Source organism: Myotis myotis, unplaced genomic scaffold (genome assembly GCF_014108235.1).
Source record: "Myotis myotis isolate mMyoMyo1 unplaced genomic scaffold, mMyoMyo1.p scaffold_m19_p_4, whole genome shotgun sequence".
Taxonomy (NCBI): domain Eukaryota; kingdom Metazoa; phylum Chordata; class Mammalia; order Chiroptera; family Vespertilionidae; genus Myotis; species Myotis myotis.
The window spans coordinates 14,211,348-14,281,660 of record NW_023416346.1 but is presented as its reverse complement, the minus strand read 5'-3'; the positions used below and the strand labels follow the sequence as shown (position 1 = coordinate 14,281,660).

At 47.3% G+C, this 70,313-nt stretch overlaps 3 protein-coding genes across 6 annotated transcripts; all 3 read left to right on the top strand.

Annotated features, from left to right (window-relative positions):
* The first annotated feature begins 5,539 nt into the window (after positions 1 to 5,539).
* Positions 5,540 to 16,573, top strand: PRRG3 (proline rich and Gla domain 3). 4 transcript variants are annotated; one of them, XM_036305476.1, is made up of 4 exons: positions 5,545 to 5,676; positions 9,100 to 9,137; positions 10,434 to 10,594; positions 10,956 to 16,573. In XM_036305476.1, exons 2-4 carry the CDS (start codon positions 9,131 to 9,133, stop codon positions 11,481 to 11,483), a joined length of 696 nt encoding a protein of 231 aa, XP_036161369.1. In that variant the 5' UTR covers positions 5,545 to 5,676; positions 9,100 to 9,130; the 3' UTR covers positions 11,484 to 16,573. The 4 variants fall into 4 exon arrangements, with proteins under 4 accessions (XP_036161373.1, XP_036161369.1, XP_036161371.1 ...); XM_036305478.1 differs by lacking the exon at positions 5,545 to 5,676 and adding an exon at positions 5,914 to 6,041; XM_036305477.1 differs by lacking the exon at positions 5,545 to 5,676 and adding an exon at positions 6,397 to 6,478.
* Positions 16,574 to 29,470: 12,897 nt separating this feature from the next.
* Positions 29,471 to 34,271, top strand: FATE1 (fetal and adult testis expressed 1). The gene is made up of 5 exons (XM_036305481.1): positions 29,471 to 29,659; positions 30,376 to 30,467; positions 32,382 to 32,488; positions 32,893 to 32,971; positions 33,722 to 34,271. The coding sequence occupies exons 1-5, from the start codon at positions 29,554 to 29,556 to the stop codon at positions 33,851 to 33,853; spliced, it is 516 nt and encodes a 171-aa protein (XP_036161374.1). The 5' UTR covers positions 29,471 to 29,553; the 3' UTR covers positions 33,854 to 34,271.
* A 14,776-nt stretch (positions 34,272 to 49,047) lies between these two features.
* On the top strand, positions 49,048 to 54,471 carry CNGA2 (cyclic nucleotide gated channel subunit alpha 2). The gene is made up of 6 exons (XM_036305475.1): positions 49,048 to 49,157; positions 49,359 to 49,451; positions 50,094 to 50,264; positions 51,375 to 51,482; positions 52,309 to 52,415; positions 52,764 to 54,471. The coding sequence occupies exons 1-6, from the start codon at positions 49,048 to 49,050 to the stop codon at positions 54,167 to 54,169; spliced, it is 1,995 nt and encodes a 664-aa protein (XP_036161368.1). The 3' UTR covers positions 54,170 to 54,471.
* Positions 54,472 to 70,313: the final 15,842 nt, after the last annotated feature.

Here is a 70,313-nt window from a genome sequence, read left to right as displayed (position 1 = left end):
CTCTTACCCCCACTGGCAATTGGCATCCTGGTGTCCTGTTTTGCTGACAAAACAGAAGTTATCAGAAGAGAACTGCTCCAAGCTCTACCATCACCTCTCACACCTACCTGCATCTGTGCACCTCTCTCTTTTGCATCAACAGTTTTTCCCTCTTTAATGGCTCATTGGCACACAAACATGTTACCATGCTTTCATTTTTCCCATGTTAAAAAATACTTTTTACTTGTCCCCTTATAGCTCCAAAACTACCACTCTCCCCTTTCTCTGCTATCCTTTACAGAAAAACTCCTCTAAATGGTTTTCAGTCACTACTCACTATTTTCAATTTCTCTTTTACCACTCTTGATTGAAAGCACTCTGATCCACCTTTATGCCCCCACATCTCCCTGGACATTGCTCTTGAAGGCTACCAATGACCTTCACATTAGTAAACACAATGGTCAATTCTTTATCCTCCTCTTCCTTGCCCAGTCAGTAAGATCTGAAGAATTGATCACTTTCATGGTCTAATTTGCTGTCTCCTTCTCATCTATCTCTAAATGATGGACTGCTCAGGCTTGATTCTTGGGTTGTTTTTCTTTTTCTGTACTCAATTCCTCGCTGATCCCATCCAGTCTCTTGACTTTTTTGTTGATGTTAATCCTCACCCAAGGATATTTTTTATTTTATTTTTTAGTTATTGTCTAAACTTTTACATATGTCTCCTTTTTCCACTATTGACATCGCCCCCTCATCCATTCCCACCCAGGGCAAGCCCCCACTGCCCCAGTGTCTGTGTCCATTGGTTATGCTAATATGCATGCATACAAGACCTTTGGTTGCTCTCTAACCTTTTTCTATTGATTTTTAGAGAGAGTGGAAGGGAGGGGGAGGGACACAGAAAGAGAAACATTGATGTGAGAGACACATGGATTGGTTGCCTCCTGCATGAGCCCCAACCAGGGCGGGGGATCAACCTGTAACCCAGGTACATGCCCTTGACTGAGAATCGAACCTGCGACCCTTCAATCCATGGGTTGACACTCTAACCACTGGGCAAATGGGCCAGGGCCAGTCTCATGACTTTTAATACTGATTAGATACTACTTATTTTCCAATTATATCTCCATCATATCTCCATCTCTGATGTTGCTTCAAACTCCAGACTCTTCATCCAACCTACTTCATCGCTGTCTTCCTCAGAGTGGTCCTTGACTCCTGTCTTTCTTTCATAGCCCACTATAAATCTGTCATCAAACACTAATGATTCTACCAGCAAAATCAACCTAGAGTCTGCCTACATCTCATTGCATCCACTGCATCACCTCATGTAAGCCACCATTGCCTCCCACCTGGATTACTTCAATAGTCTCTAAATAATCCCCCTGCTTCCACCCTTGTCTCTCTTCAATATGTTCTCATAAAGCAGTCAGATTGATCATATATATGAAAATAGAAATTAGGTCATATCAACCCTCACCTCAGACCCATCAATGTCTCTCCACCTCACACTAACAGCTAAAGTCTTCACATTGACCTGTGAAACTGCATGATCTCTAGCCACCCGCATCGTGGCTTCTCTGGCCACATTTTCCACCATCCTCCTCTCTCACTCTCTCCATGTCAGCATATCAGCCTCCTGGCTGACTCAAGGAATTGCTAAAACATGCCTCTGATTCCAGGGCTTTTGCACATGTGGATCTCTCAACCTGGAACGTTTGGCCCCTTATCCCATTTAGGTCTTGGCTCAAATGCTATCTTCTCAGTAATGTCTTCCATGGCCACCATATTTAAACACTCCATACCCCAAGATCCTTCTCTACTTTTCTTCATAGCACTGATCATCACCTAACATCCTGTATTCATGACATCTTTGTTTATTTGCCTAATCTCCACGATAATAGACAATTGTTTGTTTGTTTTGTTGGATTCTGCAATCCTGGGTCCTAGAAAAGAACTTAGCACACAATAGCTCTGAGTAAATACTCTGCTTGAGGCTATAAGTCTGAGATCAAGGTATCAGCAAGGTCAGTTTATTCAGAGGCCTTTCTTCTTGGCTTATAGATGGCTGTTTTCTCCCTGTGTCCTCACATGGTCTTCTCTTTGAATGTCTGTGTCTTAATATCCTCTTGTTATAAGGACATGAATTATATTGGTCTAAGGCCCTCCCAAATGGCCCAATTTTACCTTAATTACCACTCTAAAGACTCTATCTCCAAATATGGTCACATTCTAGTGTAAGGGGATTAGAAATTCAACACATGGATTGGGGAGGGGAGGCAGCACCATTCAGCCCATAACACTTGATTAATCAGTTGGCAGAGATGAATTGAGGCTCTTACGGTATAAGGATCAGGGTTTAGGATCAGAGATGGAGTGAGGCTTAGTGAGGATATAAGTGGATGGAGAGCAACAGAGCTCATAAAAGGTTCAATTCTGGAGTGAATGAGGGTTAGGTAGAGTGAAGCACCAGGAGTGAATGAGGCTGGAAGAGGGTACTTGCCTCAGCCAAAGGATGAGACACAGGGATGGGATTAGGGAAAAGCTGTGTAGAGGAAGATGAGTAAATTGGTGCATTGAAGTAGGAGGAAAGGAGATATTGGTCAAGGTTTAAAGAGAAAGGGATGGGGAGGGTCAGAAGAGTGGCAAGGTGGTTAAGACCCTGGGATAGGGTCAAGGATGTTGGGAATATCACTGATGGGCAAGATCACCTACATACTTTGCAGAGCCCAGTATTCACAAAGTATTGAGAACTGCAAGATGGCAAAAGCCAAGCATAGGGAACTCTTCTAAGTATTGGACCATGTCCAACTTCATAGTTCCAACACCCATAAAGCTGGTCCCACCAAATGGGATCTGGATCAGAAGCAGATGCAGGTTAGAAGTTTGAACAAGGTTGGGGTAGAAGGTCTGTCCTCTCACACTATATTGGGAATTTTTATTGAAATATGATCTGCCTTTGGTCCTCTTTTGAAATTCTTAGCAACTGTATTGTACACTTGTTTTTTTGAAACTGGGTCCTCCCATGGTCCTTAGTGCACTACATATGTGATTTTGATGTGTTCCAAGGTGGGTTTGTTGAGATTGCCAATGCAGCGACTAAGAGAAGGGTGCATGATGAAAGTGATGGAGATAGGGGAGAATGAGTGAAGGCTCACAGGAAAACCAGAACATCTCTCCAGATTTTAGATAATAAGGATCTAAACTGTGCCAGTAGACTTGGGGAGGTTAAAGTAACCTTGATTTGGTTGAAGAAAAAAAGTGCACCAAATCGCCCAGTTCCTGGCTAAGGCAGATAAGTCAGTGGCCAAGCCTTTCCCATACTAGTGCAAAGAGGAACTATTCATATCAAGGTCTAAAAGCAGGGGAGAGGTGAGGAGGTAGGGCTTCAGCCCTCCCCAGACAATCCCCAGGAGTGCCTGAAGCCATCTGGAGGGGAGTTAGAAAGACTTCTGAGAAAGCCAGAATCTGGAGGAAGCCAAGTGTGGCGGGGGGAGCAGAATTGCTGGTGGTACTGGGGATATCTTGGTGTTAAGGTGAAGGCTGAGCTTCACTCCAACTCCATACCTCAGCCCATCCTCTTCCACCTCAGCTTTTCAAGCATCTAGTAACCTTGCTGCAGGTGAGGCTTTGTGTTGGATAATAGGGACACATGAAGAGACAAGGTCTCTGACCCAAAGCTAGAGGAGGCAAGTATGCACCCCATGAGCAACTAAATGAACACAGTGCATCTGTATGTGGCCAAAGTTGACCTGTATTAGGCTCATACTAAGCACCAGGCACACTTGATGTGATTGTCCCATTTGTCCTCCTTACCACCTTTTGAGGCAGGTACTATTCTCATTATTCTCATTTGACAGATGAGGAAACTGAGACGCAGACAGGTTAAATCACTTGCTGAGGATCACAGTGCTGATCAGTGGTATTGCAAGTGGCACCATAAGCAGCATGCTGCAGAGATGCTGCTCTGAATCCTTCTCACCCTAGGTATCCACAAATGCACCCCCCATTTATAGTCTCTGCAGACTGAGTGCTGAGAATGTAACAGTCAACACAGGTGGGTGTGGATAATCCCAAAAGACCTCAGAGTAGAGATGTCATCTGAGCTATGTGGGAAGAATGAATACAGTGCACAGAGGCTGACAGTGGGAGGAAAGGCATTCTGAGCTGAGAGGGAACTATTAGACTGGTGATACTGGAGCCAGAAACTTATGTAGGGGGGCTGGGAGGAGGGCAGAAGCCACAGACCCCTTCTTCATAAGCTGAAAGCTGTGCAAATTCTCCTGTGAATATCGTGGTTTAGATCAGGATGGGGACATGGTGGTGGACTAGGAGACCCAGAAAGTAAATTCCTAAAGATCCCCAAACAGTTTCCCCTATCAACTATGACCCAGGCTCCCTCCCCCTGAACTGAAGGTGCTTCTAAAACATACACAGTCTTTGGGCCCGAAAAAAGCCCTATTCTCATTCTCAGGTAATGTTGCTTTTTTTCCCCGTGGTAGCTTACTCCACAGGCTAGGCGCAGGGATGGCCAACCTATGACACGCGTGTCAGAGGTGACACGAGAACTCATTTTTTTTTGGTTGATTTTTCTTTGTTAAATGACATTTAAATATATAAAATAAATATCAAAAATATAAATCTCTGTTTTACTATGGTTGCAAATATCAAAAAATTTCTATATGTGACACGGCACCAGAGTTGTTAGGGTTTTTCAAAATGCTGACATGCCGAGCTCAAAAGGTTCGCCATCACTGGGCTAGGGGCTGTGGTCCTTTTGCTTTCAATGGGGGAAGGGTGCCAAGGGTCTGTCCTGGGCAAGGAGGGAGCTCCTGCAGCCATGGAAGGAGCAAGCAAGGCAGGGGAGGGCTTAGAACTGGAGGCAGAGATGGAGAGGAAAGCACCTTTGAGAATGGGGGGAGGGTCGGGAAGGGGGCGCTTACCCCCACCAAGGCTGCTTTCTGCTAGTTCTGGGAGCTGCACTGGAACACACCCTGGGGCGGTGGAGGTCCTCCCCAGCTCTTTTCCTTGTCACTCTGCAGCAGGACAGGTTGCTGTTTCTCTGCCTGGAAACTGCCCCAAAGCACGAAATTGGGAGGGTGCGCCAACTCCAGTTCTTGGCTGGGTTCCAGTGGTTCAGAGAACAAAAAGAGCCCTGAAAACTCAGCAGGGCGCACCTGCCCCTCCTAGGAAGCTTTGGCAAAGGAGATCCTGAGCTCCCTTAGAACTGTCCTGCCCTCTTTTAGCAGTCCACCTCGTTGCCTGTTCTCCCTCGACTGTGTCATCCCCTTGCTACCAGCATCTTGTCCTGAACCTCCTCCCATAGTGCTGCCTTTTGAGTACCCCCACTCCTCCACCCACCCAGCACTCCCCTTGCAGGCCCAGGAGACTCCCTCCTCTCCCCCTCCTACACCTGAAGAGTTTCCCAAGCCCATTTCCTCCTTTATTTCGCAGCACTCCCTGGACAGGATTCTCCCCATTTCCCAGATTTGACAGGAGAGAAGCCTGCTGTGCCAGGGCAGGGTGGGGAGAGTTTAAGTGAAGAAGCCAAGGTCACCCAGTCATTGGTGGAACGCAGCCTAGACCCAGCCTTTCTTCTGCGGGCCCATTTGAGCCCTGGCCCAGCGGACCCAGGCTGCTGTCCCAGGCCCCTCTTCCCTTGACTGGCATTCTGGGGCGGGCTGGCCAGAATGACAGGTGAGCCAGGGTAGGGTACAGTTGGGGAAATTGGGCTTCTCGGGGACACCTGGTGCGCGGGCCTTGGGCGCGGCTGCCTGAGCCCCTTGCGGCGCCAGGGTTTCGGAGGGTCTGCGCCCCGGAGCGGGACGGTCCCGCACGTTTGGCCGAGGGTCCCTGGTGCTCCTGGGGCCCGCGGGCCAGGCCCCGCCCCCCCCGGAGGCACGGGCGGGGGCAGGGGCGGCGCTGGCGGAGTGGGGCGCGGGCGCGCGGTGCTGGGTGCGCGCCGCCGCCCCTCCGGCCCAGCTCGCCCGCCGGTCCTCTCGACCCCCCTTGGACCGCTCTCATCGCCCCCAACCCTCTCCTCTCCTCTGCCCGGCGGCCCGGTGCGCGGTGCGGCGCGACGATCGCGGCCTGGCGATCGGGGGGCACGGTGGTCTTGGCGCTCCAGGGTGGCGCGCCAGGCGTGGGGCGCGAGGCCAGACTTGGCGCGGCGGGGTGTGAGGGGGCGGGCAGCGGCGGAGCCCCCAAAGGAAAGCAGGGCAGGGGGTACCGAGGTAATGGGCAGGCCTGTGCGCCTGGTTCCGAGGGGCTGGAGCTCCAGACGCACTTCAGCCCCAGGCGGGCAGCCACCGGGGCGCCCCGGGCGGCGGGAGGGCAGCGGGGCGGGGAGGGAGGAAGGAGGAGAAGGCTGGGCTGGGCCGGGGGCTTGGCCGACGGGGAGCAGGTGGGCGGGGACAGGGGCCCTGCTGAAAGAGGCGCAGCAGCGAGGTGGCGGGCTGCGTGCGCAAACAGGGCGTCCGCCTCCTGGGCCCGGAGAACGGTGAGGCCATTTGGGTTGGGGGCCCCAGCCCCGAGGGCACGGTTCAGTGTCCAAGACCACTGAACTGGGCGCGGGGCACTATTGGGGGAGGGTCTGGATGTCCGGCCGGACCAAGGCGTTGGGGTCTTGAGCAGACCTGGGAGATGAATGTTGCTGGGCCAGGAGTTCGTGGGCAGGGCGCTGGTGCGGGCTATGGAGGGCGAGGACAGGTACTTTGAGGGCTGGCATGAGTGGAAGGGGACAAGGAGGGTCCAGGGTTTGAGTTAGAGCATAATTTGGGAGTCCCATGTCACTGGGTGGGTTTATGAGTCATAAGATTTGGAAACCACAGAAGCTTTCATGGGGATCAGTTCTAACTGAGGGAAATAAAAAGGGTTTGGATTTAGAGAAGTGATTTGGAGGCCATGTCTTGGGACTCCAGGTCTGATGGCCGCCAGCCCCCATGCAAGGAACTTTGGGAGCCAAGTCCCTGACTGCCATGATTCGGAAGCTCCAGCCTGGAGTCTGGAGGTCTTTGTGGTGGCCTTCCTTCCTTTCTAGGCCTTCAGGATTCAGCTGTGTTCCTGTGGGGAGTGGGTTAAAAATTCCTCCGGCCTACAATCAGCCTTACAGTATCCACCAGGGGCAGGAGGAACATATACATGCGTGACTGCTGCAGCGTTCTCTGTCATGGAGCCCTCACGCTTCCTCACTGTTGCCATAGTAACAGCCTATCGATGGTGTATTTATAGGGGAAGAAGCAGGCGCTACATTTGGGGGAAGGAGGAGGAGGAGGCCTCATAGCAGCAGCAGCAGTGACATTGGCTATAGAATTGTTAATAGAGTGTGGCTATGCCCTGTGAGCTGTTTGGGGGAGTTCCTGGCTTGTATGAAGCTTGAAAATGAACTAATGACTTTTTTCAGGTATCAGAATAGCCTACTTTCGGGGCTATGAGATGTGTGGGTGTGCATTTATCGAAGTCAGGTGTTTGGGGGCAAGAAGTGGCTATTGCAAGCTGTTATGTAATTTTTCTACGTAAATAATTTAAAAAAAAACAATGCTGCAATTCTCTTTGATAAGCAATTAAACACAGTTTTCTACCTTCACTTATTAGTAAAGCCTTTACTCATTCTCTTCAAACCCTGGCACAAAGGCTCCATTTTTCTTCAATCAAAAACCTTGCTGTTAGGCATGCCACACCCACACCCTGGCCACATGACCAGCATTGGCTGTAGGGGAACCTCAGAGATCTGCAATGGAGGCAGAATTGAGATCTAATAGTCCATCTTCACTCTCATAAATATTGCGGGTCAACTTTTCTCACAATAGTAGGCCCATCGTTGAGAGATCACATGATGATAGTTTTGGATGGGATTGTTGTGGGGTTCAAAAGAGAAAGTCCCCCTTGACATGGTGTTTCCATAGATGGATGTAAGATGTGCTGTTTTTTTCTTTGGTTTTAATTTTATTTATGATTTATATCCTACCTGTTTGCCAAAAAGATTAGAAGATATATTTTAAATATACTTAAGACTCTGTAAACATAAATTAAAAAGTGTATACCATGTCATAGGGGAGAGGCATATGTGCTGAACAGCTGGGCATCCAGGGCACTTGTACGTGATGGTCAATGTTAATGTTGAACTTCCTGGCAGCCTAGGAAAAAAGGGTAGCACAATGGGTTACACCGTTCACATGTCCTGCATCCAAATAGTCATGAAACCAGAGCTTCTGCTTGGGGAGGGGAGCAGTGGGGTGATTGCTCCCAGATGTGGACAGTTGGGCCAGTGCTTCGGAATATGAGCATGAGTGGGAGTGTATGTTGGGGGGAGCAGTGTGCTGTGGCTAGGGTTTACATACTGGCTGGATAATTCCTGAGCAGGAGCACAGCTTTCAGACAATAGCTCACATTAGAGGCAACACTTGTATTGAGTTAGCATCTCAGTTTTGATCTCATCAGTCAATGTCTTGGTACACTGCTGCAGTGTTCTTTAATGCAAAGAGGAGAGATGACTGGATTCAGGAGATCTTTGCCATCATGTCTGGTGAATATGAATGTAGCAGGTCACCTTGGTTTGGGCCATGACTTTTGAGATGGTTGTTGCTGCCATGTTAAGCTTTGCCAGTGCCTGCTCCTTAAACATGTGCTGCCTCTTTTCAAGAAACGTGCTTGTCATTAGAGGTATCTGGGACTTTCCGTTGTGCGCAAAATTAGTTTCCAAAATGTGACCTCTCTCTGTCACTATTGATTTGCTTGACCTTGCCTAACTCCTGGTATCTCTGAGGTTCTTTTCAATTCAAAAGTGCACAGATTCCTTGAGGAAAGTGAGAAAGGAGGAACCTCAGCCTGTAGGAGTTTTTTGTTTTAAAAGAAAAAAATAAGTTCTATGTCTTCTAGAATCTCAGAATATTCTTGGGGAAAGAGCTAGAGGGTTTTCTTTGGGCTGTGCAGGGCCTCAGGAAGCTCTGGAGGAGAGCTCGGGGTAGAATAGGAAGCAGCAGAGGGTGCTGTGCCTCATAAGGTGCTGCTTTAACTTTGGCCAAGCCAGTGGGGCTATGGTTCACATTCTAGCACCAAAAGGGTGCCCTGTAGGTTTTGGGATGTCATTTCAACTGTGACTCTGCTTTTCTCCTTTTCCAGGCAAGTGAGACGCTGGTTCTGAGGGAGCACTATGGCACGTGAGTTTTTCTGAGCCTAGGCCAAGTGGGGAAGGGCCATGCCTAAGGGCTCATGGGAAAAGTGCATATCCATCTTTCAAGTCCTTGCCAGCTCTCCCCAGATTGTCCCTGTGGCCCCTGTCTGACTAGCTTTTTCTGCAATACATGCTCACTTGGAGCTGTGCACTTACCCAGGCCACTATGGCAGAAACTAAAATGACAAGTCATAAGGCCTGGGGAAGGGTGCCTGCCTGCTGGCAAAGCCCTACCTACCTGGGCATGAGTGGGACTGTTTGACATGAGAACTAAGAAGTCTCACCTCTAGGGTCATATCAGGAGTAGATGTCACCTCTTCTTTTATTCTCTAAAGTCCTAGGCCAGGCTTATGGAGGTATATAGCTCGTATTATACCGGTCAGCTCAACTGGAATAAGTAGATATGGCTACCACTCAATGACATTTTTCCAGGAGGCAACTGTGCCCAGTAGACAAAGATTTAGATTTTCCCTATGGACCCTGCTACCCTCTTCTCAGTCTCATGTACATTCAGTCCTCTGACCTACTCCTGTCTGGGTTTGTACAAGATTGATTTGGGCAAGGCTATTAATGCTAGGTGATCTGACAGCACAGGTGGTCATTCAGGTGCAGGGAAGATACCCTGATAGAGTCTTATGAGATTGTTTAGTATTGGTCACCAGCATCAGCCTCAAAGAAGATGCTGGTGACCTCATGATAAGGGCTCTGATTTTCTTGTTTTGAGGTGAGGCAGGAGATACTGGGTGTTTTTTCACTGACTACTCAAAATCCTTCATGTCCATCCACACTCTATACAACATGCACTCTCCATTTTCCTCCGTAGCACCAGAGACATGAGTCTTATTGAGTCCATGGTATTCTAGACCAGTGGTCAGCAAACTCATTAGTTAACAGAGCCAAATATCAACAGTGCAACGATTGAAATTTATTTTGAGAGCCAAATTTTTTAAACTTAAACTATATAGGTAGGTACATTGTTATTAACTTAATTAGGGTACTCCTAAGACTTAGGAAGAGCCACACTCAAGGGGCCAAAGAGCCGCATGTGGCTCGCGAGCCGCAGTTTGCCGACCACGGTTTTAGACAGATACATCATGGCATCACAGAAAGTCAGCCATTCCATCCCTGCTACAAAGGACCAACCATGTCTGCGATGGTGGCTAGCCAGCTGGCTTTGTTTTGCTTCCCTCCATCATTGTGCTTCTGTGCATGGGCTGAGTCTGGTTTGAAGAAGCCCCTGGGCACCTCCCCATTCCAGGCCTCAGTGCAGCTTTCTCCTCAGTGTTTCTGGAGGCCAAGAATGCCCATTCGGTCCTGAAACGATTTCCTCGTGCCAATGAATTCCTGGAGGAGCTGCGCCAGGGTACCATCGAGCGGGAGTGTATGGAAGAGATCTGCAGCTACGAGGAGGTCAAGGAGGTGTTTGAGGACAAAGAGAAAACGGCATGTACCACCCTATGGCTGGGTTCTGGGAGGAGAGGTAGCCTCAGGAATAAGAAGAGCAGGCCCAGGTGCCTCAGATGGAATAGAATCAATGAAGGAAAGCCAGCCTAACCCAAGGCAGGGCCACTGGGGCCATAGAAGAACAGAAAACATGTCCTTAGAGTCCCATTGGCCTGACTCTGGGGGCCTCCTCTATGGGAGTGTTGTTCTTCATCCTTGGTGCATTCTATAGCCTCTCTGGTAGCTCTTAGAGGCCAGTCAGATGGGATAGGGTAGGGAGCAGTTTTGCAGAAGGTCTCTGAGGTCCATCTGAGGCATGCGCACTTGTGCATAAGTGTAAGTGGCCCTTCTTCTTTTGCAGATGGAGTTCTGGAAGGGATACCCTAATGCAGTCTACTCTGTCCGAGACCCTGCACAGAGCTCAGATGCCATGTATGTGGTGGTGCCTCTTCTGGGGGTGGCGTTGCTGATTGTCATCGCCTTGTTTATCATCTGGAGGTGCCAGCTGCAGAAAGCCACCCGTCATCACCCTTCATATGCTCAGAACCGGTACCTAGCAAGTCGCGGCGGGCACAGCCTGCCCCGGGTCATGGTGTACCGGGGCACTGTGCATAGTCAGGGGGAGTCCTCTGGGCACCGGGAGGCAGGGAGCAACCCGCAGGTGGTCCTGGGGCCCAGTCGGGGGAGCAGAACCACAGTCCGCCTTGAGAGCACCCTTTACCTTCCTGAGCTCTCTCTCTCTAGACTGTCCAGTGCCACTCCTCCCCCATCCTATGAGGAGGTGACTGCACCCCAGGAGAGCAGCAGTGAGGAGGCAAGTGTCACTTACAGTGACCCACCCCCAAAGTATGAGGAGATAGTGGCTGCCAACCCTGGCTCAGACAAGTAATGGGACTTGTGAAAGAGGTATGAAAACCTCTTTCAGGGGTCTCCTATTTTCTTTTTAACTTTTTAAAGACTGTGCCACCACAAAACAGCCTTAGCCTCCTTGTTGCCAAATAATTTCCTAACCGTGGATTTGTAGGAAGTCAGTTGTCAGGTGGAGGGGTGTAGGGAGCACACATGCCCCTGGAAAGAGCTACAGGCCAGAGAGCCCAGCTCTTCCAGAAGCCCCCTTTATCTCTCCATCCTGTCCTTCTGTCAGGGACTGGCTTCTCTTATGCCAAAGGAATCACCCCATGGAATTGACTGTGGCCAGAATGTCCATAAGCTTGGGCCCTGGGGCCACACAGCTGGCTGAAGACCTGTCTGTGTCTGGAAGCCTAGGCCACAGAAATGACAGAGAGGAGCCAGCCCTTCAACTCCATTTCCCCCCAGCAGTCCTGTGCTTACTGACCTGGCTCACATTTTGAGGACAAGAACAGGACTGAACAAAAAACAAACAAAAAGAGTTATAACAAATAAATGACGAACACAATAAAACAAAACACTATAACCTAGGCCATTCATAGGAGGCCAAGGGAAATCAATCTCACAGATCTGTGATGCTTCTCTCCCCCAATGCCCACCCCCCATCCTCCTGACCAGGTTAAAATGAATGTTTAGAGTAACCTGGAAGGAGGACAGGGTGTGTGAAGGGTGAGGGGTAGGGACCTGGCTGGCAGAGCTGCCTCCTCCAGATTGAGCAAAGGGGCCTGGGTGAACTTTGCCCTCCTGGAGTGGTAGCTCTGGTTCTGGTGTGCTTGGTCTCTCCCAGGTCTTGGCTCTCCAGACATATGCACGGGCTGTGCTAAAACTGCTACCTATTGGCATGAGTCCAATCATGGCCCTGGGAAAACCTATCTGGCTGCCTCTGCCTGCAGAGTCCCTGGCCTCTGAATGGTTGGGGTACAGGCTGCGGCAGACAGCTGAAGTTTTCTCCTCATAAGGTTGATTGTCCCATAGCACATCTACACCCATGAACTTGGCCTCCTCAGCACTGTGCTCTCTGGTTTTGAACTTTTGGGGTACTTCCCTTTTCATGAGTAGGTGAATTGAGTTGAATTTGAACTTTAGATGGCTTATTTTTTCTTAATGATGGTGCCCACCTGGGAAGAAGATCCTAAAATGTCCCATTTTAGAAATTTCTTTGCGAGGGAGATGGGGAAGCCCATGACCTGGGGTAGAAGGCCCATCCAGGATTTGCCCTGTCATTGCCAGGTGCTGGCCTGTTTTTATTAACCCCTTTCTGTGGCCCAAGAGCTGTCCACCTTTCCATTTAAGTGAGGTTTTGGACAGCAATGGGGGCAGAGGTGACTTATCTTTAACTATCAATGACCACACAAAAGACCATCGACACCTTGTCCCCCAACCCTTCATCTCTCTATCCTCTTGGCCTTGGCGCCAAACCATTTTTCCTCTGTGGTGCTTTTTTAAATGTAGCAAATTTTTGTGGAGCCCAAAAGAGTGCATAGCCAGGGTCTCTTGGCAACCACAGCAGTTTAAAACCCACTGAGAAGACAAGCTCCTTTCTGTTTAAACAGCTCTCCAAGGCAGGCATCGGGCCTTTTTGTTTGAATGCAGCCCTGCCTATGGCCACAGATAACATCTGGAGGCCCCTTCAGTCTTGGACACTTGCCCTGAGACTTGCTTCAAGTCAGGAGGCTTGTGATCTTATCCCAGTGAGGCCACCAATTTGGACAACTTGACCTTGTGGTTGGGGTTTTTCATCCTTCCCCCTACCTCACAGGACTATGTGGAGGTTGACTGAGCTAATGCCTGTGTAGTAATGTTTGCCCTTAGGAAGATTCTTCTAGAAATGTGTAGGTTATAGGGGGCCATCTTAGTGGAGGCTTTCATGTGACTCTGATATTGAGTCTCAACCTGGGGAATCAGTCTCCTGCCAGTCGACCCTTTCTGTTCCCTCTCCCCACCCCACCCCCCACCCCTGAGAGCTCCCTGGTGCCAGAGGTGCTGACCAGGTGGCATTCCAACTTTCTTTCCTTCCTTGTTTCCTCCCTCTGGATCTCTATTACTACACTCCTACCCTTCTTCACAAAGGCATTTTTGGCCCAGAAAGCCCATGCTTTTTCCATGATGGAGGCTGGGGTCAATCCCATTTGGCCCTGTTAGAAAACCTGAGGCAGTCTGAAACTCTGGGGCCAGCCCCTGCCCTCTCAGCATTTTCTTGGGCTGGTGCCTGTGTGTGACATGGGAGAAGACACTTACCCCCATGCGTCTCCTCTCTACTGAGCAGAGGGCCAGGCATAGGCCCCATCGACCAGAGCCAAGGAATGCCTGCTGCCTTTGGCATCTATTGAGCCCTTCCTTACTGAGCTGCCAGATATTTGCAGCTGGGTGGAGACAGAATAGATATGGAAGCAGGAACTTGGCCCAATGGAGGGTGGCACATGTCCTTCAGGCACTGAGCACAGATTTACAGGGAGAGCTCACTCAGAGGCATTTTCTTAAGGCCCTGTGCTCTCTGGTTCAGGTGCTTAACAGCATTCTTCTGGGTGGGCTTGCCACCATGGTCTCTGGGACGTTTTTTGCAGTATATTGTAGAAAAAGACTGTACAGTCCACAATGGTCATCATTCCTCGCGGTGCACATTTGGCTTTTATGAATGCTCTGTACATATCTTTCAAACTCTGTCTTTGTATGGACATAGATTTGATACAATGCTAACGCTGCAGTAGCCACATCTTTGTTGTTTTTAGACTTGTGTGTGTGTGTGTGTGTGTGTGTGTGTGTGTACTCTTGTGCACATTGCCTTTTCTCACATGCTTATCTGAAACAATAGCCGGTGTGTGGCTATATTTATACCAGGAAGGAGGGTTCCCGTCTGAAAGGGAGGAATGTCCCCTCCCAGGGACTGGGTAGCCTGATGACAGGGCCCTGAAGAGGAAAGCTGAGATTTGCTGTCGGAGCCCCCCAAAGTTGTCACCTTTTACCCCCACTCACAAAAAAACATTGGAAGAAGACGAAGCAGCTCCATCCTGGGTGCCTTCGCCTGCTGGGATTCCCAACTCACATGCCTTTTTTATTTGGTGCCCCTGGCCTTTCCTGTTTTGTGGGCATCAGCAACTGAAGGAAATATGAATGCTCCCGAGACTTTTAATTTTTAATTTTTTTGGTGGAAGGATGTGTGACTTTTGACTTTGGGAAGGGCGGGGCTAGTTATTCAGATATTTTTCATTAACGAAGAAAAGGCTTTAAAAATTCCTTGAAAAATGACTGTCACTCGTTTTCAACCAAAAACTTTCTAAGAATTTTTAAAACAAGAGTCACAATCTTGTCCCTTCCCTGCTGCTCCCCATCACCCAGGGTTTTCAAACCAAAAGCACAAGAGAAAGAGTGGAGCTCACAGGTGCCCAGCTGACATGCACAGCATTAGCATTATACCCTGGCTGATGGAAATGCAACTGAAAGCCAGGGACCTCCTCTTCTACTTGCCAATCCCACTGCCATTTGTGTGAATTCCTTAGGGTGCTCTGGAAGACAGGAATCTGGCTGATTTGTTGGACGTTGTCTTTTTTGTAGCCAGAATATGAGGAATTCAGGACAGGAAAGTGTCTGTTAGGAGTTGGAGCCAGATGGTTCCTCTCTGGCTGGCTGAGGTTTGATCTTTTGACAACCAAATGGCATCCCATGAGAAGAAGAAAAAACAACACTGCCTCTAGATTGTTCTTTTATCTGAGAGAGATCATCAAGAGAGACTCACTCACCTGCGCTCTGTCTTTCTAGGAGTATGTACTTGTGCTATGTCTCATGTGTGTGCCCTTGTGGTCAAAGCCAAGATGGAGAGCTGGGCAGCAGACCTGCTGGTGTAGGGTGCTTTTCAGCTTGACAAGTAATGAAGTTCCATTTCAGGATTACGCTGATTCAGAAACAAGCACATCCTCCCCACTGAACTCTCCTCATACTATTTAGTATAATTAGCTAATTTAAAAGTACTGTAATCAGACCACCTGCAACTATGGTAAAAAGCCCATTAACTTGAAGCCCACTAATTTAGAACTTAGAGAAAATCACGACTGAAGATAATTCATGGTATCTGCAATTCTTGCTCTGTAGAAATGTTTGAAGTACTCTTCCCCTTAGTCAATTTCCAGGGTCATATGCGTAAGAGGGATCTAGTATATAATGAGTACCTTTTTCAAATAAAAGGCTCAGGATATCAACGATCCCTGCACCGTGCCTTCAGCTTTGGGGGTTCAGCAATTCTCATATGTAAGGCTCTTTCTGTACTGGATGATCGCTTGTTCTCTCCATCGTGGGGATGTTGGGTATTGCAGCTTTTCATTCTACTCCTTTATTCACCTTGGAATCATATAGTTTGTGAACTACACTGCAATTTAAAGTAATATAACCGTGTATCTTGCTAAATATTCTGTAAAGCAGATGCTTTGCTATTAGACTGGCCGTTCCTATCATTCGCCGCCCCCAAATATTCAAAGGGAGCGTTTCCTTTCACAGGCTGTGGGCGGTGAGTCTCTCTCTAGCAAGAATTTCTCTGACAAAGATATCCAAACAGCACACCCCCTCAGGCTCAATGCCTCAACAGTTGTTCCACTGTACTGAGATATCTGCCCATTGAACAGTGCCTGCTCTGCTCCCGCCCCCAGCCCGAGCATTAACACAGATATTCAACATTGGGATAAATCCCACAGCTGCTTTTGCCTTCAAATCCATCTCCCCTTGTGGATGCCACTTTCCCAGGCCTGAACACACCTGCTATTTCACTCTGTGATTGTGAATTTGTGATAGTGGAAACTCCTATGTGCAACTGAGCTTATAGACATGATTACTGTGAAATGGATTAATTTTGGTACCACTTTAAACTGTGCTCTTATTCATGTGTTGACCCATGTCAGCTGGGAAATCTGTGCATTCAGTAATAGGTCAGGATTTCACTGGAGCCTGGGGGCAACAAACAAACTTGCTTCTGATCTCTTTCTCTGTCTCTGTCTCTCTCATTGTAATTATTGAGTTTAGCTGTTAAATTTTGTCTCTTTCTGTACAAGATAATGAATAATAATAAAGAGCAAATGTAATTCACTTGTGTTCTGTCCTCATCTATTTTGGATCCCCAGATTTCCATGGGGGATGGATGGTTGTGGGCTAAACTGGTTTTTCCAAAAGTTAGACTGTAGATAAGGAAACAGCCCAAACCAGTTTGGAAGCAGGAAGCAAAGATGTCCTGGGTCCTAATGTTTGTCCCCGTGTGTGTAAGATGATCTCCTGCCCCACACCCCTGGGATGAAGTTTGTAAGATCTGTCACAAATCACATCAGCAACTTCCCTGACACCTGATCCCTGGTTACTAACAGAGGTGTCCCTGGCTAGGATGCCCTGCTTCTTTTCTGAGCTGGGGGAGGAGCTGTAAGGAAGGTTTTTCCTATGTCCTTTGTAGGTGGGCCATGATACTCAGACTTCGTCCTGGCCCAGCTTTCTGAATTTTTTTTTAAAATATATTTTATTGATTTTTTACAGAGAGGAAGGGAGAGAGATAGAGAGTTAGAAACATCGATGAGACAGAAACATCGATCAGCCGCCTCCTGCACATCTCCTACTGGGGATGTGCCTGCAACCCAGCTACATGCCCTTGACCGGAATCGAACCTGGGACCTTTCAGTCAGCAGGCCGACGCTCTATCCACTGAGCCAAACCAGTTTCGGCAGCTTTCTGAATTTTGAGGATGGCAAGAGTCAGAGACTATTCAGAGGCCAATGACGCCCTAACCTCCCCCTTGGCAGAAGTGTGGTCTTAGCCCCAAACACACTCAGGTGTTGGTTCAGAGTGAGATATGGCCATGGGCCATCACTGGCACAAGTTGTGTCAATCCCCAGTAATGAAAATAATTCACTCTTTAATAGGAAAAGCCATGGTAGTGATGAGACAATAGCAGTAAAATTCAGGGCCTCTTTTAAGGATTGAATGTAGAGGCTAAATGCCAGGAAAGAGAGCCAGAGACCTTAAATTCCATTTTTATCCCAGTCTGGACCCCAGGCTTCCAAAGTCCCCCTTGGGGTACTACCCAAGGAACTGAGCCTCCCTTTCTTATCTGCCAGCTGTGTCATAAGACCATAGATTATAGGGACAAGGCAGTTGGATTGCTTTTAGAGGGTGAGGGCAAATCAGGGGCATGAGGGACCTAAAGGGGTGACGGTGAGGAGAGACATTTCTACTCCAGTGTCTCCAAGTCCCTGCTGGAACAGACACAGGGAATCAGGTAGGGGGAAAAGACTGTGCTTTGGGAGTGTGGCTTGGAAAGGGAGACCTCTCTTCTCACTCTTTCCCCACTGCCACACCATTGTAGCAGTTGGCCTGAGACTGCATGGGGTGAAAGGACAGGACAGTGGGGAAGATCCATTGTATTTGGAATGGAGAGTGTCAAAGAAAGCCTCCCTGAGGAAGCCATACCCAACTTAAAGATTGAAAGATGAGTAGAAATCAGTTAGCAAAGAGCATAGAAGACAATTAAAACAGGCAGAGGAGCAGCCTATGAAGAGACCTGGAGCCCAGCAAGGCCACTATGTTTTTAAGGAAACAGAAGAAGCCAGAGTAGCATAAGGAGAAAGACTTGTGCAAGATGAGGTTGGAAAAGTAGAGGAAAGTCCATGCAGAGCTCCCTAGGCCACACTCAGAGCTGTAGTCTTTATTACAGTGATAATGGCAGGCCACTGAGGAGTGCCTTAAGGAGTAAGGTGACATGACCAGGCCTTTTATATTTAAAACAATCTACCTACTATGTTAACAATGGATTAAAGGGACCATGATGGGATCAGAGAGATAAGGTAGGAGGCTATTGCAGTCATCCAAGCAAGAGATAGTGATGGGATTGGCTAGGTTGGTGGCAAAAGAGACAGAAGACAGATAGAAGTAGACTACTGCGAAAATATTAGCTCAAACACTGAATTACATATTTTGCAGGTTGTATTAGGGTTCCTTAGAGACACAGAATCTAATATATATATATATATATATATATATATATATATATATATTAGAGGCCTGGTGCACAAAAATTTGTGCACTCGGGGGGGGGGGGGAAGGGGGTCCCTCAGCCCGGCCTGTGCCCTCTCGCAGTCTGGGACCCCTCAGGGGATGGCCACCTGCTGGCTTAGGCTCGCTCCCCGGGGGATTGGGCCTAAGATGGCAATCAGACATCCATCTGTCAGCCCGGCAGCCCTCGGGGGATGCCTACTTGCCAGCAGGGAGCAGACCTAAGCTGCAGTCAGACATCCTTAGTGCTGCTGAGGAGGCAAGAGAGGCTCCCACCACCACCACTGTACTGGCAGCCATCAGCCTGGCTTGTGGCTGAACAGAGCTCCTCCCATGTGAGAGCGCCCTGACCACCAGAAGGCAGCTCCTGCATTGAGCGTCTGCCCCCTGGTGGTCAGTGTGTGTCATAGTGACCAGTCATTCCCAGTCCTTCTGCTGTTAGGGTCAGTTTGCATATTACCCTTTTACTATATAGGATAGAGGCCTGGTGCACGGTTGGGGGCTGGCTGGTTTGCCCTGAATGGTGTCCTGGATCAGGGTGGGGGTCCCACTTAGGTGCCTGGCCAGCTAGGATGAGGGGATGATGGCTGTTTGCAGCTGGTCACACCCCCTTCAGGGTGGGGGTCTCCACTGGGGTGCCTGGCCACTCTGGGTGAGTGGCTGAGGGCCGTTTTCAGGCTGGCGGGTGACTGAAGCTCCCAATCTCTCCTTTTTTTCTTTTTTTTTTATTCTGGGATTTATTTACCTTCTATGGCTGTCACTGGAACTGAGAGCCAGCTTTAGCTCTGAGGCTCAGCTCCAGCTCTGAGACCTCGGCTGCTGAAAGCAGGTATCTGGGTTTGTTTGGGTTCTATAATTGTAACACTGTTGCGGTCCTGCTCGCTCCAGCTCTGACGGCTGAAAGCAGGTTTCTGGGGTTTATTTAGCTTCTATAATTGCAACATTGTTTCTTAGACTGCAGCTCAGAGGCTGGCAGTGGCAGGCGGGGAACCTTGGATTCCTCCATCACTGGAGAAAGCAAGCCTCCTGTTTGCTTCAGTTGCCTGGCTGCCGGCCGCCATCTTGGTTGGCAGTTAATTTGCATATCTTGCTGATTATCCAATGGGAACGGTAGCGAAGTTATGGTTAATTACCATGTTTCTCTATTATTAGATAGGATATATATATAGAGAGAGAGAGAGAAAGAGAGAGAGAGAGAGAGAGAGAGAGAGAGAGAGAGATCTATTTGCAATTGACCCTTGAACAACATGGGTTTGGATTGTGTGGGTCCACTTATACACAGAATTTTTTCAATAAGCAAGCAGTCAGTCCTCCATATCCCTAGGTTCTGCATATTTAACCAACCTCAAAGTTTTTGATCTGACACTGGGAATCTGTGGATATTGAGGGTTGACTATAGGCATTGCTCTATGCCATTTGAAAATATTTTTGTTGATTTCAGAGAGGAAGGGAGAGGGAGAGAGAGATAGAAACATCAATGATGAGAGAGAATCATTTATCAGCTGCCTCCTGCACACCCCACACTAGGGGTTGAGCCTGTTTCCTGGGCATGTGCCCTGACTGGGAATCAAATTGAGACCTCCTGGTTCATAGGTCAATGCTCAACCACTGAGCCATGCTTGCTGGGTGTTCTTATGCCATTTTGTATAAGGGATTTATCCGTGGATTTTGGTATCTGTGCAGGGGGTGGTGGTGGTAGAACACTATGGGAGTGTGAAGTCCTTGAAACCAATGAAGGAAAGTGTTTGTAGAAGGAGAGAGAGGACAATTATGTGAAATGCTTCCCAGATGCCAAGTAACATGAAGAGTGAAGCAGATTCATTGAATTGAGCTGCCAGGAGGTCACTGGTGAGCATGGCCTAGGGAATTTCAGCTGAGAGGTGAATGAGGAAGCCAGACTCAAATGAGGAGAGGAATGTTTGGGAGGTAAAAGAATGAAGACAGTGTGTGTGATGGGGGCAACTATCATGGTGTTGAGAGAGGACTATAGCATGAGTGAAGACAGTTTATATATATATATATATATATATATATATATATATATATATATATATATATATATGTATTAGAGGCCCAATGCACAAATTTGTGCACAGGTGGGGCCCCTTGGCCCAGCAGGCAATCAGGGCCAATTGGGACCATCTTGCCCAGTCCTGATAGAGCCGATCAAGGCAGCCAGCCTGGGGGAGGGACTGTGGGAGGTTGGCCAGCTGTGAGAGGTTGGCTGTGAGAGCGCACTAACCACTAGGGGGCAGCTTCTGCATTGAACATCTTCCCTCTGGTGGTCAGTGCGCATCATAGCAACTGGCTGGTCATCCAGTCATAATGGTCGCTTAGGTTTATATATATATAGACTAGAGGCCCGGTGCACAAAAATTTGTGCACTCGGGGGGGGGGGGTGGGGGGAGGGGGTCCCTCAGCCCTGCCTGTGCCCTCTTGCAATCTGGGACCCCTAAGGGGTGACCACTTGCTGGCTTAGGCCTGCTCCCCGGGAGATTGGGCCTAAGATGGCAATCAGACATCCCTCTGTCAGCCCGGCAGTCCTCGGGGGATGTCCATTTTCCAGCGGGGAGCAGACATAAGCTGCAGTCAGACATCCTTAGTGCTGCTGAGGAGGCAGGAGAGGCTCCCACCACCACCACTGTACTGGCAGCCATCAGCCTGGCTTGTGGCTGAACAGAGCTCCCCCCTGTGAGAGGGCACTGACCACCAGAAGGCAGCTCCTGCATTGAGCATCTGCCCCCTGGTGGTCAGTGTGTGTCATAGTGACCAGTCATTCCCAGTCGTTCTGCTGTTAGGGTTAGTTTGCCATATTACCCTTTTATTATACAGGATAGAGGCCTGGTGCACGAGTGGGGGCCAGCTGGTTTGCCCTGAAGGGTGTCCTGGATCAGGGTGGGGGTCCCACTTGGGTGCCTGGCCAGCCTGGGTGAGGGGCTGATGGCTGTTTGCAGCTGGTCACACCCCCTTCAGGGTGGGGGCCCCCACTGGGGTGCCTGGCCACTCTGGGTGAGTGGCTGAGGGCCGTTTTCAGGCTGGCGGGCGACTGAAGCTTCTAGCCTCTTTTTTTTTTTTTTTTATTCTGGGATTTATTTACCATCTATACCTGTCACTGGAGCTGAGAGCCGGCTCCAGCTCTGAGGCCTGGCTCCAGCTCTGAAGCCGCAGCTGGCTGAAAGCAGGTATCTGGGTTTGTTTAGCTTCTATAATTGAAACTCTGTTGCCATCACTGGAGCTAAGAGCCAGCTCCTGCTCGCCGGCTGAAAGCAGATATCTGGGGTTTGTTTAGCTTCTATAATTGAAACATTGTTGCTTCCGGAGCTCAGAGCTGGGCCACGGCAGGCGGGGAACCTTGGCTTCCTCCATCACTGGAGCAAGCAAGCCTCATGTTCGCTTCAGCTGCATGGCTGCCGGCCACCATCTTTGTTGGCAGTTAATTTGCATATCCTGCTGATTAGCCAATGGGAAGCGTAGCAGAGGTATGGTCAATTACCATGTTTGTCTATTATTAGATAGGATATTCAGGTCATTTTAATTCAGCAACTATTCAGTGAGCTCCTACATGTGCCAGGCAGTGCACTAAGAGCAGGAGAGAGACAGAGGTGAGAGAAGCCAACAAAGTGCTGGGAAAGATGTGTCAACGTTTCCATGCTAGAGAGAATCATCGTGGAGAGGCGAGGAGTTGAAGTACCAGAAGAATGCAGAGAAATCACTGATAGAGCTGGGGCTGGAGCCTGAACATAGGGGACACCAGCCTTGCTAGTGGCATGGACAGCTCATCTTTTGTAAAGGGTGAGTAAGAAGGCCTTGTTGACTGTGGGAAAATCCTAGTAGCTCGGGTTTTAAGCACTGGCTCTATTAGGAGGTGAGTGCTTCACATTCCATGAACTCTAACCTGCCTTTCCTAGGTGGGATCACTGAGGTACATTGCCTCGGGTCACCCAGCTAACTGAGGAGCTATGGCTCAAATCCCATGGCAGGGAGACGGGGCACTAGGACTCTAGAGCTGGACTCTAATTCACCCAACCCTCCCTGTTGTGCCTGCTGTCTCTGTCTTGTGAGTGTGAAGGCATGTCAGAGAGACATGGATCTGGAGGATGTTTGCTGAAACTCTCTTGAGCCAGTTCCTTCCTGGGACAGCCCTCTGTTTTAGCAAGGACCCTGGGTTGCCAGTCTGAAGACATTGTCTTACATCTAGGCCTTACCACTGAATTGCTAAATGAACCAAGTCAGGTCCCTGTTGCCTCTGAGCCCCAGCTTGTCCATTTATAAAATAGGGGATACTGGGAAGAGTGTCTGTTTCAAAGGCTTTTCACCAGTTTCTTGTCTGAAAAAACAAGCAGCTTCTCAGGCCTGCTTCTCCTCTCCTCCATGTCTTTCTGCAGCTCAGAGGGGAGGCTGCTGCTTGTGCTTTTAAGCTGGTCAGCATCTGAAACTTTGTACCACTTTTTCCACCTCCTCATTATTGTTGGCCATTTTCCTTTGGCCTCTGATTCTCCTGAATTTTATATACACATCACTTTTCAGCCTCTGGATATGGAAACAATAGAAAGCAGATGCATTTCGACCTGAGTAGTCACCCCACAGGCAAAGTTAAGGGCTCTTCAAAGTCATCTTGTTCAACCCCCTCCCTGAGGATCAGGAAAGAGGTCTTTCCCCACATGCTTCCCTGTACATGGGAAAAAATTGACCAAATAGACAGGTGACTAAACCCCACTGGGTTTCCAAATTAGCTGACAGCTTTTGGGGGAAGGGATTCTTGGGCTAGCAGAGAAGAAGAAGGAGCAGCAGGAACATCAGCTGGCTACACTATAAGGCAGGAGGCAAGCTGACCCCTTTTTGCTCTTTGGTGCTGCTCTTAGCTCCACATGCAGGGCCATCCTGAATTGTCCGTTGGGCTATAAGCCAGCAAACATTATCCTAAACTCATTGCAGCTCCACCTGAGTTGTTCAGGCAGCCCATCCCTGAAGAGGGAACTTTTTAGGGCAGTGATAGCGAACCTTTTGAGCTCAGCGTGTCAGCATTTTGAAAAACCTTAACTTAACTCTGGTGCTGTGTCACATATAGAAATTTTTTGATATTTGCAATCATAGTAAAACAAAGACTTATATTTTTGATATTTATTTTATATATTTAAATGTCATTTAAAAAAAATCAACCAAAAAATGAGTTCGCGTGTCACCTCTGACACGCGTGTCATAGGTTCGCCGTCACTGTTTTAGGGGCTGATCTGAAGGAACCCAGAGGACCATAGCACCCCAGCGGCCACGGGCCTGCCTGTAGATTTGTCAGCCAGGGCTGTAGCTCAGTGTCTTTAACCCATCTCTGCTGGAGTTGCTCCCCACAGACTAGATCAGAGTTCAGGGGGCATGACCAACATTTCCACCCAACTTGGAGAAGACTTTTATACTAAATCTGAGCTCCCTTGAGAGGTTGTGAGTTATCCTGGAGGTGTGCAGTCTGAGGCTGCAGGTGTTAGGGAAAATGGTCAGGCCCTCCCCTTAAGCTGACAGAACTCTAGAGAACCATCATACTCCTAAGGAGGCAGAGTGTGGCAGGATTAAGAGCAGGACCACCACAGAAACAACCCCTGCTACTGTGCCTACAGACTCTTGGACTTTCTGCACATCCTCATGTTTCTATCAGCCCTCAGAGCTTGAGTTCCCTGAGGACAGGGACATTACCTCCAGCGTCTGACTCTAGTCAGTCTTTTTTTTTTTTTTTTAATCATCACCTGAGGATATTTTTCCATTGATTTTAGAGAGTGGAAGAGAGAGGGAAAGACAGAGAGAAAGATCAATGTGAGAGAAACACATTGATTGGTTGTCTCCTGCACGAGCCCTGACCAGGGCCCAGGGCCGGGGAGGAGCCTGCACTGCAACTGAGGTACGTGCTCCTGACCAGAATTGAGCCTGGGACCCTTCTGTCTGTAGGCTGACGCTCTGTTCACTGAGCCAAACCGGCTAGGGCACACTAGTCAGTCTTGATTCAAAACAGCCATACTGGATGAGAGGAGCCCACACTTAGAAATCTAGGTGCTCCTTGTAACCTCCTGCTGGTTGCCTTGTCCCTATGGGAGCTGGGGCCCAAGGGCTACCCTAGGTGGTCCTGCCACTTACTCCTCTCTTCTTATGAGGTGACCCTCCTTCCCTGGGCCAGTTCAGTCCCTGCAGTTTGCTCCTCTGTCCTTCCTGTCTCTTTAAGAAAAAGAAAGACAGCTGCAAGGCTCTGCTAGTCCCCCTTCCCTTTTCCCTTCTACTTCCCCTTCCCCTCTGGATGGGGGAAGGTTTGGGGCTCCAGGGATGACCTCAGTACCAGCTGCTTCCAGGAGCAGGAAGAAAAATTGTTTACAGGTTCATAAGTTTTATTATCAGGTGGAGAGGAAGCTCTCAGATGCCTAGGAAATCTGGGTTTGCAGCCCAAATCCGGCTTGCTTGCTTGCTTGGGTTTGGAATTGTAGCTGCCTGGGATGGGGCTCCAAGCAGAGAAGGCAGCAGACAATTGTGCCCTTTGGCATTTGAAATTATATTTTATCTTTCTTTCTCCTTTAATTTTCCTTTCTTTTTTTCTTCCTTTCTTTTCTTAATTATCAATAACCTGCAGTTAAAGTGTGATCAAATCAAATCAAAGGGTTTTATTGAGCTACAGTCTAATAGTATTGCATGTAACAATTGTTTTCTGTTATTTATTTATTTATTTACATTCAATATTATTTTGTATTAGTTTCAGGAGTACAGCATACTGGTCAGACAATCTTATACTTTACAAAGTGTTTTCCTGATATTTTCACTACCCACCTGGCGCTATACATAGTTACTATAATACTATTGACTATATTCCCTATTCTGTACTAACATCCCTGTGACTTTTCTGTAACTATCAATCTGTACTGTGGAACCTCTTCACTTTTTTCACCCAGTCCTCTAACACCCATCCCATCTGTTAACCATCAGTCTGTTCTCTGTATCTATTATTAGTCTGTTTCTATTTTTTTGTTCTTTTTTGCTGTTTATTAATTTTGTTCTTTAGATTCCACATGTAAGTGAAATCATATGGTATTTGACTTTCTCTGACCGACTTAGTTCACTTAACATAATACCCTCTAAGTCTATCCATGCTGTTGCAAATGGTAAGATTTCACACCTCCCTGAAACCAAGAAACACAATTTGAAACAGGATTTTAGCCCGATCTTTCATGTGAAGATGGGGATCTGAGGCTCAGAGCAGAGGAAGAAACTTTCTTAGGATGACCGGTGTCAGATCTAGAGGTCACTCCCAGGTGTACTGACCCTGGGCCTGGGTCTCTGCCAACCACCATTACTGCTTGCAAGAGAGGTAGGAACAGGTAGCACACAGGCCATCAGACCTCAAGCTGTTTGAGAATCTAAGTAGAGTACATGATTGGTTACACAGCTGGGAGAGGCCAGTGGTGGGAAGGCATTGGTGGAGGCATGTGGTGGGACAGGCAGAGAGACAGACACAAGACAAGGGCCAATAGGCAGATAGGAAGGGAACACCTACCTGTGTTGCACACTTGTTCTGTGGGGGCTGGACACCCTCTAGATTTCAGCAAAAACTTGGATGCAATTAACTGTGTTTGTTTGGTCCCCAGTGGATGCTCTGTGCTCACAATCACCTTTAGGGAAAATGATGATATCTTTTCTTCGGGGATGTTTAACTTGAAGGGAGGTAAAGCTTTTGTCCCCATCCCTTTCTGTTAATAAAGGTGCTCTTATTTTAATAAAGATCCAAGCCCTCCAGCAGACATTTCACAGGAAAAGAACAGAGAAGATCAATAAACATGAAAAGTTGCTCAGGTTTTGTCATAATTAAAGCAATATAAATTAAAGCAACAATGCAATAGCTATCATTTTTCGTCCATCATAATGATGCCTTTTAGAGGAGACATTGATAATATCAGTCAATATTGGTCAAAATTATCAACACATATTCTAGGACCCCACAATACCTCTTCTAGCACCTGCGTTATAAAAACATGCACCCATGTGAGCAGAGGCATGGTCAGTAATGTTTACTGCAACATTGTTTATAAAAGAAAAGCTCTAGATATCCCAAATGCCCATGAGCATGCCAATAAACAGGGGTGCAGCTGTGCAGCAAAATGCTTGCTGTGCTTAAAAGATGTGAGGTACATTTGTTCTGACATGGGAGATCCCCCAAAGGACACAATTCACCTAAAAAAGTTGCAGAACAACAAGTATCTCAAATGTATGATCTCATTTGTGTAAAACACTGTGTGCGTGTACACACACACACACACACACACACACACACACACACACACACATATAAGCCAGATGTTCTCTACATCTCACCCTCCTTGTTCCAGAAGCGCCTAATCTCTGAGGTGGGAAGAGCTTTGGGTCCCTTGGCCCCATCCTCTGGGAGCCTTCTACTGGGGTCTAGGTCTCTGCAGCCCATCACTGACACTTGGCCATGGGCCATCCTCCTGTCCCCATAAGACTTGGCAAATCTCTCTGAACTCTAGATACTCTAGTCCTTCAGGCCCCCGAGGCTGACATACCAGTGGGGGCTTTTCTGAGTGTTTGGAATGAGAATTTGGAACAATTTCAGAAGAAACTTATGGTGGAGGGAAAAGTTTTGCATGCTAGAGAGACATGTTAAGGGACAAATTCAAGCCCCTTCTTCTGTCTGCCCTTAACAAAGCCACATATCCTTTCACTCTCTGGGCAACTTGCCTGTGGCAGTTTGTGTCTTATGTCCATGCTATTCTCCAACTCATATCTCCCCTGCCAAAGACGGGGTGAGAAAGAAACAGCATGCAAATTTTGTCTCCCACTGCCCCATCATCCTTGGTGCCCAAGGTAAAGTGCCAGGGTTTCTGGGTCTCATTGGGAGATTGGAAGGAAAGCCTCCTTACCTATTTTGCTTGGCTTTAGGTGGTGGGTTCTTCTGCCACTAGGGGGCAGTGCCTCTGTAGGCCTAGTGCCCCCGTGCCCAGGAAGTCCCAATGGGTCAAGGCAATTGGCAGTCAGAGGGTAATCTGATTTGAGGTTAATAATGCAAAGTCCTGCCTGTGCCTGTCTGCACTATTTTGACTCTGTTGACTTGAGTGCTCTCCCAAACCAGCCAGGAGAGGATTGTTTATCATTTAATGGGGAGACTGAGGCCCCAAGAAAGGAAAGACTTGCTCAAGCTCAAATACTGAGATCATGGTGAAGATGGGCAGAGCATAGGGTTGCCAGATAAAATACGGATACCCAGTTAAATGTGAATGCCAGCTAAACCATGACTAAGTTTAGTGTAAGTATGTCCCAAATATTACATGGAGCATTCTACACTAAAAAAAAAATATTTGTTGTTTATTTGAAATTCAAATTCAGGTGACATCCTGTAATTTTATTTCCTCAATCTAGTAAGCCTGCTCCGGCAGAAATCCATAACTCCTGCTTCCCAAGCTCCTGAGTCCCACAGAGTACACTTCTCTGCCCCTAACATGCCCTCCAGAAAGCTCATATTTCATGGCAGTTGCTCGGCTGGAGCTGGGAAGGGCTTCTTCAGGGGCCCTCAGGAATGCAGGCAGGGCCTATGTCAGCTCTGCTCCAGGACTTGCTTAGAGAGGGTGGCGTGATCTTGGCTGCCTGTCCCCCTCCCTGGCCCCACCTGTCTAGCTCTGGAACCAATCTCTCTGGAGAAGAGCTGACAGGGGTGTGGGGACAGGATGAGATTAACCAAAGAACTTATAAACATAAATGCATAGCCCATGGACACAGACAGCAGTGTGATGAAGGCCTGGAGTGGGGCGGGGACTGGGTAGATTGGGGAAAGGAGGAAAAATGGGGGTCATCTGTAACATTGTCAATAAACAAACAAACAACCAAACAAACAGCTTCTTCCTCCCCTAGGCTCTGGGGTGTTCCCAAGAGCTGATCTATAGAACCTTTGCTGGTCATATCAACCAGGGCTCCTCAGAGAAAAGGAACTAGTAAGATGAATGAATGTATATGTACACGTGTATGTGTATGTATATAGAAATGTACTTAAATTGGCTCAAGCCATTGTGGGGCTGACAAGCCCAAAATTTGCAGGGCTGGCCAACAGGCTTAAGTGGGAGTTGATGCTGCAGTCTTGAGACAGACTTTCTTCTCCAGGTAACCTCAGTGTTTGCTCTTAAGGCATTCCAACTGATTGGGTGAGGCCTACCCATATTATTGAGGGTTAGTTGTCTTCTTTACTTAAAGCCCAATAATTGTGTAAATATTAACCACAGCTACAAAATACCTGCACAGCAATACCTAGACTAGTGTTTGATGGAATAACTGGGGACTGTAAGCTAGCTAAGTGGCCACATCTTCACAGTGATCTAATCAGCAAGGAAGCTGAGGGAGAATTTGGATTTAGATCAGAGGGTGAAGGGCTTGGGAACCCTGGAGGCTATAGTGTTGACAGGCAAGTCCTCCTCTCCTGCTCTTCTCTCCTTTGGTTCTCACTGTTCTTGCACATGCTGACTTCAGGACATCCAAAGACCATCTCCCCCCCGACTTGGGAACTCTGGAATGGGGAAGGCAGGATGTACTCTGCAGAGGATGCCTTCAGAAGATGCCTCTAACCAGAGTTGGGCTTACAGAAGCCACAACAGGCCTGAGATCTAACCTTGCTTTGGCCACTGACTGACTCTGGGGTCCTGTGCCAGTCCTTGCCTCTCTCTCAGAATTGTGGAAGATGAACATATGCACTCCTATAGGGTCAAATCAGGTGACCTGAGAGCCAGGGAAGTTCTCACAGGCAAACGTCCTGAGCCTTATCTCTTCTCCTATGTTGCTTACAGAGTAGCAGGGGAGAAGGCCACAAACCCAGCCAAAAAGATACAGCAGGAACAGAAGGTGCTGGTCCAAAGATTGAGTATAAATGGGAATCTGGCTCCACCCCCATGTCAGGATATATTTCCCAGAGTTCTGAGGCCTCAAAGCGCTCATTTTCCGAGTGCTTCTTCTCTGCCTTGCTCCCTGTGCATCCTTGGTCATCGCTTACAAGTGAATAACTGGTTGTTATGGCAGGAGGGCCCCTTAGCATCAAGGAGGAAATGGAAATGTCCATGGATGAAGACCTGGTTTCTGTAAGCCATGGTAAAAGTCAAGAACACCTGGTGACAGCAGGTGAGGATCCCCTGAAATGTCCCTTCTCTTGGTTGTCTGTACCTGTGCATGTGTGATGGAGAGAGTATGTGTGTGGCTTAGCAGACACTCATCTATATGCATGTATGTGTTTTTGAATGCATGGGTGGTATGTGCAACTGTCTGTACCTTGGTGTCCATATACATGTATTGTGGCTTCGGTGACAGAGAGCTGGGGGGAAATGGGTTGATGTGAACATTTTGCAGACTCAACATGTATGGTCCCTTCTTTGTCCAAGCCACCACTGAGTCTATTGCAAAAACACTCAGAGGGCTTAATACAAGATCCATCTGATTAATTTTCTCTCTTAACCCTCCAATGCCTTCTTCTGTCTTGTTTTTATCATTTTGGAAACATATGTCTCTTGATTTGAAACTATAGTGATGGCTTGTTTTCTGTTTTGTTCCCTTACTCCCCTTGTATACAGATAGTGTCTTGATTGCTGTGATCTTGTCTCTTGGTCATTGAGCTCTCCCCAGTAACTTACCGCAAGAGCTTAGCCCTCAGTAAATACTTGCTAATCTTTTGAACAAATGAACAAACTGTGGCCTGGGTTTGGCCAGTGGACAGCAGTGAATGGGTGTTGAGTGTTTCCTAAGAAGTCTGGGGACCCAACCTCTTTCTGGTTTGTCCTGTGCCCATGAAGCCTTGGTAAAGCCTCTATGGGTATTCTTACAGCCTTTGTTCTTCCTCCCAGAAATAATAGATCATGGATCCCGGTCCCTTGGTACTTCTCAGCGGCGACAGAGGTTGGAGTCAAAGGCTGCTGGCTCTGCTGGAGGCCAAAAGGTTTGGAATGTGACTAACTCCCGGTCCAGGAAAATGGTACTTTATGGGGCCTTTGGCACGTGGTGGCTGGGTTGGGATGGTAGTACTGGCTGTAGGGGCTCCAGCCTGATGATGGTAGTTTGAGCAGGGCAAGATGTTGACTTAAGGGGGGAGGAAGAAGCAGGCAAATGAGGATAGGGGCATTCAGCAAGAGGTCAGAGCCATCTTTTCAGGCTGGGAATTAAGCCTTGAAGAGTACTGAGTGCCTGGAACAGATATATTTATTCTGCAAAACTCCAGTGTCTGTGAAATGATACTCCCCTGTATTAAAGAAATAAATAATATATATTGCTCTCTCTATAAATATGTCTATATTTCTGTATTTATATATAAATACATGTCTATATATAAATATAGAAATATAAATATTTAAAATACAAATGTATTTAGTTATTTATTTTGAATGTTTTATTTTTTAACACAAATATATTTAAATACAAAATTATATATATCAGGGCTGGGACAATGGTAAGGCAAGTGAGGTTCCTTTTGTTTTCTGACTGTTAGGAAATCCAGTCAATGGAATCTGACCATTTTGTAGCCAATCCTTTAAGCTACAAAAGGGAATATTCTAGAAAAAAATGGTGGCCATATTGTTGCAAAGGATACTGGGAAAAGGCAGCTCTTTGGGAGGGAAGAAAGACCTGTTCTAGGGAATCATTTGAGTCCAGTATTTTTGTAGCCAATTCTGTTAGCTACATTCACCAGTGGACGAAGGCAAGTTTTAGAAAAATGGTTTACACTCTTGCAAAGGTTACTGGGGAAAGGCAACAAGGCTGGGGAGCAAGAGTACCTGTTTTAAGGAAGTAAGTTCCTGACTGCCAGCCAGGTTGGGTGGGAGGGGCAGATAATTGTTCCATGTATATACCTTCAGTTAATGCCCCTGTTTTCCACCTTGGTCCTCAAGACCACCCCAGTGTCCCTGCAGCCTCCAAGTCGCGGGCCTTTCTGAACACTGCCAGGTGGGGACCACCCTCAGTTGCTCCTCATTTGCTTCTGAGCCACACTGAGGCTTGCTTCATTCCTTATTGATACTTTCTGAATTCTACAATGTTGTTGAACTCTTTCATTCTCTGTTGGCTCTTACATTATCTTCTTTCCTATGGGCTTATACCATTTTACTGTCTTCACTGTCACACTAATGGAGTCTTAAGGGGGAGCAATGTCAAGTATGAGAGGTATCACAGTGTAATGGTTAAGAGAACAACCTCTGGAACAAAATGTCCTGGGTTCAAAATACTGCTCTGCTACCTATCAGTTATGTGAGCTGGGCAAGTTATTTGACCTCTCTGTGTATCTGTTTTCCCAAATTTCAAAATGGGATGATAGTAATACCTGTTTTGAAGAGTCATGATGAGGATTTAATGGCTTGATATTGGTATGGGCTTAGAGGATGACATGGTCCTTGGCATGTGGTAAAGTGTGTGTTAAACAAACATATCGTAAGATATTTCATCTTGCATGGGAAACCCAGAGCTGAGGTTGGAACCCAGGTGGGTCTGTCACATTCTGCCCCTCTAGCTTACACTAGCTCTTCAAGGCACGAGATACCTCTGGCCCCAGAGCTCTGGGCCAGAGACATCCACTCCAGTTATTAGTAAATGGATAGAAATGAAAGACATGGGGATGGCTGGGCTCACCCAGAGAAAGAGAAAGGGGCTATGGTTTCCCAGTAACCAGACTTTTATCCTGATACTATGCTTCCTTGTGAGCCTCCAAGGCTCCCCTAATGGTCTGAAACTTCAAGCCCCTGATTCTGGAGGATCAGACACCATGTGACTCCTGGGGGCGGGTGTACCTGGGCAAAGTGTGGGGCAGCCACATTTCTCAGCTGGGGCTATGAAGGTTCCTTTGACTGACCATTTCTTTACTTAGGGTTCTCATCTGCCGGTACGCAGAATGGCAAGAGAACAAGGCCATGAGGATGGTCATCCCCAGGAGTGTCCTGGCAGCTTCCATGGCAAAAGATTCCATTATGAGCGGTAAGATGGATCCCAGAGACCCTACAAGAGGAAAGGAGGAGCTTCCTGGGCAGGGACCGGGGTGGGCCAGAGAGTATCTGGAAGGGCTTGGGAGGGAAGTGACCAGGAAGGGCTTGGGAGCAGCTTGTTGGAGACGTGTTGCTTCCTTACCACAGCCCATGAGCCTCCTGGCCCCTTGCCTATTTGAGTCCTCTGAGTGCTCTTCAGCTGGGCTGGGCTGGGCCCCAGCCCTCAGGCCCTAGGACATGCTTACCAAGGAAGGGGAGGACTAGAGGCTGACAGAGTCACTATCCAGAGAAGCCCCTGATCTTATTCACTTGCTCTCATGGCTTTCCTGTGCTTCCTGCCAGGCCTGGCCTGGGACAACCAGCACCTCTGAGTTGCTGTCTTTTCTTATTTCCCAGCAACTCAGAGGCAGATATAATTGCAGAGATTGGCTTGGAAGAGACACATGAACTGGAGATAGAAGCCATAAGAAAACAGGTGAATGTCTGCTGTGCTGGGGACTCACTTGGTGGGTGGAGGCAGAATCTTGGTGCTTTGGGGGTAGGTGGGCCACAATAGCAATAAATCATCCCCCTTGATGTTGCATAGCCATTCCAGTCATCTCACCCTCTAGCAGCTGAATTGAGGTCAGGCTCTCCTCCCCTACTCTCAATGCCCATGGCACCCAAGTCTCATCTTGCTGTCAGCCTTAAGTCAGCTTTAACACGAAGAGAAAAAGATGACAAAGAGGGAACGTAAGAAGATGGTGGCATCTATACAGAGAGAATGGCTAAGAGGTCTGAGATAGGGGTCTTGGGTGGGCAGAGACTGCAGAAGCCATGGACACAGATGTGGGTGTGGAGGGTTATCAGCCTAGTGGCCCTCTCTGGCTCCTGAGTGTTACCCCATCTTGGAGCCCTCACTCCAGTGCTGCTGCTTCCTCCACAGCAGCCCTCCTCAGGATTAAAATGCCCTTCCCTGCTCACCCTGCACAGCTGGGAAGGACTGGCTTCATCAAGACAACTGATGCATTCAGAGGAGGGTGCAAAGCAGCTGGACCTGCAAACTTAGGCAGCCCATCCCACTCCAGGCCCCTGGTATCAGCCGCTTCTTACTCAGAGGTAGTCCCCCCCTCCAAAAGGCAGCAAAGTCCCTTCCTGTTCGAACTTTATACTTTTTTCCAATTGGTGGGCCATGGGCTTCCCTAGAACAGCTTTGCTTACCAGCCTGCTGTTGGTCTCTCTGCAGCAGCGTGTGAACAATGAGCGTCTGAGTACCCTGGAGGACCAGGAAATTGCCAGAACCCAGAGGGAAGTTATGCTCTTTAGCATGCTGCTGTCGGTCTGCATAGTCAACCTGTGGCTGTGGATTCGCCAGTGATGCTTCACCAGCCATCCTACCAACAGAGCTTTCTCCTCCTTCCCTTTATTCCTTTCTTTCCCCGGGCCACCCTTGCCCTTCCTCTTTCTGTTTCCCAGCAGCCCCCAGCAGCAGGGCCATTTTCTAACTCTGGTTGGACCCCCTGCTGGGGGAGGCCTTTAGCTGCTGGGAGGTGCAGGAAGATCCAAAAGGGCTGAGATGCAGCCCTTTGGAGGGTCAAGAGGGGAGCATATGATCCTTACAGTAACACCAGTGGCAGGTGCTTCCTGCCTGTCCATCAGGACTCCACAGTGACCATCTTGTCCCTTTTGTTCCATCCTATGTGGCAGGGGCTTGGCTCTGTTCTCCTGTTTCCTTCCACGCTGTGCACAGGGTTCTGCACAGAGAAAATGCTCAATAAAAGTTCAGTGATGGCAAACCCTAGTGGCTGAGTTTCTTGAATCCAGGACTCATGTGAGGCTCTGCTTCTCCCCCCTTCCCCCTGCCACTGTTCCCAGCCCTGCAAGGGCCTCCTTAGGGGCACAGCTTGCAGGTCCTTCCTGTTGGGCTCAGGCCAGCAAGTGCCTGTGGGGAAGTGCTTGTGCAGCAGCTTGTCCGGGCCAGGTGTTACAGAGACTCAATCAGAGGAAATCTCCCGGAAGTGACCAGAAAACTTTTCACTTCCCCAGGAGGAAACTGAGTCTTAGAGAGGGGGAACATGGCCCCGGGATTGTCCAGCAAGACCAGGACAGGGCTGGGTCTGAAACCTGTTCTCCTGAGTCCCTCCTACAGACTTGCTGGGATGAGGCCCCAACTCATCTCTGGAGCGAGGCCACAGGGAGTGGCTTTGAATTTTATTCATCCATGTCCACAACCCTGTGAAGCTCATCTCAAACAGGGTGGATTGTTGGGTAGGGCAGTGGGACTAAGCCTGAGCAGATGAGAGTGTCACTGCTTGGGGCCCAATCACAGGGCAGGTGTGCTGGGTTGCAGGCCTTTGGAAGAACTGCTATTCCTTTTCCTGGGGGACTGCTGTGCTGGGGACAAAGGGATAAATGCATGTCTCTTGGGGGACAGGGACCCAGAACATTCTCATTGGCTTTAGTGACTAACCAGACCATCCCCAACCCCCAAACTTATCATAAGTTCTCCATTATAAAGAAGAGGGAGTGTGTTAGACATGAGATGTAAAATAAACATGACTGCATGCATGTGTGTGGAGGGGGTGTGAGAAAGAGAGGGGAGGAGAGAGAGAGAGAGAGAGAGAGAGAGAGAGAGAGAGAATAGAGAGGAGAGGGAGGAGTGGGAGGAAGAGTGAGGGAAGTGGGGTGAAGGGAGAGGGAGATACTTGAGTCTTCAAGCCTATTCTGCCCCTGCCACACCCCTCTCTGGTTCTCCTTGTCCCCATAAAATAAGGGGATTTCTCCACTCCTGACTATCTTGGAATTACCATACTTCTAAGAACCAGGAGGCCTGAGTAGAACCTGGAACCTCCCTGCCACCTACTAATGGGTCCTGGAGTACCTGGAGTCACCAGCCAGCTAGGAGGAAGATGGGGTTCCTCCTCACAGGTCATACCTCCACTCCCCACAGCCTCAGGACAGACCCAAGTTCTGGGGACTAATTAAAAGGAGCAGCCCACTGTTCAGGTTCAGTGAGGGGCAGCATGCATAGCTTCTTGCCACCAGTCCAAACCCCCACTGCCTTTGATGAAATGGAAGGTAAGTCAAGCAGAGTAGAGTTGAGTGGAGCTAAGGGTGCCAGGAGGCCTGCCCTCCAGTGCTCCTCCTCAAGCTGCCCCATTCTTCTGTTTCAGCCGGGCCATGCAGGAAAGCTAAGAGGAAGAAAAGGCTATTGTGGGGCGGGGCAGTGCCTGCCTTTGGGACATGGGCATGTGTTTTTGTGAACAGAAATGAACATGTTTGCAGAAAAAGTCTGGCTGAAAATATGTTGTGAAACAAAGACTCACCCTTGGGAGCAATTTAGCTGAAATGCAAACAAACAGTGTGCTGGCCCCTTGGAGAAACGCCTCCTGGGTTGGGCGAGCTAAGGTGGAACCCTTGCCTGAGCCCTGGCTATTCCTCTACCCAGCATGACGTGTGACTGTCTGTTCCTAGTCCTGCCTGTCTGCTCCATCTCCAGGGTCTTCCAGAGGGAAACCGTACCCAGAGCTACTGCCTGCTGGCCTCCACTACAGCCTGGAATATAGGCAGTAGACCCCTCTGCAGGGTTCTGTGAAGGACCCTATTGTGAGGGCTGACTCTCTGGATATGATCTGTCTGGACTGTCTGCCTCCTTGATGCTATTTATCTGCCAAGCTGCCTTGGCCTTGCCCAAGTTTTCCAACCCTTCCCAACAAGCCTCGAACTTTCCCATGATATGTAGAGGGGGAGGCGGGGACTCATTTATAATTGTGGGTATGGGAGGGTTTTTTTCTGCAGCACGTTGTTTATTACTCCTCTGTGAAAATTTCCATGGGTTGCCCAGGCTTGGTGTTAGAGGAGTATATAGCCAGTCCCCCCATTGGATCAGGAGCTGTTTGAAGGTAGGGGCTAGCTTCCATTGCCTTCCACATCCATGGCACCCAGGAGAAGCAAATGGATGGCCAGAATGCCTCCAACCAGGGTCCTCAGAGAGCAATTCTGGCCTGATTACCTCCCGAAGGGAGGGCTGGCTTTGCCTTGGTCATGCAAGTCTGGCCTTTAGGGCATGGCCTCTGCGGAAAAGCCTTCTGCATAAAAAGCAGTCAATTATGACCACTACTTCCTCTGGTGAATGTACTCTGTGCCAGCATGTTGCATTTAAGTAATATTGGATTACACAAATCCTACTTGACAATGCCCTCTTGAAAAATGCAGACATTACAGGTGTACCTAACAAAGCCCCTTGCCCCCCAATGTCAAGCCACCCCAGAACTAACTCCTCTGTTTGGCTTGGTGTGCATCCTTGCAAACTCTTGCTGCCACATGCAGATATGTGCACCTGTATGTGCCCTGGGCTTTGTGCACAGGGTCCCACATAAGCTGCCTCACACAGTCCTCTGAGAGAGAGGGTAGTCCCCCAAGCCGTGTGTGCAGGTGCGAAAAACTATAAGCCTGTGGTTGTGCTATCCTGCTGGGCAGGCCCCAGCAGAAGCTGAAACTCAATATTCCAGCTTTTCTGTCTCAGGTTGGCTTCCCAGCAGCTGGGGGAGGCAGGCAGAATAAGGTGAGCATGTGGGTGGGGGAGAACATGGGGGCTGTGTTGTACCTGGGAGCAGTCTAAGATCCTGGCTTCTTCAAAAGGAGCAAATGACTCACCATCCAAGGGATCTTGCTTACTTTCCTTTCCTCAATGCCAGCCCCTCTTGGAGGCCAAGTTCAGGGAGCCCTGGAGGGGAAGAAATGTACTTTCCCTCAGCCCTGCCCCACACCAGGTACCTCTTCTCTCTCAGGTTTCTCACTGGCTTGCCCTCAGGCTAGGTAGGCTGGCCAGGACTGTTACGAAGGCTGGAAGGCAGGTGCGTGAGGGTAGTGAGCTGGTGGCTTTGAGTCCCCAGACGCAAAGCCCTGAGTGATGCATGCTCTATGTAAGAGAGGGCTCCTCAGGGAGTGTGGGAGGGGCTGGCTTCTGGGTCTGGGCAGACAAGCAGCTTCTACAGCTGGGCAGCCCAGCAGCCAGCCCTCATCTGCTGACAGCCTGGAGTGTGCAGGGCCCACAGTGAGAGGGCCAGCCATTTAGCCAGCAGGCAGGACAGCTTCTCTGGTGCCACCCTGGGCCAGGGCCTTCAGCTTGCCTCAGCTGTGGACATGAGCACCTCCGGGTTACAGCCAGCCTCCCATGCCGGCATTGGGAAAGGTGGGGCGGCTCTCTGACTGGGAGGCTGCCAGTTTTGTGGGAGTTCAAAGAACCTACTGGCCTAGGGACAGGAGTGCCAGGTGGTCTCTGCTGGCTTCAGGTGCTAATGAGTCCCCAGGGGCTCATCTCTGATTGGAGGCTTCACAGACAGACCAACGGATGCTGACTCTGGCCAGGGACATCCTGCCTCTGAAGCCGTCTGATTGGTGAGGAAAGGGTCTGGCATTGGGCTGAGACAGCAACTGACCAAGGTTGATACCTTCCTGTGGCCATAGGCCAATGGCTTCCATGGGATGGGGGCTGAAGCTCATGAAAATGTGCAGATCTTAGAGTCAGGCTTGACATGGGTCCTTGTGTGTCTGATCTTCCTAGGTTGCTGAGGGAAGGTAGGTGTGTGGAGAACCTTTGTTGTTTGTCAAAGCAGCCAAATGAAATGCTGGGGCCTCTAGGAATAAGAAGGCACTGGGTGTTACCCTAGGCTAATCCCAAGGCATCTGAGCCTTTGTATTCCCATAGGAGGGTGCCAGCGAGGGTGACTGGAGAAGGCTTGGAGCAGAGGGGCTGCCTGGCCAGGCAAGGTTTGGTGGGAGAGAGGGAAGAGCCTGTGGCCTCAACACTTGTGCCAGACTCCATTGCCTGCCTGCCCAGGGCATTTCCAGGCATCCCAGCCTCAGAGCATGGGGAGTGTGCCACTTGGAGTTCCATAGCTCTCTGTATATGAGGAGTAATGGAGGCATGGGTGGAGGGTTATGTGTGCTTCTCCTAGAAAGCCTGCTTGGATTGTGGTCTTTGTTTTTAGCCCTTTGAGCTGCACCCTGAAGACTCTTGAGGAAAAGCACCCACTATGGGTCTCTTATGCTTCAGGAGCCTTTCCCCTCTGCCATTTGGCCAAATGCATCTGCAGCTTCTGACACCTGAAGATTCTAGCCCCAGGCAGCAAGGCTGGGATAGGGCTATTCTCCCCATTCTGGCTATGCAGCTGAGCTTGCCCTCCAAGATCTGCACATTTCCACTTGAGCCCAGACCAGCAAGTGTCAATTCCACCCATGTCAGACAGAGGCTAATAGAGGCAGTCAGTGCTGGGGGAGCCTGTTTTCTGAAACTCCTACCAGTGTCTGGGTCCTACTGTTGGAAGAGCATGGGTAAAGGCCTTAGCACCACTTGTCAAATGGAGGCTTCCAGGGTGGTGGCTGTCTTTTACAGAGGGAGAGACACTTAGTGCTTGTATTGGGCACATGTACTTCAGGTCGAGCCCCAACTGTAGCTGACAGAATGTGTACCTGATTGGCCCTCAGGTGCTCTGGTGGCCTCAGAAATGCCAGGACCAACCCTGGCCACACCACATCAGGCTCCAACATGATGTGGTCCTACAGGAGATGAGACTGCCAAGATGAGTCTAGGGAGATCTAGAAGAGATTGAATGCCCAAGTGCAGAGTTTGGAATTTATCATGCAGATGACACTTCCATTCATTCAACAGGTACCTGACACTATCCTTAGTCTTGGGATTCAGCAGGGAACAAGTCACACCTGGTCCCTGCACTTATGAATGTTATCATAATGTGGGGGACAGATAATAAGCAAATAAATAAGTGTCAGGACATGATAAATCTGTGATACAAATAAAGTGGGGGGAAAGTGGACAAGAAACAAGGTATGGATTTGGGAAAATGCAGAGCAAGTTTAGAGAATATATTCATTCATTCATTCACTTTCCAAATATGTACTGCTTGACAGTGGGGTAGGCTCCGTGGATTAATGACTAAAGAAAACAGACAAGTCCCTGCCTTGAGAAAGTTTATTTCTAGGATGAGGGCATCTGTCCATTGGTATTCGAAGCAGGAGTGACAGACAGATCCAGGTGTGGACTTACTGAACTCACCCTGGTGGTGTGGAAGGTAGAGAAGAGGAAGGGGCTGGGGATCTAAGGCTAAGAGACAGTGAGAACACTGCGACAAGGGTTGAGGCCAGGACTAGGGCAGCAGTCAGGATGGACAAGGAAGAAGGTACTGGAGAGAGATTTCAGCAGAAGAGCCAACAGGATTTGAGACTTGGGTGGGGGTATCAATGATGACTCCTGTTTCAGGATTGAGCACATGGGGTGAGATGTATTTTTCTCAAGATAAGGCATTGGGAAGATAGAGGTTGGGGCTGGGGTGAGACGGTCATGTCAGTTTGGGATATTTTGAGTACCAGTGACTGCCCCCAGGAAATAGAGATAACCCCTGGGCACCTGAGAATGTGGAGCACAGGAGGAGTTTCTCAGTTAAGACAGCATAGTCTGGGATCTTGCCTGTACCTCTAGGTCCTAGAGTCTAAGAGGAGCCTCCCCTAGGGTATGAACTGAGCATGGCTGATGTCAGATATACTGCTTTGGCTCCATCTTTGTAAAGAAATGAAGCTTTCCTTGGCAAAAGTGGCCCAGTCATGGCAAGTTTCTGATGTAATGACATCCACACTAGAGGCTCTAGCCCTTTGTCAAAGTAGTGACCAACCATGCTGGCCTGCCAGACTTCTTGTGCAAAACCTTGTCTTCTCTGTATCCCACTGGAGATTTTATTTACTCAACAAATAGTTCTCAAGCATCTATTTCATGAAGGTGCTAGGCTGGAGCCTGGTCTTAGGGTGGCTGATTATAGCCAAAGGTGAATCAGCATCAAGGACCCGCTGCCTGCCTAATGAGTGCCAAGCACTCTATCTCCAGATTGGGGCTGCCTACCCCCAGCCCCTGAAACTCTCCTTGTCCATGGTTGAGCCCCCTCCAACTATCTCCCCAGGCCTCTGGCACAGGGGTGTCATTGTAGCTTCAGCTCCACACTGAAAAGTCAGCCCCAAGAGCCTGCTGATCCTGGTCAAGTTCTGACCTAGCTCTCTTTTTGCTGCCCAGGACTTTTTCCACTACAATGACCAGAATAGAATATCTGGAGAACTAGTTTCTGGGAGACTTGGAGCCTGCCTCATTAGGCTGATAGTTATGGGAGAGTTCCTTTCCCAATCATAGTGGAAAACTTTGATATTAACTTGAATCTGAGATCAGAATGGCCTAGAGCCATGGTCAGCAAATTGCGACTCGCGAGCCACATGAGGCTCTTTGGCCCCTTGAGTGTGGCTCTTCCTAAGCCGTAGGAGTACCCTAATTAAGTTAATAACAATGTACCTACCTATATAGTTTAAGTTTAAAAAATTTGGCTCTCAAAAGAAATTTCAATCGTTGTACTGTTGATATTTGGCTCTGTTGACTAATGAGTTTGCCAACCACTGGTAGAGTATAAAAGAAGCTGGACCACCTGGCCACCTGGAGGGTTTCATGTTCCTTCTGGGAAGGACCACTGGAGCTAGTCTCTCCTACTAGTAGCTCTGTCTTCTGAGGGTCCTCAGAACTACACTAAGGTCTAACCTTTATGTATTCTTCCCCCCCTCCCTTTCTCCCCTTTTCCCACCCTCCCTCCTTTCCTTCATTCTTCCTTCCACCAATATGTATGGAGTGCTTTCCAGGAGCCAGCCCCAGTGTTATGTGAGGATGCAGTATATATCAATGCAGACACTCATGCTTGCCCTCAGACGATGCACACTCTAGTACAGGAGGGTGCTGGCAAGAAGGGTGGCATAGTCTGGACTGAGGTTTTGCCCCAGGACCTTGAGAAATTTTGGAGGGAACTGTGCACAGGCAGAATGAATGTGGACATGCTCTTTAGGGAGAAGTGTGAGTGACAAGCTACCCTGAAGGCCAGAAGTCAAAGGCTTGAAGCCTCAGTCTCCCACAAATGTCTATTTAAGGGTCAATGGTGATTAATTCAGTGTAACTGGGGGAAGGTGAGTCGTCCCTGTCCAAGGGTAGCTGAAGTATAATGTCCAGTTGGAAGTTGTAAGGAAAGCCTGAAGCTCAGAAGACAGGTGCTGCTGTGATTCTCATCTTTGTTACTGGACATTGGATGCCATCCTTACTTTTATGACTGTACATAATGTGTTTTATTTCTCTGACTACTTTCAAGATTTTCCTGTTATCAATAAATTTGTGCAATTTGATTATAATATACCTTGGTATAGTTTTCTCCATGTTTGTTGTGCTTGGGTATCATTAACCTTCTTATACCTGTGGGTTTATCCTATATAATAAAAGTCTAATATGCTAAGTGTCTGGTCGTCCGGTCGACTGTTCAACCAATCAAAGCGTAATATGCTAATGATATGCTAAGGTTGCTCAGCTGCTCTCTATGATGTGCACTGACCACCAGGGGGCAGACAGTCGACCAACTGACCAGTCACTATAATATGCACTGGCCACCAGGGGGCAGATGCTCAGTGCAGAAGCTGCCCTCGCTGGTCAGTGCTCTCCCACAGGGGAAGCGCCACTCAGCCAGAAGCTGGGCTCACAGCTGGTGGGCATAGTGGCACTGGCAGGAGCCTCTCCCGCCTCCGTGGCAGCACTAAGGATGTCTGACTGCCAGACTGCGAGAGGGCACAGGCCAGACTGAGGGAAACCCCCCCCCCCAAGTGCATGAATTCCGTGCACTGGGCCTCTAGTAGTTTTATAAAACTTGGACAAATTTTAGTCATTATTTCTTTTATTCTTTTTTTTTAATCCTCACCCAAGGATATGTTTATTGATTTTAGAGAGAGAAGGGAGAGAGAGAAACATCCATCAGTTTCTCCTGTATGTACCCAGATCAACCTGGGATCAAACCTGCAACCTTGGTATATGCCATGACTGGGCACTAAACCCACAAACTTTTTGGTGTATGAGAAGACACTCCAACCAACTGAGACACTGGGCTGGGGCATTGGATGCTATTTCTTCAAATATATTTTTTCTGCCCCTCCCTCCTTTGGAATTTCAACTACACTTATATTAAACCACTTGAAGTTGTGCCACAATTTGCTGATGTTTGCTCTTTCTTTTTCTGATTTGATTTTCTCTCTGTGCTTCATTTTGGGTAATTTTATTGTGTTGTTTTATTTGTTTTAATATATATTATTTATTGGTTTCATAGAGGAAGGGAGAGGGAGAGAGAGAGAGTAACATCAATGAGAGAGTATAATGGATCAACTGCCTCCTACATGCCCCCTGGGGATCGAGATTGCAACCTGAGCATGTGACCTTGACCGGAATCGAACCCAGACCTTCCAGTCTGCAGTCCAATGTTCTATTCACTGAGCCAAACCAGCTAGGGCTTATTGTATTGTTTTAAAGTTCATTAATCTCCTCTTCTACAATATCCAATTTGTAATGAATCCCATCTAATGTATTTTTCATCTTAAAATATGTAGTTTTCATCTTTAGAAAATTGATTTGGGTCTTTTTATATATCCTATAATCCTTTTTAATATTCTATAATTTTGCTTAACTTTTTGAGTATATAGAATGCAGTTATATTAAGTGTTTTAATACCCTTGTCTGGCAATTTTATATTTGTCTCAGTTCTGGGTTTATTTTGAATGATAGATTGTTTCCTCTTTATTATGGACAAACTATGTATATACCTGCAATTTCTAGATCAAATAATAGGAATGTAAGTTTTTGAGTGGATGCCACACACTGAGTTTTCCCTTGTTGGATTCTGGATATTTTTTTTATTTCTAAAATCATTTTTAAAAAAATACAAATAAATAATGATTTTTTAAAAAGCCAAAAATAAACACAGCCCTGGCTGGTGTGGCTCAGCTTATTGGAGTGGCGTCCTGTACACAAAAAGGTGGCAGATTTGATTCGCTGTAAAGGCACATACCCAGGTTTTGGGTTCGATCCAGGTCAGGGTGCATACAGGAGGCAACCAGTCAATCTTTTCAATCTCAAGACACTTCTGATTCACTCCCTAATACCCTGTGAATCATTAGGTTTTCCAGTCCAGTTGGTAGCATCAGAGGCTATTTCAAGCCTTGGATTAGGGATAGGGACTATACGCTCTAGTTTGTGTGTGTGTGTGGTTCTTTCCTCAGGCATGGATAGCTTCCTCATAGAGTGTGTTGAATACTTGAGAGGATTCTCTGCAGCTCTCCAGAATTCTCTCTCTCTGCAGCTCTCTTTTCCAGTACTCTGTTTTGCAAACTCTAGCTGCCTTGGTGTCCTTGGGTTCTCTTCTCTGTCTTCTCAACCTATGGAATCTGTCAGGCTCCACCTGAGTTTCCTCTCTCTGTGCCATGCCCTGGAAACTCTCATCCTATATAATAAAAGCCTAATATGCAAATTGACCAAATGACGGAACAACTGGTGGAATGACCAGTTGCTATGACGCACCCTGACCACCGGGGAGCAGATGCTCAATGCAGGAGCTATCCCCAGCCCACAGGCCCCTGGCCAGCCAAGGCGGATGCCAGCAGGGGCCCACTGATTGCCTCACCTGTCAACCTGCCGGTCACCCACAGAGTGGCCCTGATCACCGGCCAGGCCTAAGAACCCTACCCATGAACAAATTTTGTGCACTGGGCCTCTAGTGAGAGAATAATCTGGAACAATTATAGGGTTCACCTCATTTGTTTCCTGTTTCTTAAGGATCACTGCTCATTGTTGCCTACTGCCTAATGTCTTGAAAATTGCTGTTTCATATATTTTGTCTAAGTTTGGCTATTTTATTCTGGAGAGCATATCTGGTTCCTGTTATTCTGTCTTGTCCAAATGCAGAAGTGTTGTATATTCCTTTAAAATCAGCTAATTGATGTCATAGAGGCCTAAGCTGAGTAATAGACTATATGAAAAACTTATTTATTGAGCATATACCATGTGCCAGGCAATGAGAAAGGTGGTATTTTGAACTAAGGTATTAATGGTAGAGATAGTGAAAAGTGATTGGATACAGTGATTGAAGGTGAAGTTCACATAATTTGCATAGGTAGAGAGTGAGGATATGAAAGAAAGAGGAGTCAAGGATGGCTTTGAGGTTTTTGACTCAAATAAATGGGAGAATGACATTGCCTTTGTTAAGATGCAGGTGAATATGGGAGGATAAGGTTTGGAGGGGAAGATTAAGAGCCCAATTTTAGACATATTCAACCTGAGGTACTTATTCAGCATCCTAGTGGTAATGTCAGGAAGGCAAATTGGAGTTCAGGGGAGAGACTGAGCTAGTGTTATAAATTTGCAAGTCATCAGCATACAAGACTGGATGAGGAAATGAAGACATAAAAGATAAGGATTCCATCCAAAGACTGAGTTTAAGACACTCCAAACTTTACAGTTTGGAAAGAGCAGGGGGCTTCTTCAGAGGACACTATGGAGAAGTGGCCAATGAGACAGGAGGAAAACCAGGAGAGGGAACCCATTATTTCAAGGAGAAAGTGGACAAACTGTCAAATGCTACTGAAAAAACAAGTGACTCTGAGGATGAATTGTGTTCCTGGCTGTTTTCTCTTTTATTCTGGGAGCAACACTGGGGTCAGAGACTGTCAGATTCATCTCCCTAACCTCAGCACTTAGCACTGACTTGGTGCACAACAGATGCCTTGGGAATATGTATGGACTGCTTGAGTGAAAAAAAGAGCATTGGGCAACAGTGAACTTTCAAAAGAGTTGCAAACTGGAAGTTAGTAGCTCTTCTATTCTTGGGTATATGACTAACTTATCCCTTTTGTTCCTGGCCTTACCATCTATGAAGGAATTGTCCTAGAATGCTCTCAACCAAGGTCCGAGACACTTCTTGGATTAGGCTGGATTGTCCATAAAAGTCTTGGACTAGATGTTTAATTTGTGGATGAGGATTAAAGATGCCCAGAAGTATACCATGATTGATGATGGGCTATTTACAGAAGCACTCTTCCTTACTGTTGGTTTAAAAGTCTCCCTTCTTGAGGATTCCACTTTCCATCTAGAACCTCTGCCCACCTCTCTTCTCCCTGTGAACTACACGGTCTGATGTCTTCCTCGCCCATTCCAGTCCTATCCTCACACTTGTTTGGTTTCCCCTGTGCAACCCCACAGAAGCTATTATAAACCTTCTGGCTTCCTCCAAAGTCTGCATCTATTGCTGCCTGATGCCTCTCCCATTTAACTGAGAATGTTGAGGTTTTATATGAGTGAGCCTCTTCAACTGTCTCTCACTGACTCCACCTCTATCTAAAATCTTCTTCTATCACTTTCCCCCCTCTTAGCCTGTTCTTCAGTGTCCCTTTCCCCTGTGTGCTTGATAAGTCTCCTCTCCCCAATTCTCATATACAAACCCACCCATTATATCCATCTTTCATGAGCTCCAGTCTTAACTGGAATTGGTCAAAAGCACAAATATGTTCATTTTCTATTGAATCCCTCCTCAAAACCTTTATACTTGCCTTGTTATCTCGTTTCCATAAAAAGGATAAAAACAATAGAAACACAGAGAACTTTTTGCAACCTCATGTGCTCCAGGTCCCACCTTATCTTTGCCTTTTCTCACTCATTCAGCATTCTGGAAAGAATCAGATACATTCTCTATCTCTTCTTCCTCACCTCCTACTACTTATTCTGAAACCCTGAAAAATATTTTTTCTTTTCCCATCACTCTTAAGGCTGCTCTGGATAAGGGCACCAGTGAGGCCTCTGTTGGTGGATGTAGGACCTCCCCCCCCCCAGATCTCATCTCTATAGGCAGCCTTGCTCTTCCTGACATGGGGGTGTGGTGCTGACCCTGTAGATTTCTCTTTCTGAGACTCTCTCTTCCCTGAGCCCTGTCCTCCTCAGTCTCCTTTACTTGTTCAGTTCTTCAAGCCATCTGTCATCTTTGCAGCTCCTCAGAACTCTCCCCTCAACCTCCTCTGCTCTTATGCTATGGGGGGTGGTGGCTCATCTCCCTCTGAGAGCTTTAACTCCCAGAAAACCCTAATTGTGTCCATGTCTCCCCTCTAGTGCAGACCCCAGTGAATGCTAGGTCAGTCAGAGTCAGCTGCAGCAGACATGGAGTGACAGTGAATGCTCAAGACCAGAACAGGGCCTTGTGTACAGAAGGCAGTAGTTGGACAGATGTTTGACACTTTGGGGGACAATCGACTGAGAACAGAGGCTACTTGGATGTGATGATTGAGGAAAACAAGAAGTATGGTTGACATCCAGTTTTCTGGCTTGGGGGACTGGACAGAGGTCAGGCCCTTCTAGGAGGTGGGTAAATTGGAAGAGAAGCCAATTTGTAGTGAAGGGTGTCAAGTTCAGTTTTAGCTATGTTGGGTTTGAGGTGCCAAAAAAGAGCATCAGCTGTAGATATGGGTGGGCAGCTTGGGAGAGACCCCTCATTTGGAATATGATTGTAACTGAAGACTTGGGACTAAATTTGGTTTCTTGGAGAGAGTATGAGAACCGCTGGCCTGTTTCCTGGCAAGTGATCTGAGGGAGCAGTTCTGATGCAGGAGAGTGTGTGTGGCAAAGTAGCTGCCTCTGGCAGTCAGACTCAGGGAAGGGCTTGTTCCTGGCAGAGAAGGATCCGGGATCATGGGAGAGGAATCTCTCTTGGTGCCAGAACCTTAGAGAAGGCATAAATGGAGTCATGGCACCTTAGCTACCCTCTTGTGGGCTCAGAATCACTGCTATTGCGGGTTATCAGTAGGGAGGGGAGGAAGCCAAATGCTGGCAGGCAGGGCCTGTCCTGTCCTATCAGCAAGAGGCTGTCCCACGTTTTCTGCCTGGTGTTTGCAGCCTCCCTGGGCCGTCCTTGGTCTCCTTTGCCTTATTTTTGCAAGCACAGTTCACACTCTAGCCCAGATCCAGCCTCCCTACATCAGTGTCCCCTCCATCCCTGCAATGGACTTGCCTTTCACTGATATTCCTCTACCACTGCCCTTCATTCACTGTGATCTAACCCCTCTTAACCTTCAAGATTCCAGAGGCCAGCTCTGAAACCCTGATCAATATAAGTGGCCCCAGCTTTGTTTGTGTTGCTTGGAAGTTTCTGTCTCCATGGTCTGCTGCCTCTAGGGTCCAAACAGGTTCCTCTGCCTCAGGTGCCCTTATTAGCATCCCAGTGCTATAGTCCCACAGAGAGCGCCAGAGCATCTCTGAAGTTGTTTGTTATTACCACTCACCACAGAGGCTGACATGCCTGCTATCACCATGGTGACAGCTCCAGAAGTTGGAACAAGCGGGGGGGAGGGGTGACAGGGGCGGGGTTGCTTCAGCATAGGGGCCACAGGCAATTTGGCAGGTGTGCTGGCCAAATCTGGTGGGGCATACCAATCAGCCTCAGCAGAGAAGAGTTGCTAGGAGTCTATTTTGCCCCAGCCTCCATGACTCTATGGCAGACACTGTGGAACACAATCTCCTGTCTCTCTTCTGGATTTTCTCCTTTTGAGTTGCTCCTTCTTAGTCTAATTTGTGGACATCTCCTACTTTTCTCAATTTTTAAATATTGGTGCTGTCCAGGTCTCTGTCCTGGACCTTCACTCTGTATTCTCTTCCTGCATGATCCCATCCACTTGCTCTCCCTTGTTTCCCACACCCAATCCTTTTCTGAGTCCGGTTCTTTTTCCTTCCTAAATATTTCTCCACTCTGCCCTGTCTCAGACTTCAGTGGTACCATCTTCTCTAGACTTTTACCTACCACCTCGTTTCTGCTCTTGTTCCCCCTATAATCCAGTCTCCATCTAGCAGCCACAAGGATCTTACTAGAATATAATGCTATCTTTGTCATATTCCTGATTAGTCCTTCCAAGACTTCCCATAGCCCTAAAGAGAGAGTCCTGACTTGGACCACTGCCTGTGGAGCCTATTGGAGCTCTCCCTTCTCTCCTCCTCACTCCCTTCCCCACCCATGGGGCTCCTCTCTGTTCCTCAGCTTGAGCGACATTATTTGAAGGTGCTGGAGCAAATGTGATTCGAATTAAAAAAAAGAACTCTGGTTGAAAAAGTCAATGAGAGATGAGACTCCTACCTGAGGAGCATGAACTCTGGGAAGATCTTGGGATAGGAGAACCAGAAACCTTGGGGTTGGATGGCAGCTTCTGTGGGCCAAGGAGATACATCTCCTCTCACAGGACAGGAGTTTGGGGGCAGAGATGCTTTGGAGGTGCTCAGTAACCTAAACATGTGCCACACATCTGCAAATCAAGGCACCAGAAGATGGCTTACACAGTTTTTTGTTTGTTTTGTATTATATCTGATAGTTCACAGTCAAAGGCTTCACTGGAGTAAAAGAAAAAGAAACACATTTTTCAATTTAACACCGGTTTCCTTTTTAATGACCTATCAGAATAGAGAGAGCAGTATTATCTTCTTGGTGCTTAGAGACTGGCACTTAGGCAATGCTGGGTCCCCATGCCCTGCACTGCAAATCAGTACTCAGATATGCTGGTGTTTGCCAAGTGGGCCCTGGTTCTTTTCTCATTTCTCCCCTTCAGCTCTCCTGACTTATATGGGTGTCAGGGTCCTCTGTGACCTTACTCTTTGCCCTCTCCTTGACAGGTGAGGGTCCCAGTTGTACATGCAGGATGACAGAAAAATCTAATGGTATAAAGAGCTCCCCAGCCAATAACCACAACCATCATGCACCTACTGCCATCAAGGCCAATGGCAAAGATGACCACAGGAAGAGTAGCAGGTGAGTCTGCATCATTTCAGAGATGGCCTGGAGGCTGCTACGTCCTTAAGCTCTGCCTCATTGTTGCAGAGCAATCTTTGACTCAAGAACATCCTCTTAAGGAACCATGGGATGCCTAGGCAAGTCATAAAAAGAAAACAGTGCTGATAGGAGACAAGGTATGCTTAGAGAACCTTTGGTCAACTGCTTCTTCCTCTGCAGGCCAGAGTCTGCGGCTGAAGATGACACCTCCTCAGAACTGCAGAGGCTGGCAGAGATGGATGCCCCCCAACGAGGGAGGGGTGGTTTTCGCAGGTGGGTTCCATCATGGCCCTGCTGCTATCCCCTCCTGCCCACAGGCACTGTCAAAGTGGATACCATGGCTTTCCTCCTTTCAGTCCCACTGGGCCTTCCCACAGAGACATTTGGGAAACACTGTCAGGGTTATTCTAGCTCAACTCTTTCTTCCTGAGGACACTCCTTTGAACAACCTTGGAGTGGCCAGAGGAGGCTTCTCTTTAGATTTGCCTGTCTCAGTGTCAGGAGGAAGAGATCCTTCCCACAGAGGGGCCTACATAGAAGGCCCTGAGATCTGAAGCCCAGAGCTGTAGGTTTCATAGGGAAATCGGAAAGCTTGGAATAACCATCTTTCTGGCCTGTCCTCTCTTAACACAACCTCCATCTTGTCTTGGAGACCTCTTATTTGTTTTTCACAATTAACTGAGATGGAACCTCCTACAGGAAGTCTTCCCTTTCCCCTAAGGCTGCATTTCAAGTCATGCCTGAGTCCCAGCTCCCTGGCCTCAGCACTGGCCTTGATCCCAGTTCTTGGCAAATAATGACCTGGGAAATAAAGACCTGGCCCATTTCCCATCTCCCTCTTCAGACACTGAGCTCCTGGGTACAGGTTCTGAACACACAGTTCTCTCTGACTTATGATTCCTCTCTCATCTCTAGGATCGTCCGCCTGGTGGGGGTCATTAGAGAGTGGGCCAACAAGAATTTCCGGGAGGAGGAACCTAGACCTGACTCATTCCTTGAGCGTTTCCGTGGTCCTGAGCTGCAGACCGTGACAACTCAGCAAGGGGATGGCAAAGGCGACAAGGACGGCGAGGGCAAGGGCACCAAGTATACCTGTCCAACCTGTGGGACTGGAAGGGCTCCCAAACATGCAATTGGAGGGCTCAGTGGGGTTTCTTATGTCACCATGAGCAGACTGGGTTCTACACCAAGCCTTGCCATAGCAGGGAATGGGGTAGGCAGAGGATACCTGTTACAGTTTTAACTATAGAATATTTCCATTGTCCCAGCTAATTGCTTTTACAACAGCCAGTGACCCACTTGCTATAGGAGCCTGTAGTGGCTTTTTCACCTAAGCTGCCCCTTGCCAGATGTCCTCTCTTTGCTCGTGAAGCAAGTATCAAGGACACCTGAATGTGGGCAGAAGGAGGGCTCAATTGCAGCCTCTATTCCAGCAGCAAGTAAACATAGAGTAGGGTGCAGTTACAGAGTGCTGTTGAGAGTTTGCCCATACCAGTGCCAATGTGAGAGCAGAGGTGGGCCTTTGAAGAGGCCATGCTGGAGGCTCACTGGCAGGGAAGGCCTAGGAACAATTGAGCAAGAGGGGGTGGGGAGAATAGAGAAGGCATAGCTGGAGGGTATGTTCTTGGAGGAATGAGTAGGCGACTGCAGATGTCTGGCCAAGCCGACATTCCCCACCTCTGGCCAGTGTAGGATAAGAGTTCTTGCCAAGGCAGGATGCAGCATCTGGGAAAGTGATTTGGGGGCTGGAGGCCAGGCAGTAAAGAGAGAGGGTGGGGTGGGCAAAAAGCACTTGGCACTCACTTGCTTGGAGTTCCTCTCTCTTCCTGGGAGGGTTGTACGAACAGGTCCTGAGCCCTCATTACAATCCTGTGGAAGTCCCTCCCCAGGCTTTGAGGCCCACCCCAATAAAAGCATTGCCCCTTGTCATTCCCTCCAGGCAAGGGGACTCCAGAGGGCATGGGAGCCAATGGGGGATTAAAATAGGAAAAGGAATGTCCTTTGCCCATCTGACCTCTGCTCAGATATCCAGTACCAGGCTGTGGCTCTCTGAAAAACAGGACCCTAAGTCAACCTACCCTTCACCCTGCACATCCCCTTCGGCATTGCTTTTTAGGAACCCCTGGCCTTTGGGAGTGGGGATGTTGCCACACTGAGCGCCTGAGTCCCAAGCCTGGCCTCTTTTTGTCTCCTTAGGAAGAAATGTGAGCTATTTGTTTTAGACCCAGCTGGGGACTGGTACTACCGCTGGCTGTTTGTCGTTGCCATGCCTGTTCTCTACAACTGGTGCCTGCTTGTGGCCAGGTAAATAGGGAGGGTATGGGAAGTGGTGGCCAAAGCAGCCCAATCCTCAGGTCTAGGAGTTGAGAGCATACCAGTTCCAACTGTGGACACAGAACTTACCCTAGGCTTCCTACTGCCCTATTAAAGCCCACCCCTCTCAATTAATATGCTACAAAAGTTTTATGTTTATCCTTTTATACCTTTTCCTGGTGTCTGTAATCTGTTTCTACTTCCCCATCCCCACCAATACTGTCCTAGGTGAGGCTACTCTCCTCTCTCCCTGGCACAACTACAACAGCCTTATACCCATTCTTTGCAGGCACTCTTGACCCCTTCAACTCATTCTCCACACTTGCAACTAGTGTGGTTGGTAGAAACTGGGATTTGATTATGTCACTCCCTCCTCACAAACCTTCATGGCCCCCTATTGCCCACAGGTTGAAGTTTAAGCCCTCAGTATGGCCTTCAAGGACCTCTGGACCTGGCCTTCTCTCTAGCTCCATCTTCTGGAATACCCACCCCAAGCATTCATTATTTTAGGATCACAACATGCTATTTCCTCAAGAGAAAATTTCCTCTCTCCATTTTCAACCTATGGAGATTTTTCTTGCAGTCTTGGTGACAAAGCCAATCTCTAATTAGCATTCCCTGATAACATTTTCCGTTCCCCATCCCCCACCCCAGTCATTCATTCAGCAAGGATTTGGCTAAGCAACAGGCTGACTGTGACTCATTAGTTCCCCTGGTAGCCATCCCACGCCTTGCACACATTGGGCACTCAGTTTGGGGCCTCTAGGGGAGCTCGGCTTGGAATTGAGGGGAAAATCCCAGCCCTGTTTTCCTATAGAGCCTGCTTCAGTGACCTACAGAAAGACTACTATCTAGTGTGGCTGGTGCTGGACTACTACTCAGATGTGGTCTATATTGCAGACCTCTTCATCCGATTGCGCACAGGTAAGTGAGCAACTGAAATGCACAAGCAGGAGCATGACCCATATGTCCAAAGGCCTGAGTCCAAAATTTCAAGAAGCCCTCTCAACACAAGTTTAGACTCAACTGCTTGGCTGGGACTTGGGTTGGTGCCTGCCCCTTTTTGAATCTCATGGTCCTCACATGCCTAGTGAGCTACAGACTAGGGGATGCTCTCTTGGGATCTTTCTGGCCATCCCTTCTACATGAGTTTTCTATACCCCTCCTTGGGAAGGAGAGTTGAGTGAATAGTTTGTCCCTTGTAGTGTGTTAGCCTATCAGGATGGAGAGGGCTGAAAGCAGAGGTGATATGTTGGCTTGCATCTCTACTAGGTTTCCTAGAGCAGGGGCTGCTCGTCAAAGATACCAAGAAGTTGCGGGACAACTATATCCACACTCTACAGTTCAAGCTAGATATGGCTTCTATCATTCCCACGGACCTGGTCTATTTTGCTGTGGGCATCCACAACCCTGCGCTGCGCTTTAACCGCCTGCTACACTTTGCCCGCATGTTTGAATTCTTTGACCGCACTGAGACACGCACCAGTTACCCCAACATCTTCCGCATCAGCAACCTAGTTCTCTACATCTTGGTTATCATTCACTGGAATGCCTGCATCTACTATGCCATCTCCAAGTCCATTGGCTTTGGGGTTGATACCTGGGTTTATCCCAACATCACTGACCCTGAGTATGGCTACCTGGCTAGGGAATACATCTACTGCCTTTACTGGTCTACGCTGACCCTCACCACCATTGGGGAAACACCACCCCCAGTAAAGGATGAGGAGTACCTATTTGTCATATTTGACTTCCTGATTGGCGTCCTCATCTTTGCCACAATCGTTGGGAATGTGGGCTCCATGATCTCCAACATGAATGCCACACGGGCTGAGTTCCAGGCCAAGATTGATGCAGTCAAACATTACATGCAGTTTCGCAAAGTCAGCAAGGAGATGGAAGCCAAGGTCATTAAGTGGTTTGACTACCTGTGGACCAATAAGAAGACTGTGGATGAGCGGGAAGTTCTCAAAAACCTGCCAGCCAAGCTGAGGGCTGAGATAGCCATCAATGTCCACCTGTCCACACTCAAAAAAGTACGCATCTTCCAGGATTGTGAGGCTGGCCTGCTGGTGGAGCTGGTATTGAAACTTCGTCCTCAGGTCTTCAGCCCTGGGGATTACATTTGCCGCAAGGGGGATATTGGCAAAGAGATGTACATAATCAAGGAGGGCAAGTTGGCAGTGGTGGCTGATGATGGTGTCACTCAGTATGCCCTGCTTTCTGCTGGGAGTTGCTTTGGGGAGATCAGTATCCTTAACATTAAGGGTAGCAAAATGGGCAATCGACGCACAGCCAATATCCGCAGCCTGGGATACTCAGATCTCTTCTGCTTGTCCAAAGACGATCTTATGGAAGCAGTGACTGAGTACCCTGATGCCAAGAAGGTCTTGGAGGAGAGGGGCCGAGAGATCTTGATGAAGGAGGGGCTGCTGGATGAGAATGAGGTGGCAGCCAACATGGAGGTGAATGTGCAGGAGAAACTAGAACAGCTGGAGACCAACATGGAGACCTTATACACTCGCTTTGGCCGCCTGCTGGCTGAGTACACAGGGGCCCAGCAAAAGCTTAAGCAGCGCATCACGGTTCTGGAAACCAAGATGAAGCAGAACAATGAGGACGATTACCTTTCTGATGGGGCAAACAGCCCTGAGCCAGCTGTTGCTGAAAAACCATAAGGGCTAGGGCCTAACTGCCTCTCCAACCTTGGCCTTAACCCCAGGAGCTAGAAGAGCCATGTAGGTCTTCATGCTTGAATACGTTACCCCCAGGTTGCCTTGAATTTTCTCCAAAGCCTATCTGTTACCAGGTTTCAGGCTCAATAACCCAGGAGCCCTCCTCTAAGTCCAGCTATCAGCTAAGCTTTTACAAAGTGCAGACCTTGTTGGCTTGTCTTCCAGGAGCTTCAGCCTGCTCCGTTCTGAGGAAGAAAGAGGAGAGCAGCTGAACTGTCTTCAAGGGGTCTCTCCTGGGATGAGGAGTCTAGGCAACAATCTATGAAGGAACCCATCTGCAGACAGAATGGTGTGCACTCTGCTGCAGTGCTCCCCTATCTTTGGGTACCTTTGTACTCAGGCACCTTCCACTTGATTCTGGTCCTTGCTTTTTCTAATATATGTTCTGAATATCCTCATTTCCATGCACATGTATATAACTCAAATACTGGTTGCAGACATTTACCACAGGCACCCATTGTCTGTCTCTCAGGCAAAGAGTGTGGAGGTGGGCAGGGAGAAGGGTTCTCAGACAGGAATACCTCTCCCTGCCAGGCACTCCAACTTCTGCTCGGTTGATCTGTCTGTCTGCCACCAGGAGTGGGATCTCTGCAGTCTTCTCTGGACCAAAGAGGTGATGATGCTTCTAGCTTCTGGTCCATTCCAAGGAAGAAAGTGAGGAGCAATGTAACTGGCAGTCAGCCAGTGGGCAATGCCACCAGGAGAAGAAGGTGGCCAGGAGCTCTGGCCATCATCCCTCTATGCATAACATTTCTAAAAAAGCCCTGAAAGCTGGCGGTGGGTGGGAGACTCTTCAAGTAAATATCTGCAGTAGAGGCACTTTCAAGTTAATAAATTCCTTTGAATCATTTGTGGTTATTTCTCAACTTCGTTACTCACATTCTTTCCTCTCTCAACCCCTCTCTTTTCCCCATATTTCTCTTTCCTCCTATCCAGGGCTCACTCACCTGGAATACCCTCTGCTGTCTTCCTCTGCCTGCCTAAGCTTACCTCCTGGTCCTTCAGGACTCAGTTCAGGTACTGTCTTCTTGGAGAAGGCTCCCTTTATTGCACTTGATTCCATGCTATGCAGTCAATAACTGCCCTCTCTAGGCATTCACAGTGCTCACTGGCTCATATCACTATGTGGTTGGTTTTGAAGGATCTAATTTCCCCTGCAGACTGTGGGCTCTGAGGGCAGGGCCAAGGCAGTCTCCTTCACTGCTCTGTCTGTAGTTTTGTCATTGAGGAGAATGTTTATTCACTGTGGCAGTAATCAGATACACCATAGCTCTATGGTTTTATTTGCCAGCAGCCACATATTAACAGAAACACTAGCTATGTCTGGGAAGTTGGGGAGGATCTTCTAAAGAAGCAGATATTTGAGTGCGTACCACTGGATTATCAGGAACCTAAAGGACAAGTGTTAATTGGTGGGAAAGAAAATCTAGGTACAGATTCAGATGCTTTTGTGCATACCAGCTCTCCCCCCCCACCTTTAATTGTGGTAAAATACACATAAAATTTACCATCTTGAGTATTTTTAAGTGTGCAGTTTGGTATTGTAAAGTACATTCACATTTTTGTGAAACAAATTTTCAGAACTTTTTTAATCTTCCCAATCTAAAACTGTGCCCCCCACTCCCCAGTCCCTGGCACCCAGAATTCTACTTTCTGTCTCTATGAATTTGACTACTTTAGATGCTCATAAAAGTGGTATTATACACTATTTATCCTTTTGTCGTTGGCTCATTTTACTTGATCTAACATCTTCAAAGTTCATCCATGTTGTAGCACGTGTCAGAATTTCCTTCTTTTTTTAATGTTGAACAACATTCCACTTTATTAACCATATTTTGTTTAGCCATTCATTCATCAATGGAGATTTGGATTGTTTCCATCTTTTAGCTACTGTGAATAATGCTGCAGTACACATGAGTATACACATATCTGTTTATGTTTATGCTTTTACTTCTTTTGAGAATATACCCAGAAGTGGAATTGCTACATTATATAGTAATGTTATTTTTTTTATTTTTTGAGGAAAGATCATACTGCTTTCTCTAGTAACTGCTCCATTTTACATTCACATCAACAATGGACAGGCTTACAGTTTCTTTACATTCTCACCAACACTTGTTTTCTGTGTTTTATGGATGTAAGGTGATATTTCATTGGTATTTATTTGATATTCATTTCCTTTATGATTAGTGATTAGTGATGTTAAGCATCTATTCACATGCTTGTTCAGGTCATTTGTCTTATTTGGAAAGTGTCTATGTAGTCTCTTGCTAATTTTTTAATTGGGTTGCTTGGTGTGTTTTTGTTGTTGTTAAGTTGTAGGAGTTCTTTATATATTCTGGATATTAACCCATATCAGTTATATGATTTGGAAATTTCCCCCATTACATAGGTTGCCTTTTCACTCTGTTGATTGTGTCACTTGATGCATAGTTTTAAATTTTGATGTAGTTCAATTATCTATTTTTACTTTGTTGCCTGAGTTTTGGTGTCACAATTCATTATTATTAGAATTCATTTTTGTAGCCTTCTTTAATTCTTATTTTTAAAATATATTTTTATTAATTTAAACATGGAAGGAAGAAGAAGAGAGATATATATAAACATCAATTAAAGAAAGAATCATTGATTGGCTGCCTTCTGGGGATCAAGCCTGCAGCCCGGGCATGTGCCCTGACAGGGAATCAAACCGTGACCTCCTGGTTCATAGAAAGCTACGCCGGTTGGGCTCTAGCCTTCTTTTAAATTTAATGTAATTTCTTGGTCTCTTCCCTAGCTTACAAAGTAATAAATCTTAACCTAGAGCAGACTGTATTATGGAAAAACTCTGATTGACACAACATGAGTCATATGCCCAACCATAGACCAATTAGCTGTAAATATAGGGTACTATAAATTGACTGAACTTTGGTCACATGAACATCTATGTCAGTGATGGCGAACCTTTTGAGCTCGGCGTGTCAGCATTTTGAAAAACCCTAACTTAACTCTGGTGCTGTGTCACATATAGAAATTTTTTGATATTTGAAACCACAGTAAAACAAAGACTTATATTTTTGATATTTATTTTATATATTTAAATGCCATTTAACAAAGAAAAATCAACCAAAAAAATGAGTTCGCGTGTCACCTCTGACACGTGTGTCATAGGTTCACCATCACTAATCTATGTGATCATGGATGCAGGTCACTCTGATTAATAGGCTCAGCATGTAATCAATAGGGAAAAGATGCTGCTTGGTATACTTTTATCCTCTAAAGTTGTCTGGAGAATGCTTCTTAAAAATCCTGGAACTATCTATGGGTCAAATGTCATAATAAGTCTGGAAGAGATGTTCAGAATGCTCTAGTGCCTTCATTGTCCTGTGCTTACTTACATGGCTGCAGTTTGGTGGTTCATAATGTGCTCAAAGTTTTGGGTTCAGCTCCTCCCCATTACCTAGCTTAACATAAAATCTTTTGTCTGAATATATTTTAGAAATAAAACTTACTCAATGAGAGAAATCTCCCTCTCAGCTCATGCAGGCACACTTCATATCAAGATGTTCTTTTTGAAATATTTTCCAGTTATCAGCTTTCACTATTCTTTTCTCTTAACATTTCATTCCAACCCTGAGTTACCACTTAACTTTATTTACACTATCCAGAATATTGATGCTCAGGGACTAGCTACTATGCAAATGGACAGTGTATAAAAACTTATTAGTTAGGTTGTTGATGTTTTACTTTTTCTGTGTACTTCCTTCTCCTTAATCAATTACTTTTGACAAAGATCCTAGTTTCTTATGGCGTTAGAATTATGCATTGTCAACTGTGGGTGGAATGGAGGGGCCATATAGCATTATATTAGTTTTAGCTGTACAATATTGTGATTCAATGTCTGTATACACTACAAAGTGATCACCATCAAAAGTGTAATTAGCACTTTTCATCATACAATTGAACCTCTTTACTCATTTTGCTCCCCTAATCCATTTACTCTCTAGTAATAATCACAATATGTTTTCTTTTTAAAAAATATTTTTTTTATTGATTTCAGAGAGGAAAGGAGAGGAAGAAAAAGAAACATCAATGATGAAAGAGAATCCGTGATTGGCTGCCTTCTAACCCCCCCCCCCCCATACACACACACACTGGGATCAAGCCTTCAACCTGGGCATGTGTCCTGACTGGGAATCAAACTGTGACCTCCTGGTTCATAGGTTGATGCTCAACCACTGAGCCATGCCAGCTGGGCCCAATCTGTTTTCTTTATCTATGAATTTGTTTTGTTTTGCTTGTCTAATTTTTTTGGTCTTAGATTCCACATATGAGTGAAATGATATGGTATTTGTCTTTCTCTCTCTGATATTTTACTTAGTATCATACTCCAAACTCATCTATGTTGTTGCAAATGGCAAGATTTTATTATTTTGATATGGGTGAGAAGTAATATATGTATATGGCCTATATAATAAAGAGGTAATATGCAAATTAACCCTCACACCCTCACAAGATGGCTGCCTATGACCAGGCTGGCAAGGGCGGGGGGGTTAGTGAGGGATGACCAAACGACTGAACAAGCAGGCTGCATTGGGCGACCAGGCTGGCAGGGAGACCTGTAACATTACCCATGCCTAGGCCTTAGTTTCTGAGAATGGCAGTGGTAAGAAAAGCATTCATGATGGAACAGTGGTGTATGCTCTCCCTTTGGGTGTTGGGTTGGAAGAAAAAGCTCTAAGCCACTTTATTGCAAGAGAGGCTGAGTCAAAAGGAGATGGAGTCCTTGTAGACCCAGCCAGCTGCTTGCCCAGATGCTCATTGCTAATGGTACACTAAGGAACTCAGTTTTCACTATGTGCTGGAACCTGGAGTAGGCATTAGTTTGTGACCCAAGGATGGCAATGTGCCCAGAGGCAGAGGGATAAGTGTATTGAAAAATGTTGCCTTGGTTTCAACAAGAAATCTGAAGCATTTCTCCTCACAACCTGGATTACCCCCAGTCCAGCCCCAAAGGGTGCCTGATTTCCAGCCCATTTCAATTGGGAAGACTTTGTACCTTGAATCCGGTTTTCCCAAGGTCAAAGCAGGTGGCTCATATGGGTAACATGGGGAGCCCAATGGTTTGGAATTCAGACTTCAGTCTCAGCTCTCACCCTCCCCCAACTTCTGTTTCCCCAGACATCCTTGGTCCAATCACCCATGGCTTTTTGCAGTGCCTCGAATGTGTATGTTCTCTTCAGCTTACAGATCTTTTCTCATGCTGTTTGTACTGCCTAGATCACCCTTTTCTGTCTTTTCTTTTTCTGAGACTCAGTTCACAGGCCCTTCCTCTGAGCCCCACCATAGCCTTCTATGTGAGACCCCTTTGCATACTGGACTACAAGTGTCTGTTAAGCAATTGATCTCTTCTCATCTAAACATATTTTGTTCATTGAGAAAAGGAAGAAGTGACAGAAAGACTATCCATTATAGCTTGTAGTGTGTGAGCTTGTGTGTGTGTGTGTGTGTGTGTGTGTGTGTGTGTGTGTATTTGCACGCCTGTGTGGATGTGGTGTGGATGTCGTGTGAATGCTTGTCTGAGCACCTGGATGTCTGTTTCTGATCGTTGCTGCTCTCTTCCCAGCCCCCGTCCTGCTTGTTCTCTCTGCAAGAGCGTGACTCTCTCCTGTCTGTAGTCAGCTGCCACCCACGCTTCTCTCCCATAACTGACTATAATATAAGAACTGAAGTACATTTTCCATTATGAGTTGTATTTATTCAGCATAGTCTGATGTTCCCTGATCTTAATTTAAAAAATGTATGTATAAATTGGAGTGTTTTTTATTTTCTTTAGAAAGTACCCACCTAAGGTAAATTGCCCTATTTGTATATGGCCATCAATTTCCTTTTTTCTACATTGGTAAGCTTTTATAAAAAACAAAACCCCCTGCCCCCACCCACCATTCTCCCTCCCTTTTGGGTATGACCTTTGGTGGTCCATGCCTGTTTTGCAGATTGCTGCCTCTACCTCAGTCCAGCCTGAATCCCAGCTTCAGCAGTATCTATCTGTCCCCCAGTCTGGATCTTAAAGCTAGTCTGATTTCTTGTCCCTCCCTTCAGGAGAGGTCAAGGCAGAGGGTCCTCCGCTTCTGTGTAACCCGAAAAGAAGCTCAGAAGCCCCCAGTCCATAGAGACAGGGAACCCAGCCACCAGAGGGCGCATGAACCTAAGGAAAGGGTGGTGGCCTTTGCTCTGTGAACCCCCTCTCCCTCCACCATGAAGCAGTGGGCTGACTAGGGCCCACTGAGGCAGTTAGGTGATTGCTCCCAGGGTCTCACCCAGCTGTAGAACCAGCTCTCTCTCCCTGAATGCCCTTCCACTATCCCTTTGAATACCTTCAGAGATTCTGGGGTGTCAAAACCAATGACTCAGTTGAAATTTGTGTGTGCTAAGTGCCCAGACTCTGCTGGAGATTGGGGATGGAGGCAACATCAATATTGAACTGCAAGAAAACCTAGGAACTATGGTTGTCATTATTCATTTTAATGTGTATTCAGAAAAAATACTAGTAGTCCACAAAACCATTGATGTTGAGGATATTACTGCTTATCGTGGAGCTAAAGCAAAAGTGATCTGATTTAACAAAAATAATTATGTAAATAATTATACCAATGGCACATGAAGGTAGTGTACAAGTATGGTAAATATCCAAATGCCTACCTGACACCACCATGGTATTTCAAAATTAACACTGTCATAACTCACCTCTTGATTGCTTTTCTCCCAAACCAGCTCCCTCCCATCTTCCCCATGTCAGTAATGGCATGTCCACCTTTCCAGTTACTCATACCCAAAACTGTGAAGTCATTTGACCCCTCTCTTTCTTTAAACCACCATATCCGACCAGCCAGGAAATGTTCTCTACTTAACTTTCAAAGTAAAATCAGAATACATGCATCCCTCCCACCTCCATTGACCTTATCCTGGTCCAGGCCATGACCCAGCTCTCTTCTGGAAGGCTGTACTCATCTCTAGACTGCTGTCCTTGCTTTCACCTTGCCTATCTATGATCTTCTCTGCCCAGCTACTGGGGTTTTTAAAAAATGAGAATCCTGTCACATCACACCCCTGCTTAAAATCTCCCAGTGGTTTTTCATTAGTTTTATAATAAAGTCCAAACTCATGACCCTGGTCTTCAGTTTCTGTCTGTTATGGCCCCTGCCTGCATTTCTGACCCTGCCTGTTCTTTCTCTCCTCCTGCTTCTTTCCACCCCAGGTCCTTCAGTCTCTATTTATTTCCTTGTACATGCCTACTAAGCTTCTTCCTGTGTTGGTGGCCTGGCACTTACTGTTCCTCAGTCTTGATCCCTCTTCCTCTGGACCTTGCCATGGCAGGCTCCTTGTCTTCAGGGCTCTGAAGGAGCCCTCACAGAGATCCACATAAAAAAATAGCCCCCTTCTTCTCTATCACCCTTATCGCATCACCCTGTTTGACTATTGTTTTTTTAAATATATTTTTATTGATTTTTTACAGAGAGGAGGGGAGAGGGATAGAGAGTTAGAAACATCGATGAGAGAGAAACATCAATCAGCTGCCTCCTGCACACTCCCTACTGGGAATGTGCCCACAACCAAGGTACATGCCCTTGACCAGAATCAAACCTGGGACCCTTCAGTCCACAGGCCGATGCTCTATCTACTGAACCAAATGGTTAGGGCTGACTATTGTTTTTAATGTTTTCTTATCTTTTTACTTTTTTAATTTATTTTTTTATTGCTGACAATATTACAGGTGTCCTCTATTCCCCACCCCTGTATCCCCCTCCACCCAGCTCCCCATCCAACCTCCCACCCCTGGCTTTCACCACACTGTTGTCTATATCCACAAGATAGCTGTGCATACATGCATATGGTATATGTGCTTTGGTTAATCTCTTGCTGTCCTTCCCAACCCCTCCCATCTGAGATCTGTCAGTCTGTGCCATGCATCCATGCCTCTGGACCTATTTTGTCTGTCAATTTATTTTGTTCATTAGATTCCACATATAAGTGAGATCATGTGATATTTTTCTTTATAGTATTATTACTCCCTGCAATCATCTTGTTTATTTCCCCATTTATTGTCTATTTTCCCCTTTTGACTATCAATACTCTGAGGCAGATATTACTGCTGGTTCCCTTCTGTATTGCCAGCACCTAGAGCAGCCATTGGCATGTCACAGTGCCCTTTATTTTCTTTAAAAATTTTTTTTGTTTATTTAAATGCCTAATGCCGGGAACTCCTTGAGTGACTTGCTCCCTCCCTTCTCTCTAATGGATTAGATCACATGTTCTCAGTCTCATCTATCTCTGCCCAACCTCCTATGCCCTGAGAGTGCTCTGGCCTTACAAGACCTTTTGCATTACATAACCCACCTGGAACTGTCCCACAGAGAACTCAGCTTATACCTACCTTTTCCCTCAAATTTCTGCCTACAGCATCCTTCTCATCCTTCAAAGTCAGCCCTAATGCCACCTCCTCCCGGAAGTTTTCTTTGATTCCTTACAAGCAAGTGTTTTGTTCTTGTCCCCACTGCTCATTTGCATTTGTGTCTTTGTTTCCCTTGCTCCGTGGGGAGAAGTCTGTGTGGGAGTCATACTGTTACTCATGGCCAAGGCTACTTGAGGTTGGGGGTGTGAGTGGGGACTTGTCCCCTAGAGATCCCTGCTGAAGGCCATAAGCTCAACAGGGAGCCGGAATAGGCAGACATGTAGTGTCATCTGGTCCTAGCAGGAGAAATGGCTTGCCTTACTGGTTGTGGGTTCAGTTTCAGGTCACCTTCACCCTGGCATGGACTGAGATGCCACATACTAAGTGATTTTACTTCTCTCCAAGGCATACATTTCTTTGGAAGGATTAGCCAGCCCTGATTTAGGGCCTGATAGCAAGCCAGCTACAGTTAGCCCCAGCCAGGAGGGTGATGAAAATGCATTTCTAGCTAAAATGGTTTTCTAAGTACAGGTCCAAAGGATCTCAGTGCTGTGGCTAGGACCAGGGCCATGCTAATGGAGGTCCTGACAGGGACACTGGCCTGGAGGATCAGTAATGTAAGCTAGGTTTTGTTCTCCCTGTTTGCTGGGGACCTAGAAATTTCTGACCTTGGAAACCTGGGGCATAGCACAGTGAGGAAGTTGGGGAAGAAGACATCTTATTTATTTCCAACTAAACCATCCTTTATTGGCTCCTCCAGGCTGGGTGAGGCCCTGGTATTTTCCAGCACTTTCCACCTAGTTGTACTCACAAGTCTAAAACCAGGTAAGGGGGTTGGAGCAAATTGCTGCTTTGCCCTCCATGGACAGATTTTTCCCTGAGAACCTGATGTTTACTCAGGGTCTCAAAGGGTTCAAAGGAGCTGTCTCGGTAATCTGAGTGGTGTACCAGGTCCAAAGAGCCAATTGGGCAAGGATGCTGAAGAACAAGGCCAAGGGCCTCAGTCTGTGGATGGAATGGAGCATGAATCAAATGCTCTCGCAGGCTCCACTGACTGGAATTAACTTTGCTTCACTGGCTAAACTTAGACAAGTGTCTTTCCCTTTTAGACTCAATTTTTCACTTATTTTAAATAAAATGTTTCCCAGGGCCCCTTTCAACTCTCCTGGGGCTTGGAGGAGAATGGATTTATCTTATTTCAACCCATACCTTTGTGTCACTCAAGTTTTTCAAGCCACTAACTTCCAGGCAGACTTTCACATTTGCCAGTTTCTATGGATCAATGTATTTAATTAGATGGGTTTTCTTGTTTCTCCTTTATTGAATCAAGTAAGCAAATTAAATTGGGCAATATGTTGTTAGGTCATTTAAATGCTAACTTGATTTCATAATCTGGGCTTGTGCCTTATGCAAGTCCTTTCAACTTCTTCCTGGAGTGGTAGAATCAGAGGCCAGTTGTAGGAGTAGTTATCCTTGGACCTATAGGTTGATCCTCTGGCTCTTGAGGGTCTGAGTTCTGGGGCATAACTGGACTGTCTTTACAGGTTTAAGAGGGCAAGATGGGTGGTTAGAGGGACTTCAGGACTAGTGTTGGATAGGAACAGTGGTGAGATGATAATAATCAAAAGTTCCCAGAGTTGCCCATGAACAAGGAAGGGTCTGCCTTGAATTTTCAGCCTCTATAGGTAAGGTCTCTGAAGACCCTTCCACTCTGGCTTTTTGGGGAACTCAGGCTTTGGGGAAGTGGGAACTGATGCAGGCTGGAGGGGTACGCAGGCTTTGGGACCCAGGTCTTGGAGGCCAAGTGAGGTGGGGTAGGTAGGCTACTGGGATGGGGGTGAGCAGCAACCTGGGAGGCCAGGCTGTATCCAGCTCAAGACCTCCCTCCCAGCTGCTGTTCCATTTCTTACCACAGAATAGAATGGGGCGCTCTCGCGCCATGAGTAGAGCACAGCGCTGTGCTTTCCAAGCCATTGCCCACCCTCCAAGTAGCAGAAGACCTTTAGGGGGATCTGTGCTCCAGGGAGCTGGGCACCCCAAGGCCCTGGGAGAGAAGGGGTTTGAGCAAGGTTAGAAATGCGACCGCAGGTACAGGGCATGGCAGAAGGAAGCTATACGAGCTCCTATACAAGCTCCTGTCTCCGATTTCCCCATCTGGCTCCACAGAGCCAGGAACCTTCCCCTCTCCTCTTATGCCAGGGACATGACCATATCTGCCAGAAGCACAATATCTCGCTGCAGAATCATTGTTCTCTTTCCTTTTCTTGTGTGAGGAAAGGTGAGAGGGGCATAGCTGTGGAACATATCCCTCTGGAACCTGTTCTAAGAGAAGATGGGGCTGGCTAGGCTACCTTCCTGGTTCTTAGAGCGAGCAGGCAAGTCTTTAGTCAGGCTGCCCAGACCTTTAGAATTCAGGAAGATAGTGACAGGATGTGACAGTAGTACAGGGACAATGGCCGGAAGGCTCAAGCAGAGGCTAAGGACAGGCACTTGGGGGCATGGGGCTTAGTAAATAACATTAATAAGGTGACAACCTGAGCTGGCAAATTGGGAATGCAGACAAAGCCCCATGGCTGAGCTGGCTGTCTGCCTGTGAGTCACCTCTGCAGATCGATTTCATTCCTGAGCACTACGATATGTAATGTGTTTAGAAAGAGAGGCTGGTTGTTAAAGCCCTCCCGCAAAACAATGGAACAATTTGGGGTGCCTGACAGTGGCCCAGGAGCATTGCCTCCTTATGCCAGGCCCAGAGCCATGGACTTTGTCTTCTCCTCTCCTTGACCCCTCTATTTTAAGGTCTGGCAGCAGTTCCCAAGGTTTCAAGTTGAAATTGACCTCCAAAGACACCCTGATTTGAGGGTCTCCAAAGATCCCCTCAGTCCCATTTGATCAAGTCACCTATGGTGGCTCAATCTCTTTGTCCCTATTCACTGCCTGGCCCAGAGTACATGCCAATAAATAGTTGTTGAAAGAATGAGGAAACCAGTGTATTTCTCTAATTTTTAAATGTGCTTGGATTTGTCTGTGTGCTATACCTATGAAATCAAAGTACAGCCCTTTAGGAAACAAGTCTGTGCCCAGTGTGTCCATAGCACAGCAGGGATTTCAGGAAATAAACCAGTTCTGTTCGGGTACAAGCCAGGAGGTAGGTGGGGAAATCGTCTAGGAAAGAGGAAATCTACCTGGAAAGAGTCCCAGAAATGCAGCTCATTTTGCAAGCATGGTCTTGCTCTTCCTTTTCTGTTCTGACCCTGTGGAACAGAAAGCAGTTTTCCTTGGCTCAAAGACAGGGTGGGAAAGGCAGTTACTGTGCGAATGTGCTGAGAGCTAATTGTGCGTGTTATAGGGCAGCTTTAGACATTCTCTACAGAAAGATCCATTGAGTAGGAGATTCAAAGCACCGGCTGCCATAGGGATTGCTACCCAGGAGCTGTTTCTGAGCCCAGATGTGAAAGCAGGCCCCAGCTGAGCCACCATGAGTCCAAACCCCAGGTATCTGATGGGTTGTTTACCTAAATGCAGAGATAACATCATAACCAAATGAAGTAAACCCTGATTAGTGACATTTGAGGATTTTGAGTTGGAGCCTGCTGGAACTTGATATTTGTCTATTTTCAAATTTTGCTATGTATTGAATATTTTTTGCAGGTAAAATATTCTCTTTATTGCTTATTTTATTTTTAATTTTTATTGAATTTATAGGAGGGTGACAATGGTTAATAAAATTATTGAATCATATTTTGAATGGCACAAAAATCTGATTTATATTCCACTACCTGATTTATATTTGCCTGTTATTTTTTAAAATTTATATTTATTGTTTAAATTATGACAAATGTCCCCCCTTTTCCCCATTTGCCTCTCATATTTGTCTGTTATTTTAAGAGTGTATTTTTCATAGCCAGTGACCACAACTAAATCTGTCCTATCCCCCTTACTTTTGGGGAGACCTAGTCCTTTGGTCTTAGTGGCCTTGCAAAACCATAAACTTTGAGCTTGAGGCAGTTTGCCCCCTGCTACACAAAGGAGCAGAGTCTGTAGCAAGTGGCCAGCTATGAGTTTCTGCCACACACACACACACACACACACACACACACACACACACACCTGGGTTCTGCCTGGTTTCCATTGTGGGGCTTTACCCTGAACCTGGAACTGGGTCCAGCCGTCCACCTACCTCATTGGGGCATCAAGGGCCTTGGAGGATAAGTGAGGCTGTGGTCAACTCTGAGTGGAGAAATAAAGAAAGAAGGAAGGAGGACAGTGGCAACATTATGCTTGGGACTTGCAGAGTACCCAAGGGAGCCAGGAATGGGGATGGATGCACAGACATGGATTCAAGTTTATTGTACAAGGGGCACTGAGGGCCAGTTAAGGCCTTACACTTGGGTAGTCTAAGAACTGACGCCAGAAGCAAATCTAGGGTGACACTGGGAAAGCCTGGGCCTCAGGGTCCCCATATTAAACAGAGAGCTGGATAAGTTGCCCTTTCAGCTGTGGTGATATTGGCTTATCAAGGCCCATTTTTCTCCAGGCACTGCTCATATGTGTTTTCATTTAATCCTCTCATTAACTTGACAACTTGGGGGGGTCCCCATTTTGCACATGCAATAGCCAAAGCACTGGAAATTTAAGAGGTTGGCCACAGATGCACAGTTAGAAAGTGGAAGAGCTGGGGCTGGAACACGGTTAGTTGGCTCCACACTGACTTGGCTTGCCGTATCAAGGTACTTCCTGATGGAGTTGGTCCAGGAGCCTGGCACTCTGAGCTATTACCCAGCAGCAGCAACTTGACAGATGGAAAGGCCAATCAGATAGGGACAAACCTCAAAACGACTCAAGGGAGGTGGTTGCCTTCAGTCAGCTGTCTTCAAGTTGGGAAGTAAGGCACCGCCCACAGGGCAGCAAGTGTTTAATCATTATTTTAGTGATGGCTGAGGCTCATAATATTTGCTTAATTACTTGATGTTTCCATTGCCTGCATTCTCTGTCCACCAATCTCTACATTACTGACTCCTTGAAATTCAGCCCTTAGCTTAAATGTCACCTGCTTGGACACCCACTCTAAAGTAGCCATTCAGCCACTTTCTGTCACATCACCACATTTAATTTTCTGGCCAGCACTGCTCACTCATATTGTCCTTCTTTGTTCAATGTCTCTCTCTCTCCTCTCACTATACTGCCAACCCTGTGAGTGTAAGATCACTCCTCTCTTGACCCCTTTTGTACCCCTAAGACCTGGCACTGTGCTTGGCATCCAGGAGGGGCTCAATGAATATTTGCTGTAAAACCCAGAGGAAGCAGTGACTAACTTCATCTGGGAGCATTAAGGAAGGGATTGAAGGATGAGTAGGAGTTTTCCAGGCAGAGAAACAAGACATGATATTTTTAGTAAGGAAAGTATACATACAGAATCTAAGGTAGGAAAAGGCTTGGTGTGTTTGGAAGAATGGGTAAATGCTTTAGTTGAAGGGCTGAGTGTGGAAAAAGACAATAGATAAAGCGGGAAAGGCAGGCGGGGCCTAATCATGGAGACTCCTGAAAGCCATGCAGAGGCATTTGCAGTTGGTTAGGTTGTCTACAATATTTGAAAGCAGAGGAGGCACACATTCAGATTTTTGTTTTCATACTGCATCTCTGCTGCCAGCAACATGAACAGAGAGGAGGGGAGGTGGTGAGCAGTGTCAATTTTGAAAGAGGAGTCCATGCCAAATGCTCTGTCAGACAGGAAGGTACACGTGGGCTGTGTGCAGTGGCCCAGCTTGTAAAGGAACAAAAGGCACTTGCATTGGAATGTTAGCATTACCACCTCCCGCCTTGACTTTCCCTGACCAAAGGTGCTGGGCTTGAACACCAAGACCTTGGGGAGGGTTTGCTTTCCTAAGCATCCTGAGACCCAGTGGCACCAATGAGGTAACTACAGGGGCCTCCAGAGAAAGAGCTGCCAGAAGCCCCTCTAAAGACAGGGAATATCCTGAATGTGTCCTACCAGCTTGTCCGGCAGCCTGGAATTGTGTCACCCCTGCCAGAGCTGGGTCCTCTGAAGACATCTCCATGCAGGGTGAGGATTAAGGGCTCTGGGCACACAGTGTGATACATGGACCCAAACCTATGTACATGTACACACATACACACACACACACACACACGCACACACATACATATTCTCTCTCACTCGCTCACTCTCTTGCTCTCTCGCTCTCTCTCTCTGTATGCCTGGGGCTCTGGGACAAAACAACCTTTGTTTGAAGAGCCATCATGTGTCTGAATCATGCGGAGGCATGACTGAACTCTGGTCCCCCACCTTGCCACTGCACACCTCTCAGTTATTTTAATTTGACATCAGGAGGGATGACAAAATGTTTGACAAGTCCTAGGAAAGAGGGGAAGGATTGCTATATTGCCTCCTCAAAGTCCCAAGTCAATGAAATGGAAATAGGTTGCCAGGCCAGAAAGGAATCTTAGAAAATTGCCTTATGAGCAATTCAGCTGGGTCATAAATAACCCCAATAATCCTTCACACCAGTGAGGCGCTTTGTCAGGCGCTGAGTTCTTTGCCATACATCAGCCCACTGGCTCTTCCCAATGGGCCTGAGGTAAATAGGACCAGGACTAGCTACCTGGGGAGGTGTGGCCAGAGCCCCCAGCCCGGTGCACTGCTGCCTATGCTATTTTTGCACCAGTTCAGGCGTAGGCCCAGGCCCAAGAGGTCTTTGTGCTGCATGGAGAAACCCGGCCTCAAGAGCCAGCAAGCAGGAAACAGGGCTGTGATGAGGAGAGGTGAGGGGAGCAGGCTGCATTCTGAGGAACCCTGAGTGGCCAGCTCCTATATATTTTTTGTATTGAGGTAAAATTCACATAAGATAAATTAACCATTTTGACCATTTTAAACTGTACAATTCAATAGCACTTAATACATTCACAATGTTGTACAGTCATCACCTCTATAGAGTTCCAGAACATTTTTATCACCCCAAAAGGAAACCTCATACCCAGTAATCAGTCAATCCCTATTTTCCTCCCCCTTCTTTTCCCTTTAAAAAACTTATTAGAACTTATTTGTAAACTTCAGGTGCAGAGAGTTGAATTAAACCAACCCCTCATTTCAGAGCTGGCTATCACATTACCTATGAGGTGTGCAAGGCCCCTTTCACATTTATTTTTTTTCCTTTTAGTCCAGATCCCTACATCCTTTTCCCCTCCATGAGCACCTACTCCAATGCATTTGAGATGAGTCTCTGAATATGTATGCGTTCCTATAAAATATAGTGTTTTTTTGCATATGTGTTTTTAATTTGCATAAATGTTATTGTGCTATAAATCTTGTTCTCTTTCTTACTTAGAAAAAATCAGCACTATGACTGTGAATCATTCCATGTCTCACATACATCTAGTTACTTCAAGCTGCTTAGTTTTTTTAATTTTTTATTTTGATTATCCATTCTCCTGGGGATTAAAAATTGACCTGTCCCAGTTCCATGCAGTGCCACAGTGGCCCTCCTTGGATATGTCCCCATGGTATCTGCATTGGGATAGGCTCCCAGATGTGGCCTCCGTGGATCAGAGTATGCTTGCACTCCCTTTTACTAAGCCTGGCTGGTTTGCTTTCCAAACAGTAGGGCACTCCCACAAGGAGGGCATGGAGGCTCCCAGTGT

Coding starts and splice junctions, on each gene's coding strand:
- PRRG3 (XM_036305480.1), top strand. Junction 10,595..10,955: donor TTGAGGACAAAGAGAAAACG/GCATGTACCACC, acceptor CTTCTTTTGCAG/ATGGAGTTCTGGAAGGGATA.
- FATE1 (XM_036305481.1), top strand. CDS start 29,554: ATGGCAGGAGGGCCCCTTAGCATCAAGGAGGAAATGGAAATGTCCATG. Junction 29,660..30,375: donor AGAACACCTGGTGACAGCAG/GTGAGGATCCCC, acceptor TCTTCCTCCCAG/AAATAATAGATCATGGATCC. Junction 32,972..33,721: donor TAGAAGCCATAAGAAAACAG/GTGAATGTCTGC, acceptor GTCTCTCTGCAG/CAGCGTGTGAACAATGAGCG.
- CNGA2 (XM_036305475.1), top strand. CDS start 49,048: ATGACAGAAAAATCTAATGGTATAAAGAGCTCCCCAGCCAATAACCAC. Junction 49,452..50,093: donor GGGAGGGGTGGTTTTCGCAG/GTGGGTTCCATC, acceptor TCTCATCTCTAG/GATCGTCCGCCTGGTGGGGG. Junction 51,483..52,308: donor TGGTGCCTGCTTGTGGCCAG/GTAAATAGGGAG, acceptor GTTTTCCTATAG/AGCCTGCTTCAGTGACCTAC.